Here is a 70,825-nt window from a genome sequence, read left to right as displayed (position 1 = left end):
TGTATTTCCCTTGATAAAAATGGATGAAGTGAGAGAAATTGAAAATGGGGTGGAAGTGAGGTGGCTTTGGCATTCGGGGAAGCAATCTTTTGTTCATGCAATGGAAACAAAATCTGTCTAACCCTCTCATTTGATTAGGCCTACTGTGGTCTTCATGACGAAGAGGTCGTCACGATGAAGACCATTATGGACATTGTATGACAAGTAGCGGCGTTTGTGAATTATTGACGGCTTCTTGATATGCCTGGGAAAATGTTTTCTCTGTTTTGCATATCTATTTGATTAAACTTACTAGTGAAAACGTCAAGATATGTCTGCAGCGAAATGTTTATTTTGGGAAAATCAAAGATATCCAGAACGGAAGAAACAGGGCCTGTTCTTTCCAACACTTACTTGGCTTGTGTTTGCATAGCCACATTCTGACACAGCCAGTTCCGTCGTTGCTGGTGCCACCAATAACATATCTGAAGCATATCATTGAGTAAGCAGTACCTCAAAAGGGACCAGTTCTTTGTGGCCACAGGGTACAACAGTGTTTTATCTAGATGTAGGCTACTCGTAATGGGGGAAATGGGAGGTCTTCCCCTGCAGGGTGTAGTTGAGCATGAGGAGAAAGGGAGGAGGTCTGTACTGATAACCTTCTCTGTGCCACACACCCACCCGGGAGTGATTTCTCTCTGAGTAAGAAGCATTGTCAGAAAATAATGTATCATGGGTGAGATGAGATGGCTACCAACTCTACATTGATGATAACCTTTATGGAAATGGTCGAAATGCCCTTGAAAAAGATTCCCTCATGTTGTTGTCAATGGAAAACTATAGATTGTGGAGGATGAAAGAAGATATTTAAATATTTATTAAAGAACATGTAGACATGCCATATTGAAAACATGAAACTTTACATTTTTGTCTTAACAAAAACATTGCATTTTAGGAGCAGCAATTTGCAATCTTCTCATAACTTGCAGTTTGTGTAATTTGACACAAATTTGACACAGAAATGTACCATGTGTAATGAATACATGAAAAGTCTTACTCACTCACGTTTATGTTGTGATTGTCCAACCCTGAAACTACGTAATATGATTCTAGTGAAATTATTCTCAAAATTATTTGGCATGCCTCATGCTATTGCTAGTGGACTCAACCCAGCCAGTCATATTTTGGTATTCTGTCTGCCACAGTCTAAGCTTACCTTGCTTTGCTTTGTTGACCCTCTCTGACCCTCTTTGACCCTCTGCCTCAAGGAACTCACTGTGAGGATATTGTATTTCGCTGCCTGAGAGGCACAGATAATAATTGTAGTGTAAATCATGTCCTGTGTTAGAACGGGAGGAAAGGTAGATCCACCGACTCAATGGCAGGAAATGGCCTCACGGGACTCTTAGATCACATCACTCCTCCACAGCTCACTTAAGTTTAAACAAGAAAAATACCATGCGTCTTCATCGAACCCCCCCCCCCCCCCCCCCCCATATAGCAACTATCCCAAAACTGGTCAATATACTGAGGTAGGTGTAATGTGAAAATATGAGCAAATATTTAATCTATTATATGGTGTAATAGTTAATCTTGACAATGGTGTTTTGAAAGCAATATTTACGGTCATGACAAGTTTGCAAGTTTATATTGTAGTAATCCTGTATGATTAGCCGAAGTTTAGCAAAAAGTCTAGTAAGTGTGAAAACCTTGTTAGCAACAAAGCTTGCTCAGCATGAAGATATGTTCATCAGAGATGATGAAGTGATTTCAAAAGAAACCAGGACTGACTGCATGGGTATCAAACGTGAGCTTAAGCCTGGAGCAGGGTTATAATAATTTTACCCTATGGTCCGGACCCTTCTGGTTTTCTGTTCTACCTGATAATTAATTGCACACTCGTGTTAGAGGGGAACAATTAAAAAATGCAGTGGAACTGGCTTTGAGGTCAAGAGTTGAGTTGGAAGGGCTTAGAGATTAGTTTTCAGGTCTCAGGCAATGTTAATCATCAAGTGAGTGAACTTCACCTAACTTAAACCCATGGCGGCATTCATAAAAATTTTATTCGTACAAAATACACAACATAGACTCAAACAAAAGTGAGTTTTGAAAAACTGTGGTTAATGGATAACAAATTCCATCTCTTGGGTAGGCTGAGTTAAAATTTTATTCCTGGGGGTTTGAGTCTCAGAATCCGGTCATAATTAATATTTTCCTAGATCTCAGAGTGAGACTGTTGAATGGAAGGAGATGGACGGGGAGACAGTGGATGTTCAGTTAGAACATATCCTGTGGTGGAATGTGTTTTCAGAGACAGCCAGCCCTAAGTTTGTAAAATAGGGCTTCTCCAATAGGAAATCACACAGAGGCTCTAGTTTTTGACAGATTTCATTTACTACTGAGAAAATAACTGAGAGGTTTGGTGTACAACAGGATGGTTTATTGACCTATGTATAAACACATTGGAATGTGTTTCCAGCAATTGTTTTGTGTCACTCGGTACATGCAAAAAGAAGGGATATTTAAATCAGGCTGATAGAACTCCAGGGACAGAAAAACAAACCCTGACATGTCGTAGCCTTTGCCTTCATCCTACCTACACAGACTACTGGTAGTTTTTATTGATTTATTTCTATTTCACCTTTATTTAACCAGGTAGGCTAGTTGAGAACAAGTTCTCATTTACAACTGCGACCTGGCCAAGATAAAGCATAGCAGTGTGAACAGACAGCAACACAGAGTTACACATGGAGTAAACAATAAACAAGTCAATAACACAGTATAATAATTATTATTATTTTTTTTTAAAGAGTCTATATACATTGTGTGCAAAAGGCATGAGGAGGTAGGCGAATAATTACAATTTAGCAGATTAACACTGGAGTGATAAATGATCAGATGGTCATGTGCAGGTAGAGATACTAGTGTGCAAAAGAGCAGAAAAGTAAATAAATAAAAACAGTATGGGGATGAGGTAGGTCAATTGCAGGCAAACCCGTGTAGTAACTTTGAGAGTGGAGTCAGTAGACAAGTAGATAGAGGTGTAGGATCTTAATTTGATCACTCTTTTGTTGCTCAGAATCTTCCTGCACCACAGAAAATGCAAGTTGTTGTGTATTTGAGTTTTTATAAAGCTTCTAAAGTTAGTAATTTTCACTTGATTTACCCTAACAAAAAATGTATCAATCCCTGCAAAAATGTCCATTATTTATAATCCACATAATAATTCACATTATTTTCCTGTTGTAGCAAACTGGCTCAAATTAAGATCTTACATCTGTTAAACTGAGTTCCGAATAATTTAGTTTGTGGTCTCGAAGTTAAAGCACCAATCTGCAGTTCAAACGATGTAACCACTCTCCAATTCATAGACAGAGCTATGGATGCAGCGACTGGTATGATAATTATAGTTTTAACCATGTTTTGAGGCTGTACAGTGTTTGTTTGTTTACATGCACATGTAACAGTATAACTTAAGACCGTCCCCTTGCCCATACCCGGGTGCGATCCAGGGACCCTCTGCACACATCAACAATAGTCACCCACGAAGCATCGTTACCCATCGCTCCACAAAAGCCGCGGCCCTTGCAGAGCAAGGAGAACCACTACTTCAAGGTCTCAGAGCAAGTGACGTCACCGATTGAAACGCTATTTAGCGCGCACCACCGCTAACTAGCTAGCGGTTTCACATCCGTTACACTCACCCCCCTTTTGACCTCCTCCTTTTCCGCAGCAACCAGTGAACCGGGTCAACAGCATCAATGTAACAGTATAACTTTAGACCGTCCCCTCGCCAATACCCGGGCGCGAACCAGGGACCCTCTGCACACATCAACAACAGTCACCCACGAAGCATCGTTACCCATCGCTCCACAAAAGCAGCGGCCCTTGCAGAGCAAGGGGAACTACTACTTCAAAGTCTCAGAGCAAGTGAAGTCACCGATTGAAACGCTATTTAGCGCGCACCACCGCTAACTAGCTAGCTATTCACATCCGTTACACACACACACACATAAAACACAGGCAGGCAGGCAGGCAGGCAGACTGACACAACACAAACACACATTACACACCACACATTCACACTCACACAGACACACTTTTACACTCATCATTTGCTGCTGCTGCTCTATTCTTTATTTGACTCTTATTATTATCTATCCTGATGCCTAGTCACTTTACTCTGCCTTCATGTACAAATCTACCTCAAATACCTTATTATTATCTATCCTGATACCTAGTCACTTTACTCTGCCTTCATGTACATATCCACCTCAAATACCTCGTACCTCTGCACATTGATCTGGTACTGCTACTTACAGTATGTAGCTCCATTCTTGTGTATTTTATTCCTCCTGTTACTATTTTACTTTTAAACTCTGCATTGTTGGGAAGAGCTGGTAAGCAAGAACTTCACCAGTTGTATTCACCAGTTGTATTGTGACAAATAAAATGTGATTTCGTTTGGTTTGCATTTACATTGTTTACAAACATTTGAGTAAAAACAGCATATATTTTGGATTCTGATGGGGTATGACAGTTGAACTAAGCGCAGGAGGCATTTATAAATTAGATACTTCAAGAATCAAGGGGTATAAATCATTTATTTAAAAGTTTAAAAAAAATGATGTACCAATCCCAGCTTTCCACTGGTATGTTTACTAGCCTCTTCAAAGGACTTTAACTTGTAACCTTAAATCAATGCTTACTAGAGCCAAGCAGTGTCACACCACGTTCAGGTTTCTCTTGCATTAGACATGACTAAACCCTGAGATTTTCCCGACCACATAAACTGAACAGGAATTGCCTATAACTAGGGCCCTAACAATGTTTTTCCTGGGCAGGCAATTCTTTCCTCATAGACATTCATTTCCCTGGACATTACTTAGTCATCATTAATGAGAATATTTCTCCTCAGCCTTCCTTGCTGCACACCGTTCCCATCCGCCCTGAGCCCTGCGCACAAGGGACAGGAATACACCTACTGTAAAAAAAAATATGGCCAGTCTGGCGTGGTGACAGGAATATTATTAACTTGAGGCAAACCCTGTTACAATAACAAACACATTGTGTATACAAAAGTATGTTGACACCCCTTCAAATTGGTGGATTTGGCTATTTCAGCCACACCCATTGCCGACAGGTATATGAAAATTGAGCACACAGCCATGCAATCTCCATAGACATACATTGTCAGTAGAATGGCCTTAGTGAAGAGCTCAATGACTTTGAAAGTGGTACCGCCATAGGATGCCACCTTTCCAACAAGTCAGTTCGTCCTGCTAGAGCTGCCCCAGTCAACCGTAACCGCCTGCACAGAGCCCTGACCTCAACCCCATCGAACACCTTTGGGATGAATTGGAATGCCAACTGCGAGCCAGGCCTAATCGCCCAACATCAGTGCCTGATATCATTACTGCTCTTGTGGCTGAGTGGAAGAAAGTCCCTGCAGCAATGTTCCAATATCTAGTGGAAAGCCTTCCCAGAAGAGTGGATGCTGGCGTCACATGGGGGACCAACTCCATATTAAGGCCCTTGATTTTGGAATTAGATGTTCGACGAGTGGGTGTCCACATACCTTTGGCCATGTAGTGTATGACTGGACCTCAGCTGGACCCTGCACAACACTTCAACTCAAAAGTAGGAGATGAGGGGCACTCATAGTCCAAAGAACACATAATTTCAGTCCGTGCAGTCATGAGTGAACAGGGAGTACAGGAGGGGACTCAATACACACCCCTGAGGGGTCCCAGTTTTGAGGATCAGCGTAGTGGGTGTGTTACCTACCCTTACCACCTGGGGCGGCCCGTCAGGATGTCCAGGATCCAGTTTGTCCAGGTGAGAAAGGGCAGTGTGGAGTGCAATAGAGATTACATCCTCTGTGGATCTGTTGGGTCGGTAAGTGAATTGGAGTGGGTCTAGGGTTTCTGGGATAATGGAGTTAATGTGAGCAATGACCAGCCTTTCAAAGCACTACATGGCTATAGACGTGAGTGCTACGGGTCAGTAGTCATTTAGGCAGGTTAGCTTAGTGTTCTTGGGCACAGGTACTATGGTGGTCTGCTTGAAACATGTTGGTATTACAGACTCAGTCAGGGACAGGTTGAAAATGTGAAGACACTTGCCAGTTGGTCAGCGCATGCTAGGAGTGCACGTCCTGATAATCCGTTTGGCCTTCTGGATGTTGACCTGTTTAAAGTTCTTACTCACATCGGCTACGGAGAGCGTGATCACACAGTTGTCCAGAAAAGCTGATGCGCTGATGCATGTTTCAGTGCCTTGAAGCAAGCATAGAAGTAATTTAGCTCGTCTGGTAGGCTTGCGTCACTGGGCAGCTCTCGGCTGTGCTTACCTTTTTGTAGTCTGTACTAGTTTGCAAGCCAATCCACATCAACAAGTGTCGGAGCCGGTGTAGTACGATTCAATCTTAGTTCTGTATTGATGCTTTGCCTGTTTGATGGTTTGTCGGAGGGCACAGTGGAATTTGTTATAAGCTTCCAGGTTAGAGTCCCGCTCCTTGAAAGCGGCAGCTCTACCCTTTAGCTCAGTGCGGATGTTGCCTGTAATCCATGGCTTCTGGTTGGGGTATGTACGCACAGTCACTGTGGAGACAGCGTCATCGAAGCACATGTTGATGAAGCCAGTGACTGATGTGGTGTACTCCTCAATGCCATCAGAAGAATCCCGGAACATATTCCAGTCTGTGCTAGCAAAACAGTCCTGTAGCTTAGCATCTGCTTCATCTGACCACTTTTTAATTGATCTAGTCACTTGTGCTTCCTGCTTTAATTTTTGCTTGTAAACCGGAATCAGGAGGATAGAATTATGGTAAGATTTGCCAAATGGAGGGCGAGGGAGTTTTGTACGCATCTCTGTGTATGGAGTAAAGGTGGTCTAGAGTTTTTTCCCCCTTCTGGTTGCACATTTAACATTGTCGGTCTACTAGCCATCGCCAAACCACTTTTCATTTTCCATTTGTTTTGTCTTTGTTTCTACTGTTTTTCATTCCCCTAATTATTGTTGATGTATTTAACCCTCTGTTTCCCCCATTGTCACATCCGTCAAAAGGAGCGGGCCAAGGTGTATTGTGTGTAGAGTTCCACATACTTTATTACTAAGTCAAACTTAACAAAAACAACAAAGAATCAACGAACGTACAGTACAGAGCACACTAAGACACTAACTGAAAACAAAACAATTTCCCACAAGGTGGGAAAAGGACCACATTAAGTATGATATCCAATTAGAGGAAACGATGATCAGCTGCCTCCAATTGGGAACCATACTCACACCATCATAGAAATATAGTACTTGAACACCCCCTAGTCACACTCTGACTTACTGCACCATAGAGAACCCCAAGGGTCGTGACACCCATGGTCTTGTGCGGGATTGTTATTGTCATGTTTGGTAATGTTGGTGACTGGTTATTTCGACTGGTGCTGTTTTTTGCCCGTGCGTAAAAATGGATGTTCGTGTGTTTGTGTTTGGGCAAGTGTAGTGTTGTACCTTGCACCATTCATTATTCTGAGCGAAGTTACGTTGCTCCCAATTCTCTGCTCTCCTGCGCCTGCCTGCACACACCAGCTACACCCACCATTATGACAGACGGTGATTTAGGCCCATTCCCGGGAAAGCAGTATATCCTCCACGTCGGACTCGTTAATGGAAAAAGCTTCTTCCAGTTCCTGGTAAGTAATCGCTGTTCTGATGTCCAGAAGTTATTTTTGGTCATAAGAGACGGTAGCAGCAACATCATGTACAAAATGAGTTAAATAATAAGTTACGAACAACGCAAAAAAACAAACAAAATAAAACAGTTTAAACAACTGTTTTATTATTATTATATTTTTTGCGTTGTTCGTAACTTATTTTTTAAGCACGTAAAACATCAGCCATACTTTCCGGCGCCATTCTACTATAGAGTAGACTATTGTGAAGGCAACGTTACAGTTACCTTCAGACAATAAACTGAAGTCTTAAAAATGTCTATGTTTGATGGCAATATTCCATAAATTAAGACATTCTGGAAATGGTCCATAGGCTTGTTACTGGGAATGTTGTGGTTATCTGTAAGCATTGTTGTCATCAGGGATTGCTTCTGTCTGCCATGCATCATCTTGCTCTGTGCCAGTGGGCACATTTCGGCTGATCGTGTCTGATCAGGAGCAGTGAGTAAATAGTGATTATGTATCTGATGATGTCACAGAGGAGGAAAATTGCATGTGTTACTAGCCTATACAGACGGTATTATGACATCTTTGAGACGTCACAATGTGGATAAATCATTCACGAAATGATCATCATCATCAGAATTTGGCAAGTACAGCCATGCTTATTCTCCAACTTTCTCACTACAGCATATGTCACAATGCCCTTTGCCACAATGTTCTTTTCCACTCTGCTGGCGATCTTGTCAATTTATGTCACACAAGACTCATAGTAAGATTAAGATAGTAACAACAAGAAGTTTGTGGTCCAACTGTGGCCAAACGACTCCTCTCACAGACCAATCCTTGGTTACAAGGGATTGACATTTCAACATTAATCCAATCTTTTAGATTTAGGGATCTACACCGTCTCACATTTGGTCCAAAAACATGACTGAATAATAACGTAATTTTCGTCTGCATTTGGATTGATCAGTGATTCAGTATTGCTTTGGGCACTAGGAGGAAAATGTGATTAGGTACAGTATATATGTTTGGTGTGCCTTAGACTTAATAGATTATTACACAAGTTTGTGACAGAAGAGCATTGTATATTCACTTAACCTCAAATGACACAACAGGTTTGGTTTGTCTTTTTAATCATAACATATGGTATTGTCTTGTCTCACAAATATCATGATATACAATAACGACAGAACAAACCAATTTATTTTCCATCACTGTGGCTTGTCCAAATCCAACATATACCACATACACATACATACAGACTCATTCGTCTTATGACTAATAAGGTGATATGGCTACACTGCTATGAAAAACATACTGTATATTGTCAGCATCACAGATGATTAAGAATGAAATGATAAGTTTGTATGTACACTTTCTGTGAGGTGCTAAAGCCTCTTTTTGTGATAGAGTGCCTAATTTTAGTGTTAATGGCTTTCATACTGAAGAGTTTTTATTTTTAATTTTTTTAAAGTGTCACAACATATCATGGAAGACGTCAGGCCTACCTCCACTACGCAATACTTCTCATTTGCGATTGACCTATCAGTAAAACAACAACAAGTGCTTCATTGAAGACTGACATTAGGCAATGTTATCCAAATTACACAACTTGCTTAAATGTCATGACGTTGCAGATTATTAGAACACAGTTGATTGATTTAATTTCGAAACTGATGTTTTCAGAAGAATGGATCCTGCAACCTATAGTAACTTTGTCAATTACAAAAGCAATGGTGGCTATCCCGTGGGCTTGATCAAGGATGAAAAAAAACGTTTTCAGAAAAAGGCCATTCATTTTGTTGTAGAAGGTGAGGCGAGACTTACAAGTACACTTTATCTGTTGATTATTCCGTTATTAATTGGTCTGAAACTCTCAAACCGTTATCTTATCTACCATCATGACTATAATATTTATTATATCGTCTTATAGCAATTCGAAACCGTTACGACACCAGGCCAAGTCTAGTCATTTAAACCCTATGCCCTCAATCTTCCTCAGAGATCAGCCTTTTAGTAGCAAATCTTGTGTCAATTCGATGTTGTTGTGTTAATTTGTAGTTTACAAAACTATTTTGTGATATCAAGGTAAGATCTACTTGTGTTAAACTGCGATCATTTAATTTAACATTGGGATTAATAATGCATCTGTGCATATGACTATCAAATCCAAACGGATGAGTGATTTATCTAATGTCATAGTTTCATAGATTATCCTTTTATCAAAATATTGTCACGAGCGTCGTCTTGAAAATGACCGGACCAAGGTGCAGCGTTGTGAGCGTACGTTTTCCTTTATTTTTTAAAATGTCGCCAACAAAACAATAAACAACAAAAACGAACGTGAAGCTCCGTAAGGCTATACATGCATTAAACGAAGACTACAACCCACAAATGAGAAAAGGAAAAAAGGCTGCCTAAGTATGATTCCCAATCAGAGACAACGGAAGACAGCTGACCCTGATTGAGAATCATACCCGGCCAAAAACAAAGAACCAGAAAGCATAGACTTTGCTGAGGAGGCCAACATCTTTGTTGAGTTTCATGCACCAGCATTGGGACTCCTTGTGGACAAAAAAACAAGAGATGCAATCTCAAAAATATTTTATTGGCCAGGGATGTCCGCTGACATAGATTTATAATTACCTGTTTGTCTAACTTCCTCTTATCTAAATGAAACTGGCTATTCTATTCTGATACTTCTTGTGAAAAAATATGCAGATGTTTTTGCGTTTCTTTTAATAGTTGGCAATTGCTATTGAGAACTATTGAAACACGTTTGAAAACTATAGCTCTATCAGTCCTAATATTTTTCCTCCTTCAATCAGGTGTCACAATGTGTACCTTGCCTGGCCAGCATGACATCTATAAAACAGGAGGTGGAGTACACTCCAATGTGCATTTGATATGTGCATTTACAAAATGTCATATATTTATTTTGAGAATATAAAGTCATAATGTTAACATTTTACATTTAGTGTACATTTGTTACTATGTCATTACATAACTTTAGCTTACCTGTCAAAACAACATTGCAGTTACTCAGGAACAGCTATATAATTGCAGTTTAGCAGTATAGGTTATAGGTGGATACACGGTATAGGACTGAGTCAAATCTGATTGGTGCCTCTGCTGTGCCTCACATTTTTTCAAATTGGACATGGATAGTTTTCCAGGTGGTAATGTCTGGACCTGGTGGCTAGCAATCCTGTGTACTTTCTTGAGAAATTGACTCAAACACTAGTGTGAAGGTGTCAGGTTTCACAGTAGAACTGTGAGGGATTGTGTGGGTGTGGAGACCTCTCCCCCTGTCACTCTTCTGATTTATTGCCCTGGTTGCCTGGAGAGAGCCACTAAAGCCAGTTGTTTTTCTGTGTGTGTAAGTTTGTGCGTGTCTTAGCACATGTGATGTAGGTGACCCTAACCTAACAGATAGGTTAATTACATAGCAATTCCATCTACAGTGTTGTTACTACAGGTGTTGATATATACTTATAGCATAGCTAATACACACCTAATGTAAAGTGTGTTCAATGTTTCCTCAAGGTCACTCAGCCATTTGAACTACTTGGGATGGACCTTATCGGCAAACTGACACAGACAGACAGCGGACACCAGTACATCTGTGTTATGATTGACCACCTCACTAAATGGCCACAGGCATACCCCCTCTGCACAAAGTCTGTTAAGGAGGTCACAGACCTCTATCAGTTTGAGGCTCCAAAACGTATACTCACAGACCAAGGGAAGGAGTTTGTCAATGAGGTAAATAGTAACTGTGTTACTCAACTTAAATATTGGTTTAAATGTCTTCAGCTTTCTAAAAAAAAATCCCCTTTTATAAAAAAAGATCAACTAAAATGTCTGCTGGCTCTGCCGATCTGAAGTAGTCTCTGCTCAACGTACCATCCCCAGATGAATGGATTGGTAGAAAGGATGAACGGGTCAAAACAGAGGTGTAAGCAACATCTGTAGACTGATGTTATAATATTATTTAACAGGCCGTGGTGGTTTTGAGTTCATCAATTGTAATGTTCTAAAAACGTTCACATTCTAAGAATAACTTGTGTCATATAATTTTCAATTCAATCATATTTTCAGAGCCATCTCTAAATTAGTGGGCCAAACACCAAAATAGTGGGACAGGCACCTTGATGGCGTAATGTTTGGTTTAAGAACCAAGAATCAAATGACAACAAAATACTCCCCTTTCGACCTGATGTTCGGTAGAGAGGCTCGCTACCCGTCAGAGGTTCCAGAACATTACAGGGTTGGTGTACATCATTTTACATTCTAATTGATTTGAGAAGTGTAGACTGTATCTTTGTAAGTTTAAATTAATATCAGAAATGTACGTTATAGATTGACAGCAGTGTCAAGGAGGTCTTAGCAGTGGAAGACTTAACAGAAGATATGCTGAAGCTCAATGAGGTTCTCCAGACTGACAGAGTGTGGCAGGTAAATATCCGCAACCAGCAGAGGAAAGGGGGCGAACTAGATCACAACTATCTCGAGGTCTCAAAGGCAAAAGTGTGGACGTGGAAGATGACAAGGGGGTTATCTTCCCTAAAATAAGCATGGATCACCTGAGGCCTCATGTAGAGGAGACTCCTCAGATCCCTCATAAAATAAAGGCAACAGCCTCCAGAACCACCACACCAGCAGATGCAGCCTCCACAGCCACTACACCAACAGCCTCAACCTCCAAAACCACCACACCAGCAGGTGCAGCCTCCACAGCCACTACATCAACAGCCTCAACCTCCAAAACCACCACACCAGCAGGTGCAGCATCCACAGCCGCCACACCAGCGGCCTCCACAGCCACCACGCCAGCAGGTGCAGCCTCCACAACCACCACACCAGCAGGTGCGGCCTCCACAGCCACCACACCAGCAGCCTCCACTTCCTCAGCCACCACACCAGCAGCAGCAGCAGCAGCTACTGATATAAACAAATGTATGTATGTAATCTTATCAGGTTGATCCATTTATATATCTCAGTACACCTACAGGTACATTTTCCAGGTGTTACAGAGGCTTGAGGAGGAACATATGTATACAGTTGAAGTTGGAAGTTTACATACAACTTAGCCAAATACATTTAAACTCAGTTTTTCACAATTCCTGACTTTTAATCCTAGTAAAAAATTAGCTGTCTTGGGTCAGTTAGTATCACCACTTTATTTTAAGAATGTGAAATGTCAGAATAATATTAGAGAGAATGATTTATTTCAGCTTTTATTTCTTTCATCACATTCCCATTGGGTCAGAAGTTTACATACACTCAATTAGTATTTGGTAGTATTGCCTTTAAATTGTTTAACTTGGGTCAAACGTTTCAGGTAGCCTTCCCACAATAAGTTGGGTGAATGTTGGCCCATTCCTCCTGACAGAGCTGGTGTAACTGAGTCAGGTTTGTAGGCCTCCTTGCTCGCACATGCTTTTTCAATTCTGCCCACAAATTTTCTATAGGATTGAGGTCAGGGCTTTGTGATGGCCACTCCAATACCTTGACTTTGTTGTCCGTAAGCCATTTTGCCACAACTTTGGAAGTATGCTTAGCGTCAATTGTCCATTTGGAAAACTCATTTGCGACCAAGCTTTAACTTCCTGACTGATATCTTGAGATGTTGCTTCAATATATCCACATAATTTTACTTCCTCATGATGCCATCTATTGTGTGAAGTGCACCAGTCCCTCCTGCAGCAAAGCACCCCCACAACATGATGCTGCCAACCCCGTGCTTCACGGTTGGGATTGTGCTCTTCAGTTTGCAAGCCTCCCCCTTTTTCCTCCAAACATAACAATGGTCATTATGGCCAAACAGTTCTATTTTTGTTTCATCAGACCAGAGGACATTTCTCCAAAAAGGACGATCTTTGTCCCCATGTGCAGTTGCAAACCGTAGTCTGGCTATTTTATGTTAGTTTTGGAGTGGTGGCTTCTTCCTTGCTGAGCAGCCTTTCAGGTTATGTCAATATAGGACTCGTTTTACTGTGGACATAGGTCAAGGTCCTTTGCTGTTGTTCTGGGATTGATTTGCACTTCTCGCACCAAAATACGTTCATCTTTAGGAGACAGAACACGCTTCCTTCCTGAGCGGTATGACGGTTGCGTGGTCCCATGGGGTTTATACTTGCAAACTATTGTTTGTACAGATGAACGTGGTACCTTCAGGCGTTTGGAAATTGCTCCCAAGGAGGTCTTGGCTAATTTCTTTTGATTTTCCCATGATGTCAAGCAAAGAGGCACTGAGTTGAAAGGTAGGCCTTAAAATACATCCACAGGCACATCTCCAATTGACTGAAATCATGTCAATTAGCCTATCAGAAGCTTCGAAAAGCCATGACATCATTTTCTGGAATATTCCAAGCTGTTTAAAGGCACAGTCAACTTAGTGTATGTAAACATCTGACCCACTGGAATTGTGATACAATCAATTATAAGTGAAATAATCTGTCTGTAAACACATTTTGTAAGGATTACTTGTGTCATGCACAAAGTATATATCCTAACCGATTTGCCAAAACTATAGTTTGTTAACCAAAAATGTGTGGAGTGGTTGAAAAACAAGTTTTAATGACTCCAACCTAAGTGTATGTAAACTTCCGGCTTCAACTGTATGTGCTGTTGTCTAGAATCGGCCCATTTAAAATATTTTATCGTGATCTCCACAGAACTGGTCCAAATAGGGAGCTGGAAAGTGAGGTAAGACTGTGTTGCATATACAGTATATGTAAACACTGCATGTGTGTGATTTTCTGTGAATTTATAAGGAAAACCTAAATTGTTGTTTTTCCATTTAAAGATTTAACTTCATTGTCTTTTTTACTGTCAGACCATCAATGCCTACATGTTCCATCTGGTGCAACATTTTTAAAGGCAGTCAACCGAGCAAGCTTTCTACAATAACCTTTAAAATTACTGGCATTTGGGGAGCAAGAAATCCAAACTTAAGGTTGGTTGGATTATTCTCATAATATTATTTCTTATATTTGACAGATTTTGAACTCAAGCAACTATCCCTGCTCTTTGAAATTTCAGATTGATCCAATGATGTACAAGTACATTATTGGCATCATCAATGAACACAACCACTGGACTGTGACGGTAAGAGCCGCTAAGGCAGTACTAAGAACTAAATACATGATACAGAATATACATGTGAACACATACTTGTGTAAAATGTGTGTGTGCCATATGTGTGTATTTATGTGTATGTAATATGTGTCTGTCTGTCTGTCTGTCTGTCTGTCTGTCTGTCTGTCTGTCTGTCTGTCTGTCTGTCTGTCTAACTAACTAACTAAACTTGAGAGGTTATCCTTCCATCCCAGAAGAGGGCTCTGTTCCTCAAACCAATGGGATAAAGTGCCAGAAAGATAAAAAGATGCCAGGGGGTGAACAAGGTAAAAACTGCTTTTAATATTAATTTTACAATGGAATCAATAAAGTATTTGAAATGCTATACTGTTATTAATCTCTATATTGTAATCAATAAAGTGTTTCAAAATGCTGTACAGTTCTTAACATATATGTTCAGATCATTCCTGAGAGAGAAGGGGTGTAATATCTCCAGATGGGTATGTGGTACCCTTCCTCACCCATGCCAACAAGATGTTACTTCTTTTGGGATCTTTGCTTTGAAAGTAAGTATGAGAGTATAAGTAATGCACAATTAACCTACTAAAAGTATACTGACTAAAGGGCTAAACAGAACTGTCAAATTATACTATAGCTGTGTCGTTATATACAGTGCCTTGCGAAAGTATTCGGCCCCCTTGAACTTTGAACTTTGCGACCTATTGCCACATTTCAGGCTTCAAACATAAAGATATAAAACTGTATTTTTTTGTGAAGAATCAACAACAAGTGGGACACAATCATGAAGTGGAACGACATTTATTGGATATTTCAAACTTTTTTAACAAATCAAAAACTGAAAAATTGGGCGTGCAAAATTATTCAGCCCCCTTAAATTAATACTTTGTAGCTCCACCTTTTGCTGCGATTACAGCTGTAAGTCGCTTGGGGTATGTCTCTATCAGTTTTGCACATCGAGAGACTGAAATGTTTTCCCATTCCTCCTTGCAAAACAGCTCGAGCTCAGTGAGGTTGGATGGAGAGCATTTGTGAACAGCAGTTTTCAGTTCTTTCCACAGATTCTCGATTGGATTCAGGTCTGGACTTTGACTTGGCCATTCTAACACCTGGATATGTTTATTTTTGAACCATTCCATTGTAGATTTTGCTTTATGTTTTGGATCATTGTCTTGTTGGAAGACAAATCTCCGTCCCAGTCTCAGGTCTTTTGCAGACTCCATCAGGTTTTCTTCCAGAATGGTCCTGTATTTGGCTCCATCCATCTTCCCATCAATTTTAACCATCTTCCCTGTCCCTGCTGAAGAAAAGCAGGCCCAAACCATGATGCTGCCACCACCATGTTTGACAGTGGGGATGGTGTGTTCAGCTGTGTTGCTTTTACGCCAAACATAACGTTTTGCATTGTTGCCAAAAAGTTCAATTTTGGTTTCATCTGACCAGAGCACCTTCTTCCACATGTTTGGTGTGTCTCCCAGGTGGCTTGTGGCAAACTTTAAACGACACTTTTTATGGATATCTTTAAGAAATGGCTTTCTTCTTGCCACTCTTCCATAAAGGCCAGATTTGTGCAATATACGACTGATTGTTGTCCTATGGACAGAGTCTCCCACCTCAGCTGTAGATCTCTGCAGTTCATCCAGAGTGATCATGGGCCTCTTGGCTGCATCTCTGATCAGTCTTCTCCTTGTATGAGCTGAAAGTTTAGAGGGACGGCCAGGTCTTGGTAGATTTGCAGTGGTCTGATACTCCTTCCATTTCAATATTATCGCTTGCACAGTGCAATTTATCATCATTAGTCATTTAGGTCAACATTGGATCATTCAGAGATCCTCACTGAACTTCTGGAAAGAGTTTGCTGCACTGAAAGTAAAGGGGCTGAATAATTTTGCACGCCCAATATTTCAGTTTTTGATTTGTTAAAAAAGTTTGAAATATCCAATAAATGTCGTTCCACTTCATGATTGTGTCCCACTTGTTGTTGATTCTTCACAAAAAAATACAGTTTTATATCTTTATGTTTGAAGCCTGAAATGTGGCAAAAGGTCGCAAAGTTCAAGGGGGCCGAATTCTTTCGCAAGGCACTGTATATCTGTGTCACTCCCTGACCTTAGAGATCCTTATTAGGTCATGGTGTGACTCGGGTGGGAAATTCTATGTTTTCTGTTTCTTTGTTTTTGGCCGAGTGTGGTTCCCAATCAGAAGCAGCTATCGTTGTCTCTGATTGGGGATCATACTTAGGCAGCCCTTTTTCCCACCATTAAGTTGTGGGATCTTATTTTCTTAGCCTGACAGAACTGTGCACTTTCGTTTTAGCTTTTGTTATTTTGTTTGAGTGTTTTTTGAATAAAAGAATAATGAACACTTTCCATGCTGCACTTTGGTCTACTCTTCCTACCACCAACGAGAGCCGTTACAATCTGGCCTACTTACACAGATGCATCTGGATTTTAGCAGATATTTTAGCAAAGCCTCAATTGCCCTTTAGACTTGGAAAATAACAGTAGCATGACAGATAATTTTACAATACACATTCATAGCAGCCAAATAGGTAATTTTACAATACACACATTTGGGATTGTGAATGTTCACTTTTTGAGTAGAATGTGGGAATATGATATTGCCCTTTCATTTTTATTTTACCAGGTAAGTTGACTGAGAACACGAGCTGGTGTCACGAATGTCGTCTTGAAAATGACCGGAACAAGGTGCAGCATGGTGAGCGTACCTTTTAATTTATTTCTAAATGTCACCAACAAAACAATAAACAACAAAAACGAACGTGAAGCTCCGTAAGGCTATACATGCATTAAATGAAGACAACAACCCACAAATGAGAAAAGGAAAAAAGGCCGCCTAAGTATGAATCCCAATCAGAGACAACGGAAGACAGCTGTCCCTGATTGAGAATCATCACCCCAAAAAAAGTGCGGACTCCGGCCACAAACCTGACACTATAGGGGAGGGTCCGGGTGGGCATCCATCGTGGTGGCGGCTCCGGTGTGGGACACAGACTCCACTCCACCTCGGGCTCCCCCCACTTTGGTGGCGCCTCTGGTGCGGGGACCCTCGCCGCCGACCCCGGACTGGGGACCCTTGCCGCAGACCCCGGACTGGGGACCCTCGTCGCAGGCCCCGGACTGGGGACCCTCGTCGCAGGCCTCGGACTGGGGACGCTCGTCGCAGGCCTCGGACTGGGGACCCTCGCTGCAGGCCCCAGACTGGGGACCCTCGCTGCAGGCCCCGGGCTGGGGACCCTCGCTGGAGGCTTCTTGCTATGGATCATCACTGGAGGCTTCGTGCCATGGATCATCACTGGAGGCTTCGAACGTGGAGCCGGAACAGGTCTCACCGGTCTGAGAAGACGTACTGGAAGCCTGGTGCGTGGAGCTGCCACAGGGCTTACCAGGCTGGGGAAACATAATGGAGACCTTGTACGTGGAACTGGAACAGGTCTCACCTGGTGCGTGGAGTAGGCACCGGATACACTGGGCCGTGGAGGCGCACTGGAGGTCTCAAGCGTAGAGCTGGCACAACCCGTCCAGGCTGGATGGTTACTTTTGCCCGGCAAATGCGGGGCGCTAGCACAGGACGCACTGGGCTGTGCAGATGCACTGGAGACACAGTGCGCAGAGCCGGCGCAGGATATCCTGGGCCGAAGAGACACACTGGAGGCCAGGAGTGCTGAGCTGGCACCATCTGTCCTGGCTGGATGCCCACTCTAGCCCGTCCAATGCAGGGAGCTGGAATATAGCGCACCGGGCTGTGAACGTGCACTGGAGACACCATGCGCTTCACGGCATAACACGGTGCCTCACCAGTACCACGCTCCCTACCGTGAGCAAAAAACGGCCAAAAACAAAGAACCAGAAAGCATAGACTTTCTCACCCGAGTCACACCCTGACCAAACAAACATAGAGAATAAAAGGATATCTACGGTCAGGGCGTGACAGCTGGTGAATAGTTAGTTACAAGGGAGAGGAGGCTGATGAATGAGCCAATTGGAAGCCCTACAAGAGTGCCACCATGTGTTATTGTGGGGATTGAGGCACTTACTGAAAACTTAAGTGTTTAATGAGCATAGTAATTCCATATAAAAACTATAATAACATTAGATCAGCATGAAATTACTGCTTGGTGTTGTAGATATAGGGGCTAGAGCAAGAGTTTTGTCTGCTCAGGTCACATGGTCAGGAAACAACTCCTGGCCCTATAATGCAGGTTCACCATGTCATTGGCTGTGGTGTCTGAACAGATGACTCCTCATTGCTATTTCTATGGTTAGGCCTTTGATACCCTGAACCAAATCAGTGAAGCCAACAGAGACAGATTAACTGTGGCTGATTGTGAGTGTGGCAACGGCCCTGAGAAGCAAAGGAAGGAATTTCCTGTTTCAAAATTAAAATAAACAAATAAATAGTGGATGTAACTTCTCATGGATGTTTACAAGAGCTCATTCTCTCTCACACACACACACCCTCTCTCTCTCTCTCTAGAAGAACATAGTGTCAACGCTAATGATGTGGGTATGTGACTTGGAGTGTCTGCAGCCGTTTCTAATGTCATGCTATTATTACCTCATTACATGTAAGAATTCATATGTGAATGTACTGTGTAGTGTACCGTATGTCCAATGAAACACACACAATATGTCAGAAACTCACTGAGTAGTGTAGTAAGTAAGGGTGAGTTGGAGTTGTAATGACCTTAACATCAAAGACCATAATTTATTATTTATAATTGGAGGTAGGGGAGGGCATAAATGAAGTGCTCTTTTGGCATTTACATGGAAGACAGAGCAAATTCTGCCTGCCACAGTATCCACGTATCTATTTATGGGCTATTCTCACAATCTCAAGGAGGCAGCATAGAAACAGCGGTAACAGGAATTAATCCATAATCACTCCAGTGAAGTTGTAGTTAAAAAGTCCTTACAAGAAACGTTAGGCTGCTAATCTGAGGTCTGTCATTTAAAAAAATAACTTCATGAGAGCAAATAGCAGGTTCCAGACTCAAATTGGCTGAGACTACCATGTTCTAGCTTCAAACACGGTATTAGGGCAAATTCTGTTATTGGTCTCCACCATCCCCTTACTGATTTCTTAGTCACAAAATGAAACACAGGGATGAATGAAGCTCAGATATGCATCTAGACTGCATGGAATCATTTCCAAAGCTCTGGTATTTTGAACATTTTATATGGAGACAATTTTGAGCCAATTTTGAGCCAATTTTGAGCCAGTCACTAACCTCTGTTCTTTATAGAGTTGTTTTTTTCCCCGCATAAATAAACAGACGGTAGACTAGCAGGAGACTGCTCGGTGATTTGCTACTCCTGTTCACGATCGTGATTATTTATTTTATTTTTGTAATAAATCATTTACATTTGAACACCCTACTGTAAGTGTACATTTTGTCAATGCAGTTGCAGGAAATATTACATAAAACATATTCTGATGGGGGGGCACAGTAACAATGGTCAACGTTTTAAGCAATGGGGACTCAATCATCCTGTCAGCTCCTGGAAAATATCTGTAAATATTATGAGTACAAAACGTCAATTTATTGAGTTGAGCATTTTATTTTCATCTTTATCACCCCCAATACAGGTTGGTTTCCATGCCCATGCAAACAATACCTTGGCATAGGGATGCTTGAGGATGTGGTGTAATATGTACAAAACACAATGTCCTCTCCAATCATCAGTCAATAAAGCACATCCAACTGGCCAAGTTTAATGTGACTGGAGACTTAGTGAGGAAAGAGGTGGCTTACTTCATTAACTTTCTGACCCTGAGCATGTTGACTAACAAGTATTGAAATACTATTGTCACTTTTTGTATTGCCAGAAATGGCACAATCACTCAGGCTTACAGGCTCAAGGTCTTTGGCACTGGGCAGCAGGTGACAGGGTTACTTTTCTAACATTTCAATGGGTTTGCTTGTCATTGCCAAAGACAACACCCAAAGGACATTAATTGGAAATTAAAATGTGATTGTCAGGCCAAGATGGCCATTTCCCTCCACACACACAATATAACGGAAGTCTCAAGTCAGAGCTAAAATAACGAGAGCATTGGGGGAAATCATTGTTTAAAGTTTTAATGGGGTTTCAATCAAGTCATCAAGAAATAAACAATTTGGGAGTACAACATATTGTGCACTTAACTAAATTTAGAAATAAGGACAGGGGAAAATAAAGAGGATCAGGGGAGAATCAATGTACCTTTGGCAAATCTAATTCATTTAAAAGTTATCAATTTGTACAGTATATGCTGAAACCACAAAAACATGTTATGGTAGATGGCGTAAAATGTAACATATACAGTATATTATATGCAATATGATAAGTACAAAACTGCTACCTAACCTGTTCAATGCTAGAGTAAAAGCACAAACAACACATGTTTTTAACATGTATTCCTAGTATAAAAGTAAATCACTATCAAAGTGCTTGTTGAATTGGTGGTTATATAATCAGCAGTTACTTTGCAGTTATGACACCTGCAGCACAACTCATTCAACCAATTAGGCAACAGTACACAGCGAAGTCTTGGTGGTTGCCCACTGAAACCTTAAAGAGAAGACAACTTCAAGAATTTCGCAATTGTAGATCGCAGAGAAAGAACAACAATACAGCACCTTATCCAGGCTGAGAGGTATTAATGGCCCTGTAGGCTAGAATTAGAATCCTGAACATAACAGCATAACATAACATAACAGCTGCAATAGGGAGCCTGTCCAGGGTGCAAATCAGTGGAGGGGAATCTGAGAATGCAGTGATTCCAGCAGGGTGTGAGTTGAAGTAGTCAAATCTGGAGCTGACAAGGGCTTCAATGTAAATGGCGTGATCATCTTGGATTATCTAACATCTGAGAATGGGAAGGCATTCCCTCGGATGACGAGCATCTTCGTCTTGCTGATTATGTGCTGTCATCCAGGTGGAAATTGTCACTTGCATAAAAAAGCTAAGAGATAAGTTGAGTGTCCTGTGAATATGTTTATGAATATGTACTATACATGTGTGTGTATGTGTATCTATCTTGGTATATATATTTTCTATTTTATTTTCTATTATTATTGTCATTATTGTGTTTTGTGGTTGAGGGGTGGGGGGAGGTGCTGGGGGTGTCCTATTGAGGGCGAAGGGACCTATTGGAGAGAGGATTTTTCATGGAGGCACATTCAGTCATAGTTTTGTTTATTATACTATTATAGATGTATTTATTTTTGAATGATTTATTTTATATTATTATAACAGTTTACTGTGATTATGGATATGCACTCATGTTAACTTATACATTTGAACTTTCTTTTTCGCACAGAGTACAAATTTTAGATGTATTATTGTTATTATTATTTTATTATAACTACTGTACCTACACATGTAGGAAAAGCCATAAGAGGGAAAAGCACAATGGGATTGGGGATTGAGGGATGGGTAGAGAGAACAGTAGAGGGCTCTGAAAACTATTGTTGAAAACTATTGTTGACTAGAGTCTAATACTTCCTGCGGCACACATCAGAGGGTATGATAGGTCACCAAAAATGATTCTGAAGTGTGCCATGCCTTGCAGTCCCAAGATAGAAGGGGGGGGGGGGGGGGGGGGGGGTTCGTCAGGCAAGGAAATAGCCTTATATTTATTTTGTTGCTCCAGCAAATGTATTCAAAGTTAACAAAACAGAGTGATAGGAAAACATATCATGAGACTGAGACTTGAGACTGTCACACAGGTCACAATGTGATTAGTGAGAAATTAGCTTTACATGAAGTTAATACATGGTGATTTGCTAATATTTACATAGGGTAACATGCTGATATGTAGTCTTGAAGTTATGTCTGTGATGTCGACAGACATAATGAGAGTTACTAGCAGAGGTACTGAAGGAGGATGAGGATGCAGATATAGACCCAGACATAGCAGAGTTGCTGATGGAGGATGAGGATGCAGATATAGACCCAGACATAGCAGAGTTACTGTAGGAGGATGAAGATACAGATATAGACCCAGACATAGCAGAGTTACTGATGGAGGATGAGGATACAGATATAGACCCAGACATAGCAGAGTTACTGAAGGAGGATGAGGATAAAGATATAGACCCAGACATAGCAGAGTTACTGATGGAGGATGAGGATACAGATATAGACCCAGACATAGCAGAGTTACTGATGGAGGATGAGGATGCAGATATAGACCCAGACATAACAGTTACTGAAGGAGGATGAGGATACAGATATAGACCCAGACATAACAGAGTTGCTGAAAGAGGATGAGGATACAGATATAGACCCAGACATAACAGTTACTGATGCCATCATAGACTAATGTATCCTTTGACGGCACTTGGCAAAAGAGACAATTCACTTCCAACCACGGGATTGGTGTGTTTTTTATGTATTTATTTTTCACTTTTATTTAACCAAGTAGGCTAGTTGAGAACAAGTTCTCATTTAGAACTGCAACCTGTCCAAGATAAAGCACAGCAGTTCGACACATACAACAACACAGAGTTACACATGGAATAAACAAAAATACAGTCATTAATACAGTATTGTGCATTGGTGCTGGTACCAGGGAGCCATAGAAAATGGTAAAGATCCACCCTGTCACAAAAACCTTGGAGGCCATATATTTTTTAATAGAGAGGTTGCACAGAAAATGGTACCTGTATATCATAGGATGTCAAATGATAATGTCCTCAAAAGAATCTAGCACCCAGAATGAAAATGAATGTCGATGCCCCAAAAATTTCTTCGTGGGCAAAAGCGGCATTGACGGAGCAGCCAGTATGGCAGTAGCTATGTTCAGTGAGGGAGCCACTGCTATAACAAATCTGATGAACAAATTGTGTCTTGACAGCACTTTGGTGACACTGGTGCAATCAGAGAAGAGTTGTGAGAGCTGATGCTGCTTCAATAGAGCGTGCCAAGCGTAGGCGCAGGTCCCATGACACAGTCAAGAAAGTAAAGCGTCACCAACAACAACTCAGAGGGCCTTACATATGGGCCAGGCACAGCTGATTTAATGTTTTGCACATTTCAACAGCCATACAAAATCCTTGTATGTGACAAATTGAGCAAAGTGATATGAGAATTTGCCCAAAAGAAGGCAGGCAATGGAACAGAGAGCTTTCAGGAAAAACAGCACTGCCGGGTTGGATTTTCCTCAGGTTTTCGCCTGCAATATCAGTTCTGTTATACTCACAGACAATATTTTGACAGTTTTGGAAACTTTAGAGAGTTTTCTATCCTAATCTGACAATTATATGCATATTCTAGATTCTGGGCCTGAGAAATAGGCAGTTTCATCTGGGTACGTTTTTCATCCAAACATCAAAATACTGCCCCCTACACTCAACAGGTTAATAGTGTTTTTTTTGTATATAATTCCATGAAATTACAATATTTTGATAAACAAATCTGTAAAGTCTGACCATTGAGTGTCTTATCACAACAAAACAAAAATAATTCTGCCTTGAAGAAATGTTTTGGAAAAACAGATTCTCAAAATATGCAAATTAGCACATATTTAAGGACGGTTTGCCACATTTGCATATTCAATTGTTTTAATAAATTGAACTTGTAATACAATAATATCTTGTATTTATGCATACTTTCAACTGGTAAAGTTTCAGTCTAATGAGAGTAAAGGAATTTGATTTTGTTGAGATTGACGTATTGGTAGTCATTATGCATACAGTAGTTATAATTCCTTCCATATTACTAAAGTCTATAATCAACTTGACCATCAATTCATTTTCAGAACCAAAACGAGCTTAGGGTTTTTTGGATCCCCTCCAGACCATGATGAATTATGAGAGTGGAGCTGTTGATGTTCAGTAACCTTGGCTGGTCTGGTAACCTTGGCTGGTCTGGAAAGATTTCCTAGAACCTCTCCACAGCAGTCACTGGCCTACCACGCTAGTGTTGTGTTCTCACACAAGCCATGCATGTTCTGTAGAAGCTGGCGTTTCCTCAACAGGGCCAGATGCTTCCTTCAGGAATCCTCCATCATCTGTCTCCTGATTTGCTGTTGAAACATTTGGCAAAATATCAATCCTAGGAAAGAGCAATGAGTTTACCTTTGCATCCCATTAACTCAAAGTAAACTCTGTTGAAGTGCGCCATGTGATGACACTTCACGAATTTACTGAGAATTTGTATGTTTGTGCATTTGGTTCCTCAGGCCAACTGCAAGGAGAAATCACAAACACTTAATCCATAATGTATCCATAAAGGACACTTCTCTATATAAGGAAATAGGACACTATCTCAGGGTTAAAAGGTGGCCGGTCTCAAGATTTTACTGTCTGGCACAGAGTGGTAGAAGCTGTAACTAACTATACATCGGCCAGGCCTATGTAGTGAAGCTCTCCCACATACATACTGTATCTTAAAGGACCATGGCATGATTCATTGTAGCTACCTCAGTTCCTCCCTCTTTATCTAAAATATTGGCAAGATGGGTGCAGAAAAAAAGTCCCCCAAAACATACAATAGCCTGTCAAAAGGAGACAAATTGACAAGTGGTCTATGAGGTGTTTTAAATCTGGTTAGTTTGAACTTTTCTGTTATGTAATGTGACAGGTTACTACACTCTTTGGAAAGTCTGTTTGCTTGCCTACCCGTTGTGAGAGCAAAATTGCAAGATTATATTACAATGCTGTAATTGCATCAAATGGTTGTTTTCTGCAACATAATAGAGGGTTCTTATAACTCTATTGTGTCTGTGTGAACTGAAAGTGGGCCTCTGGGAGATTTAACATGGACAGGAGATTTACGATGTCTTTGGGTGACACCGCATTCTAGAGCATGAGTTCATGTTTCTGTACTGGGGTACCAGGGGGAGATGGCTCCAGTATGGAGTTGGGGGGGCAGACCCTGGTGTCTACACAATGACAGTTTTTACATTTTACAGCAGATACTGTCTGCTGTGAATTATAAGTATATTTCTTACAACTCTTAACCTTGTGACCCATTCTATATATCTGTTTTTTTTGTCATGTAGACTGAAGGAGGATGGACTTTGTTATAAAATGCTGTGGCTCAAACCAGCAGGTTGAGTTCTCAGTGATCACCTCCAGGGGTGATTACCGACCAGCTCCATTACTGCACTAATTAAATAATAAAGTTTGATTGTTTTGAAGAAATCTAAAAGTTTCTCATTTTGATTACAATAATTCCACCACACCATCCACATCACTCTGGCCAAACTGATGTTTCTTCTCCACAATGAGTCTGGATTTGCCTCCCTCCCCTTTTTACGCACATTGGCCAGAAGATCATGGCAGAGGTGCTGCATTTGAGACTGACAAAGTTTGAACACAGATAGTCTTGTGGCGAGCAGACTATGTTATCCCACTCCCACACAGAAGTAAATCTTAAAGTTTCCAGGTCCAGACAAAAGTGACCTATCACGTGTGGTTTACTGAACCAAAATGCTAATGTATTCATCATATTCAATATGTTCAACATGTTAATTGAATTGAATGTACTTAACAAATGTCTAAAACCTCCACAGTTCTTATTGGTCCTTCATTATGCCATCTCTAGAGTCTACACTTTTGTTTAGCTGTTACCAAGGAGTGTAACGGTTTTCGTCTTCCTCTGACGAGGAGTATGAAGGATCGGACCAATATGCAGCGTGGTACGTGTCCATGTTGATAATTTATTAACATTGAACACCAAAAACAAAATAACAAGGAGAAAGACAGAAACAAAAACGAAACAGTTCTGTCTGGTGGAGACACAGAAAACAATCACACACAACTAAAATGGGGAAAACAGGCTACCTAACTATGATTCTCAATCAGAGACAACGAACGACACCTGCCTCTGATTGAGAACCATACCAGGCCAAACACCTAAACACAACATATAAAAAAGAACATAGACTACCCACCCCAACTCACTCCGTGACCAAACTAGCACAAAGACATAATAAAGGAACTAAGGTCAGAAAGTGACAAGGAGAGTCGCCATGGTCAACATTTGTCTTCTGTGACATCCGTAAGTGGATCTTCTTCTCTCAAGAACTGCTGCTCTTAATCCCCAAAATGTAATGTTCTTGTTTTCTTCACATTAGTCACACTGCTCCTATCTGCTGGCTTTTAAACATTCCTCCCCCTCTGTGACTCATAAGACTGGGTAACAGTTCAACATTGCTGTCTCACAGCTGTAGTAGTTTTGACTACATTTTTCTGAACACTGGATGAAGTGTTATATTTATAAATATAAAATATTTATGCTAAGACCCGCAAGGACTGGATTTGTCCAGATCAGATTGTGGATGAATACTTTTTTCATTTTCTATCTGTAAAATACTAAAGAAGTAGGTCAAATGCAATTTTGGTGATTTTTTTTCAAATAAAACATTATCTAGAATACACAATTGACAACATTAACATTTCTCTCTGGGCAAGTCTGGAAATGTATTTAAGGATAACCACACAAAAGTTGATGAATGCAGATGCTGTCACACCCTGATCTGTTTCACCTGTCCTTGTGATTGTCTCCACCCACTCCAGGTGTCGCTTAATTTCCCTGGTATTTATCCCTGTGTTTCCTGTCTCTCTGTGCCAGTTCATCTTGTATGTTTTCAAGTCAACCAGCGTGTTTTCCCGTACTCCTTTTCTATTCTCTTTTTTCTAGTCCTCCCGGTTTTGACCCTTGCCTGTTATCTGGACTCCATTCCCACCTGCCTGACCATTCTGCCTGCCCTGACCTCGAGCCTGTGTCACGTTCTGACCATAGTTCTGTTATTTTATTCTTTGTTTTAGTATGGTCAGGGCGTGAGTTGGGGTGGGCAGTCTATGTTTGTTTTTCTATGTTGGTTTTTGTGTTCGGCCTAGTATGGTTCTCAATCAGAGGCAGGTGTCGTTAGTTGTCTCTGATTGAGAATCATACTTAGGTAGCCTGGGTTTCACTTTTGGTTTGTGGGTGTTTGTTTTCCGTGTGAGTGTTTGGTTCGTTCACTTTATTGTTTTGTATTTCAGTGTTCAGTTCGTTTCATTAAATATTACATCATGAACACTTACCACGCTGCACTTTGGTCCGATCCTTCTTCCACCTCTGAATGCAGTTACAGCCTGTCTACCCTTCGGTTCCTCCTGGACTCTGAACTGGTACACATTTTAAAATACAGAAGACTACAATGTGTGAATAATTTTTGAGTAACCTGTATCGGCTGGTTGACTTCCCCTGGGCCGGCTCTAGAGGGTGGCAAAGCCGGGCATACACCTCCTAGATAGAATTTGTGCCCCCCAGTTTTGTTTCCCGATAACCATAACAAATGGTATATGAGTTACCCTGCCCCGTTTTGCCAATGTAACGCTGCCTGGCCTGCCAGTAACACAGACAAGGACAAAGGCTATTTGCTATTTGTGTGTGTTCATGATCTTAAGAGGGGTGAGAAAGGGGGGATGTAATAATTTAATATTTAGTAGTTAAAATCCCAAAATATATTTTCATTGGGCACCTAGCCATGCAATGTCATACCTTGTTTAGGAAGTTCATTTGGATTCCTAACTACAGGCGGTTTTCCTCACAGAGAGGGATTTTTTTTCTTCCCTTTTGCAGACAGCAACAGCTAGCAATAGGCTAGCTAGTATCTACTTGCTTCGTTAAGTTTTGGTAGCGATGCGCTGAATAATTATAGTTAGTTGGCTAACTTTGATCAGCATGGATATCCGAAAATGGCTGGGCACTGTCAAGATAAAAAAAAAACTGAGGACCACCATGTCAAGAGCTACCTGCAGCAGGCCTGACCACCGAGGTTGAGGAGCCTAGCATCAAATGTAATACCCGCCCATCCCCCTCACTGCCTGCTGACCAACAAGATGGAGAAGAGCCAGAGCCTAGCGTCAGCAGCATGAGGGTAACATCACAACAACCACCTGCACCTCCATTACCCCAGCAACTAGCAACTAACGAACTGAACCAGTGGAAGCAGAGTTTATTGTGGCTCGCACATTCTTGCGAAGTGAAGTCAGCAACAACCACAGCCAGCAACAACCACAGCCAGCAACAACCACAGCCAGCAACAACCACAGCCAGCAACAACCAGAGCCAGCAACAACCACAGCCAGCAACAACCACAGCCAGCAACAACCACAGCCAGCAACAACCACAGCCAGCAACAACCACAGCCAGCAACAACCACAGCCAGCAACAACCACAGCCAGCAACAACCACAGCCAGCAACAACCACAGCCAGCAACAACCACAGCCAGCAACAACCACAGCCAGCAACAACCACAGCCAGCAACAACAAAAGAACCCCACTCAGTGTTCATCAAAGATACAACGGCGTTTGTCAGCAATGCCAACTGTTCTATTGGCACTGAAACATTATTAACATTTTTGGGGCACCTACAGCAATGTGTGAAAATTCTTTCTCCACCATGAAGAATGTATTCAGTGAACACAGAGCATGTTACATCAATGAAAAGCGAAGCTTGTTCATCTTGCATTTGAGAGGGACCTAACAAGTACATTTTGCCAGGAAGGAGAATGAAATCAGAAGCTTCTCATGAGGTTCAACATAGCATCGAGGAGGTTGCAACTCTTCTAAATAGTAAGCTACAACATTTATGGCTGTGGCCGCTGTTACAGAATTATTTATTCATTGGTTTTCCCTCATGTAACAACATACTGGTTGTTTGGCCCCCAAAAAAGTTATGTAATGTATAGCTTTTGCTTTTTACTTAATAGATTTATCTGTGATTATTAATGTCATTAGGCTTCTTGTTTTTGCGGGTCTAATTGCCAGTGATGGATATACAGCTTTGCTTTATTTGAAGGGTTAAGGGACAATGACCAATGTAGCCTAATTAGTTGTGCTCTGAGGTGAGCCCTGGCGCAGTGCTCCTGTTGTTCTGGATGTCCACTCCGGTGGTGCTGAAATTGGAAAGGAAAGGGGGGATACCTAGTCAGTTGTGCCACTGAATGCCTTCAACTGAAATGTGTCTGAGGTGCAGGGGGCTGCCTTAATCAACATCCACATCTTCGGCACCTAATAGCCGGAGCAGTTTAATACAAAACCCACGGCAATACAAAAATAACCTACATGGGTACAAAACCCGACGCGCACCAGTAACATAACGTACAAGCACTTACAAACAAACAATTCCACACAAGGACATGGGGGTAACAGAGGGTTAAATACACAACAATTAAGGATGGAAATGGAAACCAGGTGTGTAAGAAAACAAGACAAAACAAATGGAAAATGAAAAGTGGATCAACGATGGAAGTCGTGACATATCCTTTCATCTGACTGGCGGTAGCCTTCTGTCCATGGTCCTGAATCGATGGTTACGGTGTGTGGTGTGTGCTGTTTTAATGAGCGTATCTTGGGCTACCAGTCTTCGTGGGGCTTCTCTTCAACATTGTGTGCTTTCTTGTGTGCAAAATGAAAAGTTGTTGTGTATATGGCTGGATTTCAGAAAGGCCTAAATTTGTATGCATTTTCTACCTGCAGTAGTAGGACCAATGCCGTGTGGAGCTTACTAAAAGAAGTACGTAGGCAAACCTTCACTCTTTTATCATTAATTTGCATTACACATTAGTTGTGTGATAGGCTACTGTAAAAGCGATGTCAATACTATGAAAACTCACTATAAAGTGATACCACCACCTAAACACTGAACGTGTGCACACACACACACACACACACACACACACACACACACACACACACACACACACACACACACACACAACAGGGCAAGTGTCAGAGGGGCACGTCTCCAGCTGTTTCTGCTCAGCTCAGCTTTCTACCACACTGCCGTTTTCCGTGTGGCTCGGTGCTACTCTGTGGCCCAGTTCCATCCACTGTTTTCACTCTGGTTGGCTTGCTTAGAGACATTTCTGACTAGAAACAGCTGTTTAAGTCCAAAGAGAATGTCACACACTGTAGGATCCGTTTGTGGTATTGTGCATGATGAGTTCGTCTCCATCACCATAAGGCCCTGTGGAAAATGCATTATTTGGAAAGACGATCCACCGCTGTGGCCTCTGGATCTATTAAAATCTCCCATTCACTCTTTCGGTGTTCATTCTTTTCAGGGTTACTGTAATTTAATTAATGTATAGTAAAATAGCTTGCCATGAGCTTGTTGACATTACATTTAATGTGGTGATCTCTGAACTGTCCTTTTTTTGCAATTGAATGATTATTTTACATATACTATGTAATAACACTGTTGTTACTATAGTAATTACATGGTTACTACACAGGTATGAGAGCAACTTAATATTGAAAAATATAAAGTGTCAATCAAAGCCAAATTTGTATATGATCAGAGGAATAACAGTCAGAGGGAAATGTGTTGAAAGAAAATAATCAGTTCAGTTTGAAGTCATGCATGACTGATCAGAACTCAATTCAAGTTACAATTAAAGAACTACCTGAATCAGCAGATGATACTGCTTGTGACTGAGTTTCTGGCTAAAGCTGGATGTAAGGTGGTGGGGAGGGTGATGAGGCGCATGATATTGGCAAACTTCAGACGGGCCTGGACATGCGCTGGCTTGAGCAGGGGGACCTTGCGTGCGCTGCAGAATTTTAATCCATGACGGCGTAGTGTGTTACTAATGGTTTTCTTTGAGACTGTGGTCCCAGCTTTCTTCAGATCATTGACCAGGTCCTGCCGTGTAGTTCTGGGCTGATCCCTCACCTTCCTCATGATCATTGATGCCCCATGAGGTGAGATCTTGCATGGAGCCCCAGACTGAGGGTGATTGACCATCATCTTGAACTTCTTCCATTTTCTAATAATTGTGCCAACAGTTGTTGCCTTCTCACCAAGCTGCTTGCCTATTGTCCTGTAGCCCATCCCAGCCTTGTGCAGGTCTACAATTTTATCCCTGATGTCCTTACACAGCTCTTTGGTCTTGGCCATTGTGGAGAGGTTGGAGTCTGTTTGATTGAGTGTGTGGACAGGTGTCTTTTTTACAGGGAACGAGTTCAAAGAGGTGTAGTTAATATAGGTAATGAGTGGAGAACAGGAGGGCTTCTTAAAGAAAAACGAACAGGTCTGTGAGAGCCGGAATTCTTACTGGTTGGTAGGTGATCAAATACTTATGTCATGCAATAAAATGCAAATTAATTACTTAAAAATCATACAATGTGATTTTCTGGATTTTTGTTTTAGATTCCGTCTCTCACAGTTGAAGTGTACCTATGATAAAAATTACAGACCTCTACATGCTTTGTAAGTAGGAAACACTGACCATTTTGCAGGTTATCAAATACTTGTTCTCCCCACTGTAAATACTACTAGTAGAGAGAAGATCATATATATATATATATATGAATATTGCTAATCTGTTTGACTTGTTTCAGTCCATGCATATCTGGAAACAAAAGAAAGACAGCAACATTTTGGGATAAAAGGCCTTCATTTGTTACCTTAAAATTGGGGTTTGGTTCAACTAAAAACGAAATGATCAAGAGAGCCTTTATACACAATAAAATGATTAATGGTCATTAAGTATGACCTCTTTCATCTCTTGTCCGCACAATAGCAGAATGTGTCATTAATATAGGCATACAAGTGTTAAGATGTATTTGGTTTGGAAAGACTAGCATAAAGAATTCTGGTGCCTCTGAGGATATCATGACACAAGGCGACACCCAGATGCAGACACGAGGCAGATGGTTGGAGTCTAAGATGTTTAATAATACAAAAAGGAGTAGGCAAGAGAATGGTCGTGGACAGGCAAAAGGTCAAAACCAGTTCAGAGTCCAGGAGGTACAAAGTGGCAGACAGGCTTGAGTTCAAGGCAAACACAGGGATGAATACACTGGGGAAAACAAGCGACACCTGAAGGGGGTGGAGACAGATCAGGATGTGACAGAGGAAAAAAATGCATTTGAAATTTGGCCCCAGAGTCAGTGAAACGATTGCTTCATACCCATGTAAATAGAGATACAGGATTACATAATTGGGAGAAAAAAATCCGACATAGATGTTTTCTCTTGAAAACGTTTACTTGCTTTGGTAGTTAGGAGGTGAAATCACATTTTTTTGGCAGAAGGAAGTCGTGCATGACTGGGGTGATTGTTCTATGTATTTTCTCAAAAAGCCACGGGATAGAACTGCCTTTTGAACAATGAAACAGTTAAGCTGTTTCCAAAACAAAAACTCAGAGAGGTAGAGAGAGAGATGTGGAGAGACAGAGAGTTTCCAGCTTGTTCATATTTACAATGTGTAGCCAAACTGCAAGTCACTTGTCTGAACCCCCTTACTACAAGTGCTTGCAGAATTTAGATGTTTTTTTTTATGTAATGTCTTCCTGCTGTGTAGATATACGGATATCCAATCTGATGTGAGAGGTTATTGTACTTGCACCTATTGTACCAAGAAAAACATGACATGTATCATGCTTGATTGGTTATTTGTTTCAGTTCCTTATTTCATAATCCACAGAAAAGAGATCCCAATCGTTACACGCAAAGCTTACTGTCTATGAGATACATTTGCTACCTTTTCACCACTCTCCAATTTTTTGATTTCACCTTTATTTAATCAGGTAGGCTAGTTGAGAACAAGTTCTCCTTTACAACTGCGACCTGGCCAAGATAAAGCAAAGCAGTGCGACAGAAACAACAACACAGAGTTACATGGAATAAACAAGCGTACAGTCACTAACACAATATAAAAAAATAAAGTCTATATACAGTGTGTGCAAATGGCATGAGGAGGTAAGGCAATAAATAGGCCATAGTAGGCCAATTATAGGCCAATTTAGCCAATAGCCAATAGGCCAATAGGCCAATTTAGCAGATTAACACTGGAGTGATAGATGAGCAGATGATGGTGTGTAAAGTAGTGATACTGGTGTGCAAAAGAGCAGCAAAGTAAATAAAAACAATATGGGGATGAGGTAGGTAGATTGGGTGGGCTATTTACAGATGGACTACGTACAGCTGCAGCGATCGGTTAGCTGCTCACATAGGTGATGTTTAAAGTTAGTGAGGGAAATGTAAGTCTCCAGTTTCAGCGATTTTTTTGCAATTCGTTCCGGTCACTGACAGCATAGAACTTGAAGGAAAGGCGGCTAAAGGAGATGTTGGCTTTGGGGATGACCAGTGAGATATACAGTGCCTTGCGAAAATATTCGCCCCCCTTGAACTTTGCAACCTTTTGCCACATTTCAGGCTTCAAACATAAAGATATAACAACTGTATTTTTTTGTGAAGAATCAACAACAAGTGGGACACAATCATGAAGTGGAACGACATTTATCGGATATTTCAAACTTTTTTAACAAATCAAAAACTGAAAAATTGGGCGTGCAAAATTATTCAGCCCCCTTAAGTTAATACTTTGTAGCGCCACCTTTTGCTGCGATTACAGCTGTAAGTCGCTTGGGGTATGTCTCTATCAGTTTTGCACATCGAGAGACTGAATTTTTTTCCCATTCCTCCTTGCAAAACAGCTTGAGCTCAGTGAGGTTGGATGGAGAGCATTTGTGAACAGCAGTTTTCAGTTCTTTCCACAGATTCTCGATTGGATTCAGGTCTGGACTTTGACTTGGCCATTCTAACACCTGGATATGTTTATTTTTGAACCATTCCATTGTAGATTTTGCTTTATGTTTTAGATCATTGTCTTGTTGGAAGACAAATCTCCGTCCCAGTCTCAGGTCTTTTGCAGACTCCATCAGGTTTTCTTCCAGAATGGTCCTGTATTTGGCTCCATCCATCTTCCCATCAATTTTAACCATCTTCCCTGTCCCTGCTGAAGAAAAGCAGGCCCAAACCATGATGCTGCCACCACCATGTTTGACAGTGGGGATGGTGTGTTCAGCTGTGTTGCTTTTACGCCAAACATAACGTTTTGCATTGTTGCCAAAAAGTTCAATTTTGGTTTCATCTGACCAGAGCACCTTCTTCCACATGTTTGGTGTCTCTCCCAGGTGGCTTGTGGCAAACTTTAAACAACCCTTTTTATGGATATCTTTAAGAAATGGCTTTCTTCTTGCAACTCTTCCATAAAGGCCAGATTTGTGCAATATACGACTGATTGTTGTCCTATGGACAGAGTCTCCCACCTCAGCTGTAGATCTCTGCAGTTCATCCAGAGTGATCATGGGCCTCTTGGCTGCATCTCTGATCAGTCTTCTCCTTGTATGAGCTGAAAGTTTAGAGGGACGGCCAGGTCTTGGTAGATTTGCAGTGGTCTGATACTCCTTCCATTTCAATATTATCGCTTGCACAGTGCTCCTTGGGATGTTTAAAGCTTGGGAAATCTCTTTGTATCCAAATCCGGCTTTAAACTTCTTCACAACAGTATCTCGGACCTGCCTGGTGTGTTCCTTGTTCTTCATGATGCTCTCTGCGCTTTTAACGGACCTCTGAGACTATCACAGTGCAGGTGCATTTATACGGAGACTTGATTACACACAGGTGGATTGTATTTATCATCATTAGTCATTTAGGTCAACATTGGATCATTCAGAGATCCTCACTGAACTTCTGGAGAGATTTTGCTGCACTGAAAGTAAAGGGGCTGAATAATTTTGCACGCCCAATTTTTCAGTTTTTGATTTGTTAAAAAAGTTTGAAATATCCAATAAATGTTGTTCCACTTCATGATTGTGTCCCACTTGTTGTTGATTCTTCACAAAAAAAATACAGTTTTATATCTTTATGTTTGAAGCCTGAAATGTGGCAAAAGGTCGCAAAGTTCAAGGGGGCCGAATACTTTCGCAAGGCACTGTACCTGCTGGAGCGCGTGTTACGGGTGGGTGTTGTTATTGTGACCAGTGAGCTGAGATAAGGTGGAGCTTAGACTTGTAGATGACCTGGAGCCAGTGGGTCTGGCGACGAATATGTCGAGGGCCAGCGGACTAGAGCATACAGGTCGCAGTGGTGGGTGGTATAAGGCGCTTTGGTAACAAAACGGATGGCACTGTGATAGACTGCATCCAATTTGCTAAGTAGAGTATTGGAAGCTATTTTGTAGATGACATCGCAGAAGTCGAGGATCGGTAGGATAGTCAGTTACTACTAGGGTAAGTTTGGAGGCGTGAGTGAAGGAGGCTTTGTTGCGAAATCGAAAGCCAATTCTAGATTTGATTTTGGATAGGAGATGTTTGATATGAGTCTGGAAGGAGAGTTTACAGTCTAGCCAGACACCTAGGTATTTGTAGTTGTCCACATATTCTAGGTCAGAACCGTCCAGAGTAGTGATGCTAGTCAGGCGGGCACGGGCAGCGAACGGTTGAAAAGCATGCATTTGGTTTTGCTAGCGTTTAAGAGCAGTTGGAGGCTACGGAAGGAGTGTTGTATGGCATTGAAGCTCATTTGGAGGTTAGTTAACACAGTGTCCAAAGTAGGGCCAGATGTATACAGAATGGTGTCGTCTGCTAGAAGTCGATCCCCAATGAATCACCTGCAGCAAGAGCGACATCGTTGATATATACAGAGAAAAGAGTCAGCCCGATAATTGAACCCTGTGGTACCCCCATAGAGACTGCCAGAGATCCATACAACAGGCACTCCGATTTAACACACTGAACTCTGTCTGCAAAGTAGTTGGTGAACCAGGCAAGGCAGTCATTTGAGAAACCAAGGCTATTGAGTCTGCCAATAAGAATACGGTGATTGACAGAGTCGAAAGCCTTGGCCAGGTCGATGAAGACGGCTGCACAGTACTGTCTTTTATCAATGACAGTTATCATATTGTTTAGTACCTTGAGCGTGGCTGAGGTGCACCCGTGACCAGCTCGGAAACCGGATTTCACAGCGGAGAAGGTACGGTGGGATTCGAAATGGTCAGTGATCTGTTTATTAACTTGGCTTTTGAAGACTTTAGAAAGGCAGGGCAGGATGGATATAGGTCTGTAACAGTTTGGGTCTAGAGTGTCACCCCATTTGAAGAGGGGGATGACCGCGGCACCTTTCCAATCTTTAGGGATCTCGGACGAAATGAAAGAGAGGTTGAACAGACTGGTAATAGGGGTTGCAACAATAGTGGTGGATCATATTAGAAAGAGAGGGTCCAGATTGTCTAGCCCAACTGATTTGTACGGGTCCAGGTTTTGCAGCTCTTTCAGAACATCTGCGATCTGGATTTGGGTGAAGGAGAAGCTGGGGATGCAAGTAGCTGCGAGGGGTGCGGTGCTGTTGGCTGGGGTTAGGGTAGCCAGGAGGAAAGCATGGCCAGCCGTAGAGAAATGCTTATTGAAATGTTCGATTATCATGGATTTATCGGTGGTGACCGTGTCGCCTAGCCTCAGTGTAGTGGGCAGCTGGGAGGAGGTGCTCTTGTTCTCCATGGACATTACAGTGTCCCAAAACTTTTTGGAGTTAGAGCTACAAGATGCAAATTTCTGTTTGAAAAAGCTAGCCTTTGCTTTCCTGACTGACTGTGTATATTGGTTCCTGACTTCCCTGAACAGTTGCATATCGCGGGGACTATTCAATGCTTTTGCAGTCCGCCACAAGATGTTTTTGTGCTGGTCAAGGGCAGTCAGGTCTGGAGTGAACCAAGGGCTATATCTGTTCTTAGTTCTACATGTTTTGAAAGGGGCATGCTTATTTAAGATGGTGAGGAAATTACTTTTAAAGAACGACCAGGCATCCTCGACTGACGGGATGAGGTCAATATCCTTCCGGGATACCTGGGCCAGGTTGATTAGAAAGGCCTGCTGGGCAGAAGTCTTTTAAGGAGCGTTTGACAGTGATGAGGGGCGGTCTTTCTGACCATGGACCCATACCGGATGCAGGCAATGAGGCAGTGATCGCTGAGATCCTGATTGAAAACAGCAGAGGTGTATTTGAAGGGCAAGTTGGTCAGGATAATATCTACGAGGATGCCCATGTTTACGGATTTAGGGTTGTACCTGGTGGTTTCCTTGATAATTTGTGTGAGATTGAGGGCATTCAGCTTAGCTTGTAGGACTGCTGGGGTATTAAGCATATCCCAGTTTAGGTCACCTAACAGAACGAACTCTGAAGATAGATGGGGTGCAATCAATTCACATATGGTGTCCAGGGCACAGCAGGGAGCTGAGGGGGTCTATAACAGGCAGCAACAGTAAGATACTTATTTCTGGAGAGATTCATTTTTTAAATTAGAAGCTCGAATTGTTTGGGCATAGACCTGGAAAGTATGACAGAACTTTGCAAGCTATCTCTGCAATACATTGCAACTCCTCCCCCTTTGGCAGTTCTATCTTGACAGAAAATGTTGTAGTTGGGCATGGAAATCTCCGAATTTTTGGTGGCCTTCCTAAGCCAGGATTCAGACACGGCAAGGACATCGGGGTTTGCAGAGTGTGCTAAAGCAGTGAGTAAAACAAACTTAGGGAGGAGGCTTCTGATGTTAACATGCATGAAACCAAGGCTTTTTCAATTACAGAAGTCAACAAATGAGAGTGCCTGGGGACACGCAGGGCCTGGGTTAGCCTCCACATCACCCGAGGAACAGAGGAGGAGTAGGATGAGGGTACGGCTAAAGGCTAGCAAAACTGGTAATCTGGTGCGTTGGGGACAGAGAATAAAAGGAGCAGATTTCTGGGCGTGGTAGAATAGATTCAGGGCATAATGTGCAGACAGGGTGGGGTGCGGGTACAGTGGAGGTAAGCCCAGGCACTGAGTGATGATAAGAGAGGTTGCATCTCTGGACATGCTGGTTATACTGGGTAAGGTCACCACATGTGTGGGAGGTGGGACAAAGGAGGTATCTAAGGCATGTACAGTGGGACTGGGGGCTCCGCAGTAAACTAAAACAATTATTATTATCCTAAACAACAGTATACAAGGCATGTTGACATATGAGAGAGACATAAAGCGATGCATAAAGCAATCACAGGTGTTGATTGGGAGAGCCAGCTAAGTCAACAACGGGTAAGACAACAACAGCTTATCAGCTAAGTCAACAACAAGGTAAGATGGCGATGAATGGGCAGATGAAGCAATAGAGGAAACAGGGAAGCAGCTAGGTAGTCGTTACTAGGCTAGCACGCGGGAGACACAGCGTTTAAAGTTAGCAGTCTGGGGTAAGTAGAAGTGTCTGCTCCGTCGTCCGGCAAAGGCCGGTTGAAGGCACAGCTGATGCAATTATGTCTGCGGACCAGTCGTGGTGGTACAGCGGGGCGCCGTGTCGACGACGGGACCGGGCCAGATGGCGAAAGAGGTATTGTAGTTGTGGGAATTTGTTTGCTAGCCGGGAGATGCGCCTGGCTCAGGGCTAGCTTCTGGGCTGGGTCACTCAGTTGAAGATAGCTAGCTGTGATGATCAATGGTCGGCAGGAATCTGACGTTGTAGTGGAGAAAAAAAGTCAGAAGCTGGCAGGTATTATCCAGGCTAAAAAAACGGCTGGTGCCTGAGCAGAGGGTAAAGGCTGCTAGCAGTGGCTAACAATGACTAAATGGCTAGTAACTTAGATAATTAGCTGGCTACCTTCTGATGAAAGTTATGGCTATAAGGTCTAAAAAAATAGCGGATCCGTGTCACGTTGAGTGAGGCGGGTTACCGGAAGGTATATTTAATTTAAAAATTAAATTGGAATATATACAAAAAAGAGACTAAATATATAAAAAGTAAACGAGAGGACAACAAACCACGTCTGCACTGCTACTCCATCTTGGATGTTTTTTTTAAATAAAGACTATGTAGGTTCCTTGAAACATGATGCACATATTTGGTAAAACAAACATTTGTGAGATGTTGTGTCTGATCCCATGCTGTGTGTAGCTCAGAGAATGTATGTGATCATCCAACTTTTCAGTGACTGAGACCACAAATTAGCCTGAAACACTGGTCCAACCTTTAAATTAAATACATCAGCGTCATGTCTCATGTGGTTAAAGTTACAGGCACAGAGGGATTGTGAGCTTGTTTCATGTGAAGTACACACAATACCCCTAATAACAAAGCAAAAACAGGTTTTTAGAAATGTTTGCAAAACCCCCCCGGAAATATAACATTTACATAAGTATTCAGACAAAGGGTACTTTGGCAGCGATTACAGCTTTAAGTCTTCTTGGGTATGACGCTACAAGCTTGGCACACCTGTATTTGGGGAGTTTCTCCGATTCTTCTCTGCAGATCCTCTCAAGCTCTGTCAGGTTGGAGGGGGATCGTTGCTGCACAGCTATTTTCAGGTCTCTCCAGAGATGTTTGATCGGGTTCAGGTCTGGGCTCTGGCTGGTCCACTCACGGACATTCAGAGACTTTTCCAGAAGCCACTTCTGCATTGTCTTGGCTGTGTGCTTAGGGTCATTGTCATGTTGGAAGGTAAACTTTAACCCTGTCGAGGTCCTGAGGGCTCTGGAGCAGGTCTTCATCAAGGATCACTCTGTACTTTGCTCTGTTGATCTTTCCCTCGATCTTGACTAGTCTCCCAGGCCCTGCCGTTGAAAAACATCCCAACAGCATGATAGTGCCACCACAATGTTTCACCGTAGGGATGGTGCCAGGTTTCCCCCAGATGTGACGCTTGGAATTCATGCCAAAGACTTCAATCTTGGTTTCTCATCAGACACGAGAATCTTGTTTTTAATGGTCTGAGTCCTTTAGGTGCCTTTTGGCAAACTCCAAGCGGGCTGCCATGTGCCTTTTACTGAGGAGTGGCTTCTGTCTGGTCACTCTACTATAAAGGCCTGATTGGCAGAGATGCTTGTCCTTCTGGAAGGCTCTCCCATCTCCACAGAGGAACTCTGGAGCTCTTTCAGAGTGACCATCAGGTTCTTGGTCACCTCCCTGACCAAGGCCCTTCTCCCCCGATTTCTCAGTTTGGCGGGTGGCCAGCTGTAGGAAGAGTCTTGGTGGTTTCAAACTTCCTCCATTTAAGAATGATGAAGGCCACTGTGTTCTTGTCAACCTTCAATGCTGCAGACATTTCTTGGTACCCTTCCCTAGATCTGTGCTTCGACACAATCCTGTCTCGGCGCTCTAGGGACAATTCCTTCGACCTCATTGTTTGGTTTTCGCCCTGACATGCACTGTCAACTGTGCGACCTTATATAGACAGGTGTGTGCCTTTCCAAATCATGTCCAATCAATTGAATTTACCACAGGTGGACTCCAATTATCTCAAGGATGATAAATGGAAACAGGATGCAACTGAGCTCAATTTCGAGTTTCATAGCAAAAGGTCTGAATACTTATGTAAGTAAGGTATTTCTGTTTTTTATTTTTAATACATTTGCAAAAATGTCTAAAAACCTGTCTTCGCTTTGTCATTATTGGATATTGTGTGTAGATTAAGGCTGTAACGTAACAAAAGTCAAGGGGTCTGAAAACTTTCTGAATGCATTGTATATCATTACAAATCATTACATTTTAATTGCAGAGTCAATTCCTTACTGCTGTTTAACCAGCTAGGTTATAACCATTTTTTTCTGTTGGCTATGATAACCAATGCAGTTGATTCATGCACATGAATGAATGCTTATAATGAGAACAATAAGTCATAGTACAGAACACAAGGAGCTGGATCCCTGGTTAGAAACAAAAAGTAGAGTAATGGGGGAAGTGGATAACAAAATGTGATACAGCAGTGCATAACGGGTCTAGGTACTGTATTTGTTGTTTACTGTTGCCATCTACAGGTGAAAGTTATGAACAACTTTACTTAGCAACTTGTGATTCATGTAAATGTTTTAGGCTTTTGTCTGACCCAGAAAGTTGGTTATATGGGCGAGGACTGGTACCTCTGGTGTGTGACCATGCTGATTTGGTCTGGGTGGGGGAAAGAGACAAATGACAGCGGTGCCAGGTGGGGTTAGGCGTTAACAGATCCACCCCAGATCCCCTTTCTGTTATGGGATCCAAAACAAAACTCCATATAAATGTTTGTGTGGTTATTGTCATATGGATATGGGTGTTTCTCTGCCTTCTGGAATGTCATCAAACTGTGGAGAGAATTTCACAGCCGCCTGGTGGAATACCCTATGTAATAGACTATGTAATAGACTAGTGTGGAAGGCTACAAGGGCACAACAGCAGACATATACCATGACATAGTTGAATGTTGGATTGAATAGTTAAAGGCGATTCTAGTTTGACGAGAGAAGCGTTTGTCTTTGGAACATTTCGTGAGAGCTTAAACAGTCGTGTTTTCATTTTGTAACCCTAACAAGTATGTTTCGGCACCTAACTACTGTAATCAACAACCCCTAACACATACATTCCATGTGAGTGTGGCACGTCTCATTCATACCAGCCAGGCAGCTTTAACCAGTCAAACCTGATTGAAGAGATCCTTGCACAAGCCATAGCCTGGACCAGTGGCGACCTGTCATTTAGAGCATCACATATAAAAAGAGGTGGGGAAGAGCCTGTTTTGAGCCCCACCTCTGGTTTGTTGTTGCCTATTTTGCATATTGTTTTGGCATTAACATGTGTCACATATCAGTTTTCAAACAATGTAATATATATATATCATTGAGTTAATAAAGCTGCATACAAACATGGTCTCTTATTTGTTTTCTTGAGTAAGTAAGCTCCACAATGCTGGTGTTTCAGCCATGTTCAGTGCTTTCTTTGGTGGTGCCAGAAGAAAATACGGAGCATTGTCTCAGTGTTCTGTCACTCATGGGGACACTATGTCACCGCCTAAGGGTAGACCTTTAAAAGATTCTAGCGCCTTGGGGGCTGCCATAGAGTTACAGTAGAAGTGTCCATCCAAGAAGGCTCAAGGTCATTGGCCACAGATAAATCATCTAATCACGTTATATCTACAGTCGCTTTGATTGGACTGATCATGTCAACATCATACAGTCATCATGAATCAAGTCGACAATCTACTGGCAAATCCTTTTTAATCCTTGTCATATGAAGAGAAATAATCAAGAGAAATTATAGATAAACCGTATCGGTGCTCATCGGCCATTCAACATAAACATTACACAACAAGTTGGAAATCGCAAATTCAACAATGAGTGGTTTGGAAGGAATCAGTGGCTAACTGCAAGCATAGCAAAGCAATCATTAGCCTGCTATTCAGTGGAGTGGCTGTGTGGTCCCAAATCTAAGATTAAGGGTCTCTTTTCCTAGTTTAAAATTATAAACATTCAATATTGGCTATGCTGTCAATGAAGCATGATTTGTGCCGCGCTCAAAACAACTGTTATAACAGAACTGAAAAATCTAATTTTTGTGAGTTCAAGACAACTGAGAACTAGGGAAAAGTGAGCTATGACTGGGAAAATACGTTTTGAACTTTCATTCAACTCGGAATTGTAAATTGGGAACTCGGGCCTCTTTCTAGAGCCACGACCTGAAGATCACTGACGTCATCATGATTCAACCTTCTGTTTTTCTAGTTCCCAATTGTCTTGAAAGCACCATAAATCCAGAGAATGCCAGACTTCGATGACAATGTTTGATGACAAAATATACCCACAAATGACTGCCTTCCCGTTCAAGTGGCAACAGCACAACAAGGTCTTGTATGTTCAAAAATGTCTTGTATTGTAACGATCGTTGTCGTCCTTGGATGAGGAATAGGAAGGATCAGACCAAAACGCAGCGTGGTAAGTGTCCATGTTGATTTGAATAAATAAACTGAACACTGCAATAACCAAAAAAACAACAACAGCGAGAGAGTGAACGAAACAGTTCTGTAAGGTGAAGACACACAAAACAGAAAACAACTACCCATCACCCATAGTGGGAAAACAGGCTGCCTAAGTATGGTTCTCAATCAGAGACAACGATTGACAGCTGCCTCTGATTGGGAACCATACCAGGCCAAACACATAGAAATCTAACACACAGAACAAAACATAGAATGCCCACCCCAACTCACGCTCTGACCAAACTTAAATAGAGACATAAAAAAGGAACTAAGGTCAGGACGTGACATGTATGCTGCTGCATAAATTATGTAATATGCCAGAGAGATATGTATATGGTAGCTAAGAAAGTAATACTAATACTAATATTGTGTAGTAAGTTGTTAGTAGCCCATGTGCCTCACCCTAATCATTTGGTCTATTTTCTCCTCTTAATTTCCCTTCATGTTCTGACATTTTGAGAAATGTAATCATCGGATATTGTAAGAGCTTTCATTGTCTGCTTATATGCCCCTTTTATTTATCCTACGGTTCTGACTTGGTGTACAGTGAGAACACTACAGGAACAGCCCATGTTCTGAATTCTGTCGATGTACATTTCAAAAGTGCTGAACAAATAGTTATATTGACTATGTCCGTCCTAACTTGCTCATGAAGGATTTAATCAAAATTACGGATTGATTGTCTCTTATCCGCTTGTCGTCCACTTATGCCATAGTTTGTACATCTCAATTGTCAGTAGAAACCACATTTGCTTAAGCAAGTCAGCCATATCAGCTATGTTTTTTTTAAAGGCAGTAAATGAGGCTGAATTAACTGTTTTGCTGCCAGACAAGGCTCCGCTGATAGCCAGGTGGAGCAGTGGGATAGTGCAATTCATGTATTGTTTAGTGTTGTGTTGTGGCTTTGCTGGCATGGATCCCACATTTTTGGGGGGGACCCCACCAAGATGTACATGCTAAAATCGCCACTGGCCTGGACATAAGAAAGAACATGCCCGAATTATACAAAATGTAATATTCTGATTACTGGAAACTCATTCTTAATTGAATTAATATAACACTGAATAGCATAAACTATACCATTACTCTCAACAGATCTTCTCAAAAGTCATGGATGTAGCCTATAGTGTAGGTCCCGTAATACATAAGCATAGATAGGTCACTGATTCGTTCACCAAGAATTCTGCCTGTTCCTGTTGGCTGAATAGGACACGTCAGCACTCAATGTTGTTACGCGTTCATTATATGGCAGTCCAAAGTCCTAAAACACTCTTCCGGATAGCCTTGTAGTGATACATGACACCTCGCTCTTGGTAAGTCAACTCAACCACTGTAAATTAACTTCATGAATGGAAACAAATCTAAAATGTTTGACATAGAGAATACTACATTATTTCATAATCTTGTTACTTTTCACAGGCGATACACCCGATCGCTAAACTTCTAAACAGCAATAGCAACAGATGATATCGATCAACCGAACTGACAGATCCGTGTCAGCAAAAAGAGTCATCATCAACGAACGATTTCTTCGCGTACCAGTTTGTAACGTTCTGTGGAAACTGCTGCATTTGGGTTCCATCGAAAATGGCAAATGCAAACAAGATGAGGACGCTTTCAATAGTCAGGTGATTCAAACCATCATTATTGTATACAACGGCTGCCTTTAACGTTACGAAAATGAGGTTACGATTTCTCAAAAAGAACCTGCTCATTATCCTTGGTGTTTCTTTTATTATTGCCACTGTCATGATCACAACACGTGTATTCATTTCTGATGAAGTCACGGGTGTTGTCGCTCAGGAAAACATGTTGCCTGATGACAAGGCAAAGTTTCATTACAGTTCTGTTCCAGAATTGATCAAGTCTATTTACAATGCCAATTACAAGCAATACGTTCAGAATGCGAACAAGTATCCTGGGGAGACTAAATTGGTCCTGGTTATTCAGGTTCACAACAGACCAGACTACCTCAAAATACTCATCAAGTCATTGGAAAATGCAGCTGAGGTCCACAACTTACTGCTGATTTTCAGCCACGACTATTTTTCAGAGGAAATCAATTACATAGTGCAAGGGATAACTTTCTGCAAGGTCTTGCAAATATACTTCCCCTACAGCACACAGCTCTATCCCAGTGAGTTTCCTGGGCAGGATTCACGGGACTGTCCACGAGACATATCCAAGGACGATGCTTTAAAAACAGGATGCCTCAACGCTGAGCATCCAGATTCATATGGCCACTATAGGGACGCCTCCATCACACAGACCAAACACCACTGGTGGTGGAAACTTCACTTTGTGTGGGAGCGAGTGCAGGCTCTGCAAGGTTACAGTGGCTTTGTTGTCTTCCTCGAGGAGGATAACTTCATCTTGCCCGACCTCTACCACCTCTTCAAGGAGATGGTTAAATACAGGAAGAGCAGCTGCCCTGACTGTGACATGTTGGCACTAGGCAACTACAACGGCATGGCAGAATTTGTTAAGCTCAGCAACAAGGTGCAGACTGCCGGGTGGATGTCTACCAAGCACAACATTGGCATGGGCATCTCCAGAGAGGTGTACTACAAGCTAATGGGGTGCAACAATGACTTCTGCTCCTACGATGACTACAACTGGGACTGGACCCTCCAGCACCTGTCAGGGACTTGCATCTCCAAGCCACTCAAAGTGCTGGTGGCCCAGGGGTCCAGGGTTCTCCATACTGGTAACTGTGGGCTGCACCAGAACAAGGAGGCCTGTCGCCCTGAGCTGGCCCTAAAGAAAGCACAGGTGTCCCTTAAGCTTGCCAAAGCTTCCCTCTTCCCTCAGTCCCTGGCCCTAACAAATGCAGATTCAGTGGAGCACAAGGCCCATATGAAAAACGGAGGGTGGGGTGATATCCGTGACCATGTCCTTTGTAATAACTATGCCAAACGTCTATGAACAATGGACTTCTCATTCTCATCTTTTTGATGTACTGAGAGGGTTGAGGAAATAAGTGCCATTTAAAATGTTCAGGGTTCCAAAGGCTGCAGTGCGATATATATATATATATATATATATATATATATATATTTTTTTTTAATGAGGTCTTCCAAGGGGTTTACAAAACATTTTGGGGGTTTGTTATGGTGTGTATGCAGCAGTGTGATTTATAGCTTGGTTGTTATTACTCTTATTACCAAAAGTAACATGATCGCCAAATATATTTCTTTATGTTTCAAAACAGATTATAAACAAGCTGATTATTTTTGCTTTCTCTTTTTATGTAACTGGGTTTTCTTTTTATTTCTTAAAAATGAAGACACATTTTATTTAAAGTAAAGCATTACGATGTTATACTTCATAAAAAAAGAACATACAATGTTTCAGCACCAGCAGCTAATTATTATGGTGCACATAAATTACTTTACATAGAAAATAAAACTGAATCAGCGTTATACATCCTTGACTTCTATTACATGTTAGATCGTTGCCATTTGTATACATTCTTCAGAACAGATAAGAGAGTTGAGCCGTTTGCCCAAATGGGGTGACGCTTGTCCAGCTTCAGAATCCCTTACCCATCCACAATTATAATAGTTGTGCTTTAAATGATATGTGGTGCATACAGTACAAATAGAAAAACAACAGCAAAAGTAATTGTTTGATATGTAATGCACACAGCTATAGGTTATATTGTATATAGAAAGTGACAATCATGAAATGTCTTGTTATATATATGCCACTAAACCAATGATCACTTTGTAGCTGACAATTGGTTTTACTGGGGAATTACTTACTGTACATAAACTACAGTATGACATTTGTTTGACTGAAATGTGTGGTTTAATTATTATTATTATTATTTTTTACATTGGAACAACAGGAATTGACTGATATTGGTGTGTGTTTAATTTTTCATCATTATGACCTTACAAGGATTACCTATTTTTGCTTTAGCAAATATTTTCATAGCCTTGCACGATATTCCTCTTCCCTCCCCCACACACAATTTGCCTAAAAGGGAAATCTGTTTATTTCCTTCTCCTATGTCTTTGCATTTGACAATGCACCGATTTTATTTTTTAAACCAGCTGACATCCTTGGATCTGTTTTAAAATACAGGTATAAATGTAACCTAAGGTGCATTGAAGAGTTTCCCTTCAGTGGTGAAAATGTATAGGATGCAGTTGCTTCTTTAATTTTTTATTTTTTTTATTAATCAGTGCCTTGTAGACATTCCCCTTTCTGCTGGTTATACCATGTGTAGTTTAAGATCTCATATGCAATATACACTGAGTATACCAAACATTAGGAACACCTTAATATTGAGTTGCCCCTCTACCCCCCCCCCCCCTTTGGCCTCAGAACACCCTCAATTTGTTGGGGCATGGACTCTACAAGGTGCCGAAAGTGTTCCACAGGGAGGCTGGCCCATGTTGACTCCAATGCTTCCCACAGATGTGTCAAGTTGGCTGAATGTCCTTTGGGTGGTGGGCCATTCTTGATACACCCGGCAAACTGTTGTGTGAAACCCAGCAGCGTTGCAGTTCTTGACAACTTGTGCACCAGGCACCTACTACCATACCCCTTTCAACGGCACTTAAATATTTTGTCTTGCCCATTCTCCCTCTGAATGGCACATACACAATCCATGTCTCAATTGTCTAAGGTCTCATCTCCTTCATCTACAGTGATTGACGTGGATTTAACAAGTGACATCAATAAGTGATCATAGCTTTCTCCTGGATTCATCTGGTCAGTCCATGGAAAGAGCATGTGTTGTTGATGTTTTGTATATTCATTGTATATTTATATGACAAATGAATGCTGAATATCATTGAATGGTTACTCCAATGGTTATTCCAATCTGGCTTTCAATTGCCATGTACTCTTATAGTCCACCTGGCACAGCCAGAAGAGGACTGGCCGCCCCTCAGAGCCTGGTTCCTATCTAAGTTTCATACATGGTTCCTGCCTTTCTAGGGAGTGTTTCCTAGCTACCGTGCTTCTACATCTGCATTGTTTGGGGTTTTAGGCTGTGGTTCTGTATAGCACTGTGTGACATCTGCTGATGTAAAAATAGCTTCATAAATACATTATATTGATACTCCCCCACCTTTTATTCTAAAGCACAATCTTTTGCAGATATTTTTGTTAAAACTGTTTCATGTTGGTTAACTGATCCAAATTACGCATTCACATGCTAGTCGGAACTAGGAAACTCTGAAATGTCCGACTTGCTAACTGGTTGAACGTGGCACCCGTATAACTACAACCAGGTAGCAAGTTGGCCATTTCTGAGTTTCCTAGTTCCGACTTGCACGTGAACGTGGCAATATTCCTATTGGGAAATGTTAATTGGATTTGTGAATTATGTTCAGACAAAGGCTTGAAATAGTGTTTCTGCCCATGTTTTACTTTAAATTACAATACTCATACATAAGCATTTGGATAGCATATCTGTCTATTTGCTCTAGTGTGGGTTTTTATTCTCCAAAGAAATGTAACTACAGTATGAGATGGTAAGACAAAATGTAGGCTGTGATGCCAATCTTCAGAAGTGATGGTTTGTAAATGGGCTGGTTATGAATGTGATATGTTCATGTGAGGAAATTAAATGCCCAAAGCACTCCAATCAGTGGGTTTATTTGGTAGTCAATAGTTTTAACTGGTCTGTGATCAGTTATACAATTTTTATTAAAATGTATTAACATTACAGTTAAAGCAGAAAAGCGGATACTAGACCTGTCCCAAGAAGCAGCAAGTGGTCACATGACTCAATACGCTTTTTCCACTGGTCAAGATCCATTCTGTGCCTTTATTTCCGGAAGTGCATCTTCAGATTGTCAGATCCAAGGTTCGTAAATATCACTTCCATAATATTGTACAAACTAGACTTGTGTTTATAGATTTTCGTATTTGTCCATTAGGTAATTCGAAAGCTAGGTCGCTAACGTTAGCTACAGTACATTAGCTAGCTAGTTGGGAGTTGCTGCTGTCACATTTGGGTGGGTATTCATTAGTCGTATTCCGTTGCAAAACGTCTTTGCAAACGGAACCGTTTACTCCAAACGTGGAACGTTTGCAACGAAAACGAGAGTTTCTATGGGACATTTTCAGTAAAGACTGTCCTCGTCTCGTTCTGTTTGATTCCTAGAGTAAACCAACGGAATCCGACTAATCCCCCCCCCCCCCATAATTTAGTTTAGGTTACAGACTAGCTCCTTAGTAATATTCACGTCTATTTAGTTGAGTTGGTAGCTATCTAGTAACATTATACGAACAATGTAGTATGGAAGAGGTTTACAATACGTCTTCTAGCAATATGCCCACCCGTCTAGCCTACATAGTGAGAAGCTAGCTAAGCTTAGCCAAGCAGTTGTGCTAGCTGCTAGGCCATCAGTGTACACGTCAAGGCAAGACCGTCATTGATTGTTGTCATCAAGCCACAGCCAACAAGTAAGATACGTTTACTATCATATCAAATCAGGCCAATTTATATGCAATTATGTATGTTTGAATATTGTTAATTGATGTCCCTTTCCCTTTGCTTCATCTATCAGACATCCAGCTTTTACCATCCAAGCCACAGAATGACTCATTGGTTCCACCGAAACCCATTGAAAGCAACTGCACCTGTTTCCTTCAACTTCTATGGAGTTGCTGGTAGCCCATCAGCAAATAAGATATGCAAGTATGTACATGTGTACACTTTGCAATTGATATCCATTCAATGACAATTGACCCTTCGCTATGCCCTGCCCCCCTCGGTTACTCTTACAACATTTTTCCCAGGAAGCCCAATAGAGCTTGCCAGCTTGCAGGAAATTAGTTTGCTCAGGTTCGTTCAGACTATCCCAAGGTGGACTCGGGTTTTGGGATAAATGCAGAAAATAAGTGAGGTTAACACAGGCTTAGGAGATCTTATACTTTTTGTCCTATGAGATAATATCAGTCAGTTAACCTGGCCTTTATGAATTATGAAGCCTTTGTGCTTTTTTTTTATTACTTAAATTCTTAGCTGATTTAGATTTTCTCATAGAACATCACGTATAAGATCTCCTAAGCCTGTGTTTAGCACAGACCTTATTTTCTGCGTTTATCCAAAACCCCAAAAGCATTAATTTCCAAATAGGCATTGTCCAACGAGCCATGGCGGAGTTTAGTGCCCACAAAAAGATGCCATTACTATTTCTCTCTATTCCTGAGTCAACCGCTGGCGAAATCCCCTGACAATGATCTCAAACTGTATTTCTAATACACAATGAAATTGAACTCGGACTACCCCTTACTAATCAGGAAACATTTGGGTATGTTGTGGTGGACTGGTATTACAAGTGGTTCACGGGAACCTGGTAAAATTATGTTTGTATTATACAACAGGTGGGTCTAATCCTCAATGCTGATTTGGTTAAAAACGCATTCCAGCAGGTGTCTATTCCACAAGTTACCACCGGCTACATTTTTTACTTTAAATTGCCTATTTACTCTGTTCCATCTGACACTGCAATCCACTGTCTCATCAGCCCAGCCAGGCAATTTATAAACTTGATCTCCATTATAAAAAGCCTCTAGACATTATCTTACATTTATTTTAGACTAACATTTAGTTTTCAACAGCGGAGGTTTGTACAAACCTTGCTGTCTGTCGACATTTACACGTTTCAATATTCAAATTCGATCTCCAGCTGTCCCGTAGTAATGAACGTGTCGGGAGGAGACAGACCGACAGACAGGTAGGCAGCTTTAGTCAGCCAGTCGAAACCATGAATCATCATAATTTTATGGGTACATACAAATAACTATCAATAGAAAACAGGTAAAATGAAACGAAGTGCAGGTAGTTTAAAGTCTTTCCAGCTTTAGTTTGAAGTGATTGTGTTAGCTGTGTTGTAGGCTAGCTCTCTGTAAATACCCATTAAATTGCTGGGAGATTACACATGGGGTGTGCGACTTTCTTTATTTTGATAGTTTATAGTTTATTTGCCGTTAGTCACCACCTCCACACAAACTATTTTCTGGGTGTGCGCCAGCTCATGTTTTTTTTTTTTTGTAGTTTAGCTCTCGAACAAAAGTGTCCGGACGAGAGAGCACATTTTATATGCCGGGGAAGTCGCGCATCATTAGCTCATTGTTATGGATGTATCCAAATAAATGTCACTTGAAAACTGCTCATGCAAATGCAGCTACTTTGTTGTTGTTCTGGCTGCACTGTTTGATGTGACTGTAAGTTAGCCATAGTTGGCTAGCTAGCAAGCAAGGGATAAGAACGTTAGCAGCCAGTATGGCAATGGATAATTTAGAATGAACAACTGGGTCACGTCCATAGATACAGAACAAAAAGACTGAACGATTGGGTCACGTCTCTGGCAATGGAATCGATTGAACAAACTACCAGCCGGCTTGGGTAGCATCCCTAGATTTGTGTCGGGACTACAGTACCAGTTAAAAGTTTGGACACACCTACTCATTCAAGGTTGTTTTTTAAATTTGTACTATTTTCTGTATTGTAGAATAATAGTGAAGACATCAAAACTATGAAATAACACATGGAATCATGTAGTAACCAAAAAAGTGTTTAAACAAATCAAAATATATTTTATATTTGAGATTCTTCAAAGTAGCCACACTTTGCCTTGATGACATCTTTGCACACTCTTGGCATTCTCTCAACCAGCTTCATGAGGTAGTGACCTGGAATGCATGTCAATTAACATGTGTGCCTTGTTGTCTGTCCTTAATGCGTTTGAGCCAATCAGTTGTGTTGTGATAAGGTAGGGGTGGTATACAGAAGATGCCCCTATTCTACAATGTAGAAAATAGTAAAAATTAACAACAACCCTTGACTGAGTAGGTGTACAAACTTTTGACTGGTACTGTATATCTTGTGGAAGGATGAAATAGTATGAATACATTCATAAAAATAACGTTTTTAATAGAAAATATATCAATCATTATTATTTTGAATATAAGTGATAATGCCCTCGAAGCCGGTGTTTGGAGGATATATTGGCACGGTTTGTCGGCCCTCAACTTCGCCTCGAGCCTAACAACACCCGTGCCAATATATCCTCCAAGCAACGGCTTCTCTGGCATTATCACTTAAGTGGAGCTAGTAGAGGTCGACCAATTATGATTTTTCAGTACCGATTATTGGAGGACCAAAAAAAGCAGATTTTGTTTTTATTTATTTTAAATGTATTTTTTTATTTTCTTATATATATATATATATATATTTATATATATATATATATATATAAATATATTTATATATATATATATATATATATATATATATATATATATATATATATATATATATTTATTTATATATATATAATATATATATAAATATATTTATATATATATATATATATAAATATATTTATATATATATATTTATTTATATATATATAAATATATTTATATATATATATATATATAAATATATTTATATATATATATAATATAATATATATATAAATATATTTATATATATATTTATATATAATATATATATATATATATATATATATATTTTATATATATATAATATAATATATATATAAATATATTTATATATATATAAATATATTTATATATATATTTATATATAATATATATATTTATATATATTTATATATATATAAATATATATTTATATATTTATTTATATATATATTTATATATATATATATTTATATATTTATATATATTATATATATATATATTTATATATATATAAATATATTTATATATATATTATATTATATATATATAAAATATATATATATATAAATATATATATAAATAAATATATAAATATATATATATATATATATATATATATATATTTAAATATATATATATATATATATATATATATATATATATATATATATTTAAATATATATATATATATATATTTAAATATATATATTTATATATATATATTTACATACAGTGCCTTGCGAAAGTATTCGGCCCCCTTGAACTTTGCGACCTTTTGCCACATTTCAGGCTTCAAACATAAAGATATAAAACTGTATTTTTTTGTGAAGAATCAACAACAAGTGGGACACAATCATGAAGTGGAACGAGATTTATTGGATATTTCAAACTGTTTTAACAAATCAAAAACTGAAAAATTGGGCGTGCAAAATGATTGATGATAGTTTCCGGATTCGACCATATTAATGACCTAAGGCTCGCATTTCTGTGTGTTATTATGTTATAATTAAGTCTATGATTTGGTAGAGCAGTCTGACTGAGCGATGGTAGGCACCAGCAGGCTCGTAAGCATTCATTCAAACAGCACTTTTGGTGCATTTTGCCAGCAGCACTTCTGTTTAACTTCAAGCCTATCAACTCCTGAGATTAGGCTGGTGTAACGATGTGATGTGAAATGGCTAGCTAGTTAGCAGGGTGCGCACTAATAGCGTTTCAAACGTCACTCGCTCTGAGACTTGGAGTAGTTGTTCCCCTTGCTCTGCATGGGTAACACTGCTTCGAGGGTGGCTGTTGTCGTTGTGTTCCTGGTTCGAGCCCAGGTCGTAGCGAGGAGAGGTACGGAAGCTATACTGTTACACTGGCAATACTAAAGTGCTTTTAAGAACATCCAATAGTCAAAGGTATATAAAATACAAATGGTATAGAGATAAATAGTCAGATTATTCCTATAATAACTACAACCTAAATCTTCTTACCTGGGAATATTGAAGACTCATGTTAAAAGGAACCACCAGCTTTCATATGTTCTTATGTTCTGAGCAAGGAACTTAAACTTTAGCTTTCTTACATGGCACATATTGCACTTTTACTTCTCCAACACTTTTTTTTTTGTTGCATTATTTAAACCAAATTGAACACGTTTCATCATTATCTCCTTGCTGCACTCGTGTAATAGGTGGTCAGCCTGCCACGCCGTCTCCTTGTGGATTGCAATGTAATCGGCCATAATCGGCTTCCAAAAATGCTGATTACTGATTGTTATGAAAACTTGAAATCGGCCATGCCAATTAATCGGTCGCCTTCTAGTAGCTAGCCATTGCTCTGAATTCACTGTCAGCATACAGTCAAAGCTAGCCACTGTCGTGTCTTTGGCATCATTAAAGTGAAGACTGTTATTTTTATCAAATCAATTTTCTGTAATTATTGTTACGTGATTAAACTAATCATGTAAATGTAATTAATTAGGAAGTCGGGGCACCAAGGAAAATCTTCAGATTAGTTATAATTTTCCTAATATAACCTTTTAGATATTTTAATATCTGATCAATTAGTCTTCTAATTAATTAATTATTATTTACCTCACGTTAGTCTAATTCCAAACGTCGTAAATTGTTGGTTATCTGCACGAACCCAGCCTTCACTATGAATCATCCATACATCAATTGTCTTAATCATTTATTTACTAACTAACTAAATAATCACAGAAATGCATAAACAAGCAAACAAAGTAGATATGGTTACAAGGAAATGATAGGGGATGTGCCCTAGTGGGCTAAACTGATATGACGCTTGGTAGACAAAGCGGCTGAGAAGGGCGCGAAAGACAAAAGACACTACACAGTTGATAATTGTAATTGAAATGCTAATCCTTTGCACATGAACGCTCACTCATTCGGGAATAATTGCAATCAATAAATTATATATTTACACTCAGTGTGTCTTCATGATCTCTGTTGGAATCATCCTTCTTTCTGTTGGAAAGTTAATCTGAACTTCTCTCTCCCATGAAGTCTTTTGGATACTTCAGAGTCCATTCAGAAATGTTCCTATAGTATAGATGTTTTGTCGGTCTTCGCATTCAGTCAGCAAAAATTCTAGCTGCAGACTAGTAATTCGTATCGAAGATTTGTTCTTATTCTGTCGGGAATGATAGTCTCAGAGTTGAACCATTCCCACCAGTGTAGCCAATGTTCCACGTGGTTTGGTTAGGAATTCAAAAACCGAGGGAATGCATGGTCTCTACTCAAACCTTAGCCCTCTCGGTAATCGAGGTACGCTTGGTCTGAAACGGGCTTCTCCAGGTGGGGTTTATATTCGGAACAGCAGAAATGGGCTGTCCCATGACGCCAGATCAATGTCTGTTTTCATGGGGCGGGCCAATGACTTGGAATCCAATTCCCTTTCAAATGTAACTCTTTCATTAAACAGTTTAAAATCACATTACATCATTTCGCAAATAGTTTAATCTTTACTCATTCATTTTATACAATAATTAGATGCAAATCTCATAACGGAGACTCTTGCATAAACAGAGTTATGGTATTGTGGCTGTATTGTCTATTTTTTTATTTTATTTTACCTTTATTTAACTAGGCAAGTCAGTTAAGAACAAATTCTTATTTTCAATGACGGCCTAGGAACAGTGGGTTAACTGCCTGTTCAGGGGCAGAACGACAGATTTGTACCTTGTCAGCTCGGGGGTTTGAACTTACAACTTTCCGGTTACTAGTCCAACACTCTAACCACTAGGCTACCCTGCCGCCCCGTCTATCATGAGGTCACAAACATTTGACAAAATGGACAGGTTGTAGCTGGATTCTCCACCGACCGTTTACATATTCTCCAAAACATGGATTTTGTTCAGTTCTCAAGTTCTGTGAGGTAGAAGAAGTTCCTTTGTTCTACTGTGAACCCTCTCTCTCTATACTGCATGGCCGGGAGGGAAGAGGGTCTCCTCCAGGAATTTACGACCTGAGATAACAGAGCCTGGGTGTAGGGGGAAGAGAGAGGTGGTGTGAGAGAGAGGGGGATGGTACTCGCTATACCCAAAGAAAGCCACGTCATGACACCACTTTTGGAGCTAACTAGTGCTCTCAAATTGTATTATGATGTCGACAACATGGGAGTTGTATTCATAACATTTAACTTAGCTAGCTAACATACATTTTGAGAAAACAAGTTATAGTAAGTGGTTCTCCAGCTAGCATTAGCAATGTTTGGCAGTCAATGAGACAGCTAGCTAACCAGCTGAGGTGGCAAACAATGTAACAAGTATAATTTTGGATAAAAAAAATACTCCAACCACAGGCTCTGCATTTCAGGAATCAGAGTAGCAAGTACTCCTGGTGCACTGTTCAACTATTTAGCCATTTAAACATTTATTTTTAAAGAAAACTCTCCGGTTTTGCCATACCCCTCACTGGCTTTCATGCGATTTAAACATGAGCGCATCCAAGGTGTCTGACTCGACAACAGTTGCTATCCATTGGAGCACTGTGATTGGTTGCCCAAAATTCTGCTGCGGGGCTTAGCGAAGGGTCAGTTGAGAACACACAATTGCTTGACCGTTTATATTTCTCTCCTCAATAGTGACTTGAGGACATCGAGGGCTAGACTCTTGGAGATGTTCACAGATACCACCTGCGATCCCGAGATCATGAAAAATGCCACAGATACTTATTTCTCACTCTTACAAGGTGAACTTGTGCTGTTTGTTTATGCCTTTTCTACTCTGTCTTTAACAGTGCTCACTGTTTTTTATAGTGTTTTTGTATGGTCTCTCTACACGCTGCTCATCATGCATCACTATTCCTTTTTTTTCTATTAATAATCTGTTTCTGGTCTTTTGATTGCTTGACATGACATAGGATTCATTGCATCTCTGGATGGCACCAAACAAGAGAACAAGCTTCGGTTCATGCAGAATTTCAAGTGGACTGACACTTTGCAAGGAAACACCCCAAGGTAAAGCCTTCTAGCCCATAGGTGGTTTCACAGAGGTGGTTAGTTACCCCCATCAGCCCCACAGTCAGCGCTCTACACATACAACATACAGTAAATGTCAGTCAAGGTGTTAGTTACAGTACAATAGGTCGTTATCAACAAAACGCCACAATACGGTGCAGAGTGTTCAATTTGCCTGCTGCGGGGAAAGGAGACTCCCAGCTCTGCTAAAAACATTGACAACTGCGTGTCATTTAAGGGATTGTTAAAAAAAAATTCACTATTTTGTTGTAATATTACCTCTTGAAGAGCATAGTCAGAACTACACATTTCTGATTATTCCATGCAAAACAACTGTGCAAATTTTGCTCTGTCATCAGAGTTATACAACAAGTAACTGCATGCTTTTCATGGTCAGTAAACATCAAATGATCAAGTAATTTCAGATCCATCAGTGTAGCCTCACGATATACAGTACCAGTCAAAATTACGGCCTTTGTTAGGAGTAAATGGACTTCCCACAGTTCGCAATGAGCCACGCAGCCCAAACTGCTGCATATACCCTGACTGCTTGCAAGGAACGCAAGAGAAGTAACAATTTCCCTAGTTAAAAGAAATTCATGTTAGCAGGCAATATTAACTAAATATGCAGGTTTAAATATGCAGGTTTTAAAAAAAGGTATTGATGTTTATGGTTAGGTACATTGGTGCAACGACAGTGCTTTTTTCGCAAATGTGCTTGTTAAATCTTCACCCATTTGTCGAAGTAGGCTGTGATTCAATGAGAAATTAACAGGCACCGCATCGATTATTTCAAGGAAACACCCCAAGGTAAAGCCTTCTAGCCCATAGGTGGTTTCACAGAGGTGGTTAGTTACCCCCATCAGCCCCACAGTCAGCGCTCTACACATACAACATACAGTAAATGTCAGTCAAGGTGTTAGTTACAGTACAATAGGTCGTTATCAATAAAACGCCACAATACGGTGCAGTGTTCAATTTGCAAGACACGCTAGATAAACTAGTAATATCATCAACCATGTATAGTTAACTAGTGATTATGTTAAGATTGATTGTTTTTTTTATAAAATAAGTTTAATGCTAGCTAGCAACATACCTTGGCTTCTTGCCGCCCTCGTGTAACAGGTAGTCAGCCTGCCACGCAGGCTCCTCGTGGAGTGCAATGTAAGGCAGGTGGTTAGAGCGTTGGACTAGTAACCGGAAGGTTGCAAAAACGAATCCCCGAGCTGACACGGTAAAAATCTGTCGTTCTGCCCCTGAACAAGGCAGTTAACCCAACGTTCCTCTGCCGTCATTGAAAATAAGAATGTGTTCTTAACTGACTTGCCTAGTTAAATAAAGGTGTAAAAAAAATGTACTAATAATCTACAAATCGGTGTCCAAAAATATTGATTACCGATTCTTATGAAAACTTGAAATTGGCCCTAATTAATCGGCCATTCCGATTAATCGGTCGACCTCTAGTCTATATAAGGTTCCGCAGTTGACACTGCATGTCAGAGCAAAAACCAAGCGATGAGGTTGAAGAATTGTCTGTAGAGCTCAGAGACAGGATTGTGTCGAGACACAGATCTGGGGAAGAGTACCAAAAAATGTAGCATGGTGGTGACATCATGCTGTGTGGATGTTTTTCAGCGGCAGGAACTGGGAGACTAGTCAGGATCGAGGGAAAGATGAACAGAGCAAAGTACAGAGAGATCCTTGATGAAAACCTGCTCAGAACCTCAGACTGGGGCATAGGTTCACCTTCCAACAGGACAACAACCCTAAGCACACAGCCAAGATAACGCAGGGTTTCTGATTGTCCTTGAGTGGCCCAGCCAGAGCCTTGATTTGAACCTGATCTAACATCTCTGGAGAGACTTGAAAATAGCTGTGCAGCGACCTTCCCCATCCAACCTGACAGAGCTTGAGAGGATCTGCAGAGAAAAGTAGGATAAACTCCCCAAATACAGGTGTGTCAAGCTTGTAGCGTCATACCCAAGAAGACTCGGCTTTAATCGCTGCCGAAGGTTCTTCAACAAAGTACTGAGTAAATGGTCTGAGTTCTTCTTATGTAAATGTGATATTTAACTTTTTTATTACATTTGCAAAAATGTCTGAACCTGTTTTTGTTTTGTCATTATGAGGTATTGTGTGTAGATTGAGGGGAAAAAATAATTTAGCATTTTTTAGAATAAGACTAACGTAACAAAGTGGAAAAAGTCAAGGGGTCTGAATACTTTCCGAATGCAATGGATAGGCTATCCTCACAAATCAAAGTTTACAAGATAAATTAATGTTTACTGAACATGAAAAGCTGGCAGTTGCATGCTCTGATAGAGCTAAATGTAGAATAATTGTAAATGTGTAGTTCTGACTATGCTGGGGTTCTCCTTGCCACCCAGCAACTAAATCAAATGCTCTTCACTGTATTGTGACGTTTAATTGAGAACTACCTATAGCCTTGTCTTGGTTCTTTTGTATTTCCAGCTGACATTTTATAAATGTGTTATTACTTCATTACTCAGGCTCAATATTTTATTTAGTTCTCTCACCTCAAACAGATGTTTCCGTCCATTATTGAAATACACGGTCTCTCTCCAATACTATTATTGTTATTAACATCCTGTCCCATTGTCCCTTTAGTGCCCAACAAGATGCTGTTTTTGAACTGGTCTCCATGGCCTTCAATGTTGCAATTTGGCACGCCAAGTTTGCCTCAAGACTTGCAGGAAAGGAAAAGTATGTTTATTTTCTACTTTACTAATTTATTCTCATACAATATATCTCATTATGCAAGAAAGGTCATTTATGACCTTGATGTCATTTCACACTTGTTCCATTGACATATCAATATTGTAAAGGGAACATATTAACATTCTAATTTTCACCCCTTTTCAGTATAACTGAGGTAGAAGCAAAATATGTCCACAGGAGCCTGAAATTTGCTGCTGGGATTTTCAAGCACCTCAAGGTGATTAGCTTATTTTGTCTCTGTATAATGACAATAATTATATTGTTTTATTTTAAATGCTTTTCAAGACACCTAAAGTCACTTTGCATAGTGAGATAATCAGCAAGTAAAAAAAAAAAAACACACACACACACTGATAAACCCATCAACTATGGTTCCCATATTGCCCACTTTACATTAACCTCAACACATGGTGAACAATGTGAATACATTACAGTATCATCAACCTGAACCCAAGTTGCTGGTTGTTGGTGCATGGTTGTGTCTGGCAGCAGACCCGTCCTCCTCTCTGGTCTCTCTCCTGTAGGAGGTCCACATCCCCCGCCTCATCACCCCAGCGGAGAAGGGCCGGGACCTAGACCCCAGAGTCATGGACACCTACATGGTCCAGTGCAAAGCAGAGGCACAGGAAGGTAGCTACACTGGACTCAGTCCACTTCTCTGCATAATTATTAGGGTCAGGAGCTGACAACGTGTCTTGGCAGAGAAAACTCTGGAGTCTTATGACAATCTCATGGCAGTGTGTATGTGGGATTACACTGAGTGAGAACAGGACTTACCTAGGATATCATAATGCTGTAAAATTATATCAGCAGTTGTTAACTTAATTTTTGATGTTTGCAGTGACGATTGCCAGAGCGATTGAACTCAAGCATAACGCCACTCTCATTGCAGCCTTGGCCTTCGAGACCGCAAACTTCTACCAGAAAGCTGGTAAGTATTTAGGGGTTTCCTGTCACATCCTGACTTTGTTTCATTTTTTGTAATGATCTTATATAGGAATGTCTTGATCTAACCTCTGTTTGTCCTGCTGGTCACTCAAAATAATGTTATCCTCTCGGTCTTCACAGACCACACACTGAACACCCTGGAACCAGAGTGCAGCAGTAAGTGGAGGAATTACCTCCAGCTGAAACAGCACTTCTACATGGCCTATGTATGTCCTTGAGCAGTCTAGACAGTTGAGTTTGTTTGTTTTTGATTGTTCTGTAAATGCTAAGATACTAATTCTAATGATGCTATTATTTGTCACTTCCAGGCATATTGCTACCATGGACAAACTCTCCTCGCGAGCGACAAGTGTGGCGAGTCAATAAAATCTCTCCAAGAAGCAGAAAAGTGTTGGTATTTCTGTGCTAGATTGTGTTTTGCATTTTTGAAGCACTACACAGATGTCTCTTCATCTTAACAATTGCAAACACTTATACCGCATGCTTGCTGTGTTTAGGCTACTCCAGAGCCGAGGCTCTGTGCAAAGAGTACCGTCAGACCAAAGGGCCGGGTAGCACAGCCAAGCCCTCTGAGCAGCTCTTCTTCACCACGCTGGGTGGCCTGATCAAAAATACATTGCAAAAGTGCGAGAGAGAAAATGGATTCATGTGAGTCACACACACATCCAGAATAACATTTATTTGTGTATAGTAAATAACAGTAAGTAGTTGTAGCATTTATACAAATTTCATTGCTCCAGATACTTTCACAAGGTCCCAGCCGAGGTGCCCCAGCTAGAGCTGAAGGCTAGCTATGGCCTGGCTGAGCCAATATCCTTTGAGTTCCCAGCCGTCAGCGAGCAGTGCACCCCTGAAGTCTACACCACTTTTGACCTCACCAAGGGGGCCAAAGCTGAGAAGGTAATGCTGCTCAGACATTTGGCACTGCAACAGATATAATTTGGTTACTATAGCTTTGTCTTCACATATTTTGTCATGTTACTGATAATAATCATGTAAAAACACAAAGGATTTTGTTAATTTGCTTGTCTGGTTCTGGAACAAATGGTTTCACATTTTTTCTCTGGCCATTTTGATTGCAGGCCAAACCCAAGCAGGAAGAAGAGGTTAAGCCAATGAAGGAACCAGATTTGAAGCCTCAGAAAGATACAGGCTGCGTCATATCATAAACTGGGGGGGGGGGGGGGGGGGGGTGACAAGAAAAACATGACTGCATGGATTTATTGATGCATTGGTTTGTTTTATCTGTAGTGTTTTATGATCAGTGATTTACAGTAGCATGACCATCTGTTGTAGTTCATTTTATACATAGTTGTTTTCTATTTTTTTTATGTTCATGATCAAATATTATTGGGTCAGACTTTATATGTTCTCACTAGTCCTGTTGGGGATTTTGGATATTTATTTTTTGCTGTCCTTTAAGAAACGGACAATTAATATAGTAAGAACTTATAACACTCCACGATGATTATCCAATCATTTGTATGTTTTCAATTTTATTTTTCAATCGCTGAGATTCTCTAATTGAATTACAGTTTTTTTGCAACTGAAAGGACACTGTACACACAGGATCACATTATTCATACCCAAGGCTAGTCATTGCTGGGTATGGCCTGTATTTATGATAATAACCATTGTTTAATATTCCCTTCTTTATTGGAGACTTGAGGCGGTGCATGTATTGGGTCAAAATAACCTGAACAAGGCTGGCTGTTCAGTAGGAACATGGAACATCATCTTGGAAGTTCTCAGGAAAGCTCGATGTTCTAAATATAATGACGACTCTACATGAGAGAGGAGCAGGCCTGTTTTACACGAAACCTTTGAACGTTCCATAACATTGTGCCATATGGAAGGTGATGTAGGTCTTCCTGATGCTCAGAAATGTGTTTTAAAAAAAACTCTGACTAGTGGCCATGGTTGCTGGTCTAAAGGATCAACTTCCGGTGAAACTGGAGGGCGCGCAATTCAAAATATTTTTCCACCGGCACAGGTTTCATATGTTCACATATAACGATTAAATATTATCTTACTTTTTGAAAATCATCCTCTGATTTGTCATCTAAAGGGTCCCAGCTATAACATGTAGTGTCGTTTTGGTAAATGATATCCTTCTTTATATCCCAAAAAGTCAGTTTAGTTGGCGCCATCGATTTGAGTAATCCACTCGTTCAACTTGCAGAGAAAAGAATCTGAAAATCTACCCCTAAACTTTGTTTCAACGAGTCAAAATGCGTTTCTATTTACTCCTCAGTAATCAAACTATAATATTTATTTCGGAAAGAAGTGTTCAATAGGAAACCGGTTTTAGCAGGTGTGTAATGTCTTCATGGTGCGCCCAAACTCAAATTTCCAAGACGTGTCCTTCTAAAACTGATATTTCTCATTTGTTTTTAGTTACAAGCCTGAAACCTTGAACTTAAACTGCTGACACCCTGTGGAAGCCATAGGAATTGCATCCAGGGAGCTAATATTCAATATGACCTTTCTCTTGCATTTCTAAGAAGATGGTCTCTCTCAAAAAAAAAATCAGTTTGGTTTTTCTTTGGATTTTCTCCTACCATATCTTTTGTTATATTCTGTAAATTAATCAAATGAATTACAAATGTTTGTTTTATCTGTAAATGACAATGATATACATATTACTGTAGTTTTTAGAGTACTGATTTGCTGTAGTTGCCTAAGAGTTGTTTTTGAAAATATGTTAATGACAGCTAGCATCTACTGAGGAGGTACAATAGGGGAAAACGTAACCTCCAGTATGGTATAGTAACTTGCCAATCAATTAAGAAAATTGTGAAATCTTTCTGTTCAACCTCAAAGCACATTATAATGCCTTTGCACTTTAAATCTTAATAGTCACACAGAAATTACTTTTTATTATTGGAACAATTCATTTTCACATTTAAGGACCAATTAGATTTATTTTTAATTAACACATTTATGAAAACAGTTTGCTGTATCATAACAATGTTTACACAAGTCAACCTGAAGGTCATTACTCTTCATCTAATGGTGCCCTTCATGGAAAATGTTTAAAATAAAATGTCAAGAAACCTTGGGTTACTATTTTATGTCGCAATCAAACACTTATTTTCTGATGTAAGAACAGGGTGTGTGTGTGTGTGCTGCACTCAAGTATCATTAGCCAGAGGAACAACATCACTGCATATAGCAGTTAACAATAAACCTTGAAATTCTACACAGTGGAACAAGCCCAACCCTCAGCCTTACAAGAAAACTGAAATTAGTAGCCTGTCATCCAATGACCGCAGTCTCTGACTGGTGAACACAGTAAGCATGTTTCTGGTGTGTTGAGTATCAGGTTTCAAACTAATGTAGGACCGAGTATCTTGCTTTTTTTCTGTTGCCTTGATTGACCATTCCAGTGCCATCAGAGTGGAGGAAATGTATGTACTCTGAGCTGAGACATTTTTTTTGCTCTACAGGCAGCAGCACAAGGAAAGGAAAATCATTTATTCAGTGTGAAGAATGAGGGACAGTTTCAAGGAAGTAAGTGCTGTTCATATGTAGGCTAAAGGGCTTACCTGTCATAAGGTTACAGCCATTTCTTTATAAATACGTCTTCAGTATCCCAATTCAGAGCTACTTTTATGATTGCTTCCTGTATGGAACATACTAATAGCCCTTTAAGACTATCCCTTGGCAAATAGATGGCGTCAGTAGAAATTGCTTATCATAAGCTAATGTAGTACGCACACACACCATTATCAAGCACAACCACAGACCTTATGTTTTCTGAATTGTTTATGCAGGACAGGTATGAGAGGATATGGGGTTATTAACAGTGTGTGTCTCTCGGGGTCCTGACATTCAGGAGAGACAGTTCAGAGGTCTTTCACTATCCCTGCAGAGGAGGGTCATCCATTTCGCCAGCGGTGAGACTCTGGAGGAAGATGACAGTGAGGAGGAGGATACAATACAAGAGGAGGTGTTTAGGGAGCCTGAAGACATGGTAGGGAAGTGTTCAAACAGTTAAGATTTTGATTCTTAGTATAAATAATGTTTAGTCCATGAGCACAGTTGGAATGCAGCACTAATCTGTGTGTGTGTTTTAGCCCAAACTCCCATGGAGAGCTTTTACTTTGTCTCTGGGCAGGAAGTCATTGCGCAGTAAGTTGCATTCCATTCATGTGTGCTCTTGAAACAATTTTTTTGAAAGCATTGTCTTACATAACATGTTTTTTCCTTCAGCTTGTGATTTTCTTGGGGAAAAACTGGCTGGTCTACTTGGTCTCAACACTGCCAAATACCAGTATGCTGTAGATGAACATCAGCGTGATAACAAGGTAAGGTACATAAAACATTACACACACATACGGCCAGGAGTCTTTCTTGATCACATAAGAGTCATGAGTTTTTCCTGACCATGTGAGTTGACTAGGTACAACCTGGTGATAGGCACTAAGCCCCGGAGTTGTTTTCTGGTCAGGTAAAGTGGTCAGGAAAAGTTTCTGGACCGACACATAAAGCCTGCACAACATAGTCAGAAATGTAGACCACATATGCATTTGTTTCCAATCTTCAGTCAAATTCTTGGTTAAACATACACTAACTTTAATAATTTAGCAGTCACACTCAAACATAACTCTTTTTCTGAACCGAATTGAAAAATGTTTAAGCTAGTTTTGTTCCCTTCTAGAACACAGGCAGTAAAGACACCGAATGCTCCTATGAGAAAAGAAGGGAGAGAAGTCACCTTTCTTTGAGGATGAGCAGTGAATATGGTGCCACATGCTCCCAAGGAGTCCCAGCTGGTTCTCAAGCCACTGAGCACAGAACGACAGGATCCCACAACATGGGTTATCAAGATGATAATGAGCACTGAAAAAGAACTAGGCTAATAAACAAATCAAATGTTATTTGCCATATGCCTGAATTACCGTGAAATGCTTACTTACAACTCAACAAACAATGCAAAAAAAATGTAAGTAAAAAAAAAAGCTAAATAAACTAAAGGAAAAATAGTAAAACAATAGTAGGCATTGCACTTGTTGTGCTAACAAACTAAGAGAGCAAATATTTATATTGCTGTGTGTATTTGTTGGTGTTCCTCTGTGATTTCTACTGTATTGCACTTTATCTGACTATATTAATACCATTCTGAAATGTTAATTAAAAACATGCAGTATACATGTTCCATGCATGCCTTCAATTTAAATGAATTTCTGACTAAATGTGTTTTGTACATTATGCGTGCAAATATCGACAAAATATTCTGGATAGCACAGAACATACTTAATTGCTGTGTATTACTGATGACTGTACACTTTGACAAGGGATAAAAAATAATCGACGAGGATGGGATTCGAACCCACGCGTGCAGAGCACAATGGATTAGCAGTCCATCGCCTTAACCACTCGGCCACCTCGTCGTAGTGTTTCCTGTCGTAAAACAGTTAGCTTTATCAAACAACATGAACTACATCATTTTTATCCGGCTGCAAATGCTACTGCATGTTTGTTTGTTTTGTATTTTTCGCAACATTTAACGTTGCATTTTAGAATTGTTCTGTTTTGATTTTCATAAATACAATCTATTTGTTTTAGCTAGTTAGTTACATCTGTCTCAAGCATTGTGGTAGCTAATTTAGTCAATTTATGCTTGATCTGAAATGTGGTGGAGGCACCGTATGGATGGTGTGACGCAATTATAGAGCCTCTGGAGGAATGCAGAGGCCAAATTGAGCTCTGTACCGCATCGCTGTGCGCCTCTCAAATGATGTAACAATGTGGAGGGCTACGTATAGCTCTGCATTGACATGATTGGTTGACGGTAGGTGAGTGCGGGAGGTCCTGTATAAACACAAATTCACTTCCTTGTCAACTTCCTTCACGGCTGCCCAGCGGGACGCAAGAAGTGTGAATGCTCTGACTTCAGCAGAGGCCATATCTTCGTAAATGCTGCACAGCCAATGCAGAGATCAGACAGACCATGTAAAGGCTTTTAGCCAGCAAGCAAGCGTTTCAAGTTTAACCTATCAGCGTTTGGAAAACATTTGATACGCATGCGCACTGTCTTTGAATTCAAAGCGAGTAGTAGCATCAGCGAGTGCTTTGAAAGCTAACATGCAAATGGCTGACAGAATCATTTCGGCTGTTTCGGATTACCCTGAGTTGTATAACGTAACTTTAAACTCATACAGGGACTCACAGAGAAAGGCAAGGGCATGGAGGGCTGTAAGTCTGCAAGTGGAAATGCCTGGTAAGGTCAGCTTGCTGCTAGCAATAGCTTGCTAACTACCCAGTTAACGTTAGCTAGTAAGCTAGCCAACTAGCTAACTATCGCTACCTAGCTACTTGAACTGTTGTTGACCAAACTTTCTCTCACCTATGTAGCTACGTACCTAGCTACATCCTTAGCTAGTTAGCTACCTGCAAATTGTTATCCCTCAAATAAAACAACAATGTGATCCCTGCAATAAGGTAAATTAGGAATAAATACATGTTTACATAACATTCAAGAAATGTCATGTGTGTATTTTAATCATGATCAGACTATCCATAGGTCTGATTGAGATTGCTCTATTTGTGTTCGATGCAGATATCCTGACCCCACTCCCCTCTTCTTTTTGTGTTACGTGTCATTTGGGGTGTTTAGTGGATGACTGTCGGAATAAATGGAAGAACCTGAGGGACACTTTTGTCAAATTCAAGCGGGCTGAGCAGCAGAGGAGAGCATCTGGGGAGCTGGACATTCACAAGAAGACCTGGATGCACAGCAGAAGCATGTCCTTCCTTACCCCCTTCATCCAGCCCAAGGGCTTGCAAGGAGACACCACAGATGACTTGGAGGAGGAAAGGGAGAGGAACAGGGAAAGTGCCACAGAAGGTGTGGACGATAAATCAGCCTACATTATCCATGAGATCGAGGGGGGCCAGGCAGACGATGAGGATGCTTCCTCTCCTGACACTGTGTCGGGATCCAATGGGCCCAGCCGGAAGAGGAGGTGGCAGATGGATGGGATGGACGGACTGGAGGACATAGAGGATGAGATGTTCTTCTTTAGTTTGCTCCCGTATCTTAGGAAGCTCCCCCATAGAAAGAAGAGTGCTGTAAAATTGAAAATACACCAACTTCTACATGAAGCAGCATTCCAATAACCCACTGCCCAGCCCCCGCCCTCAATTCTGTTTCCAAGGTTTTGTAAAGCACAAGCCTTCATTTTGTCCTGTTATCAACTATTGTTCTATATTCAGTTTGATACTATGCCTAATTATGGTTATTGCAAAGTCAATTGTTAACAAATAAACGCTTTCAACATTTGAGGGCCTGAATTGCTTACTTTGTCTGTGAGCAATTCTCCCACATGTTCAAAATAATAAAACTAACTCTTCACCCTGGGCTGATGCGATTGGAAACCGTTAGCAAATGTGATGCTACCAGTTGAGCAAGGTTAAACATTATAAGAATCATTGAAAATCCAGGAGGTGAGGGAAGAAGCGCCAACACAAGTCGTATTTGTTTTGAATGCAGAGAGGGGTACTTTTCAATACTTACCAGGTGGGGGCAGTCACTGTCAAAGAAAAAAAGTTATTTCTCCAGCCAAGGAGTGTTGTCCACCATCAGTTTCCTTTTTGGACTGAGCTTAACCTGTTATTGTTAACTAACACTGGTTTGCATGGGAAGGCACTCTGAACTGGTTATGTAACATCCCACGTGTCAGCAGCACTGTAGTCTACACCATAGCAGAAAAACTATCAAGTGCTAAAGGGCCTCTCTGGTTCACTTGGACACTTAAACCAATCTACGGCACTGCTTCGGTATGTACCAGCTCAATCCCAACGCCCCTCTATAGCCCCATTTATACCTGGTGCTAACATGGGTTCTCTGTCCTGATATTGTCTCCATTCTGTTATCCATCCACTGTCTGCATTGTGACCAGATTTCCTGGTCCCTTCTTTATGCAATTTATTTCACAGCTATTCTTTCAAACTATGATTTATTTAATGTAAGACAAATATTGATGTAACCAATCATTCCAAACTTCTTTCATTTTCAAATGATGGAGGCAACTGTGTTCATGGGAACCTTCACAGTAGAAATGTTTTTGTCCCCTTCTCCAGATCTGTGCTTCAACACAATCCTGTCTCTGAGCTCTAAGGACAATTCCTTCGACCTCATGGCTTGGTTTTTTTCTCTCACATGCATTGTCAACTGTGGGACCTTATATAGACAGGTGTGTGCCTTTCCAAATCATGTCCAATCAATAGAATGTATAACAGGTGGGCTCCAATCAAGTTGTAGAAGCATCTCAAGGATGATCAATGGAAACAGGATGCACCTGAGCTCAATTTCGAGAATCAAGGTAAGGTATTTCTGTTTTTTATTTTTAATACATTTGCAAATATTGCTAAAATCCTGTTTTCACTTTGTCATTATAGAATATTGTGTGTAGAGTGATTAGGGGGAAAAACTATTTAATACATTTTAGAATAAGGCTGTAATACAAAAAAATGTGGAAAAATTAAAGTGGTCTGAATACTTTCTGAATGCACTGTATACTGTAGGTTAACAGCATTTATTTTATTTATTTATTTCACCTTTATTTCACCTTTATTTAACCAGGTAGGCAAGTTGAGAACAAGTTCTCATTTACAATTGCGACCTGGCCAAGATAAAGCAAAGCAGTTCGACACATACAACGACACAGAGTTACACATGGAGTAAAACAAACATACAGTCAATAATACAGTATAAACAAGTCTATATACGATGTGAGCAAATGAGGTGAGATAAGGGAGGTAAAGGCAAAAAGGCCATGGTGGCAAAGTCGATACAATATAGCAAGTAAAACACTGGAATGGTAGATTTGCAATGGGAGAAAGTGCAAAGTAGAAATACAAATAATGGGGGTGCAAAGGAGCAAAATAAATAAATAAAATACAGTAGGGAAAGAGGTAGTTGTTTGGGCTAAATTATAGGTGGGCTATGTACAGGTGCAGTAATCTGTGAGCTGCTCTGACAGTTGGTGCTTAAAGCTAGTGAGGGAGATAAGTGTTTCCAGTTTCAGAGATTTTTGTAGTTCGTTCCAGTCATTGGCAGCAGAGAACTGGAAGGAGAGGCGGCCAAAGAAAGAATTGGTTTTGGGGGTGACTAGAGAGATATACCTGCTGGAGCGTGTGCTACAGGTGGGAGATGCAATGGTGACCAGCGAGCTGAGATAAGGGGGGACTTTACCTAGCAGGGTCTTGTAGATGACATGGAGCCAGTGGGTTTGGCGACGAGTATGAAGCGAGGGCCAGCCAACGAGAGCGTACAGGTCGCAATGGTGGGTAGTATATGGGGCTTTGGTGACAAAACGGATTGCACTGTGATAGACTGCATCCAATTTGTTGAGTAGGGTATTGGAGGCTATTTTGTAAATGACATCGCCAAAGTCGAGGATTGGTAGGATGGTCAGTTTTACAAGGGTATGTTTGGCAGCATGAGTGAAGGATGCTTTGTTGCGAAATAGGAAGCCAATTCTAGATTTAACTTTGGATTGGAGATGTTTGATATGGGTCTGGAAGGAGAGTTTACAGTCTAACCAGACACCTAAGTATTTGTAGTTGTCCACGTATTCTAAGTCGGAGCCGTCCAGAGTAGTAATGTTGGACAGGCGGGTAGGTACAGGTAGCGATCGGTTGAAGAGCATGCATTTAGTTTTACTTGTATTTAAGAGCAATTGGAGGCCACGGAAGGAGAGTTGTATGGCATTGAAGCTTAGATAAACTGAAATCATAATACGCCTTGCTCTTATCAATAAAAAGATATCAACATTATATTGAAATAGCTATACTGGTGCCCGCACCTAAAATGTGCACATTGAGAAGTAATTATATTTATCATCACATGCTTGTATGTTTAGCTTTGTGTTTAGCTTGAGTGCTTGTTTTTCAAACAACAGTATTGAATGGGGAATTGTAGCAGATAAATATCCTTCTATGTTTAAATGACCAATGCTGTATTGAGATCAGAGAATTTCCAGATAATAATATGCCTGGTTCATATTGATATTCCCAATTGGGCCAGGAGTGAATGCTCTGGGAGACCTAATTATATTCCCACACAGTTTGTTTACATTGTTGGATTTCTACCCAGACCCCCAAAACACACCCCATTCAAAACACTTTCAACAGGCCCCCAAACAAACCCTACCCTCAAAACCA

The 70,825-nt window shown here is 40.7% G+C and overlaps 4 protein-coding genes and 1 non-coding gene across 14 annotated transcripts; 4 read left to right on the top strand and 1 right to left on the bottom strand.

Annotated features, from left to right (window-relative positions):
- The first annotated feature begins 44,476 nt into the window (after positions 1 to 44,476).
- On the top strand, positions 44,477 to 46,353 carry LOC110522294 (alpha-1,6-mannosyl-glycoprotein 2-beta-N-acetylglucosaminyltransferase). Its single transcript, XM_021600565.3, has 2 exons — positions 44,477 to 44,616; positions 44,723 to 46,353. Exon 2 carries the CDS (start codon positions 44,984 to 44,986, stop codon positions 46,226 to 46,228), a length of 1,245 nt encoding a protein of 414 aa, XP_021456240.2. The 5' UTR covers positions 44,477 to 44,616; positions 44,723 to 44,983; the 3' UTR covers positions 46,229 to 46,353.
- Positions 46,354 to 49,022: 2,669 nt separating this feature from the next.
- On the top strand, positions 49,023 to 63,709 carry LOC110521057 (BRO1 domain-containing protein BROX). Of its 6 annotated transcripts, XM_090232911.1 has the most exons (14): positions 49,119 to 49,729; positions 49,834 to 49,964; positions 56,591 to 56,697; positions 56,869 to 56,965; positions 58,601 to 58,920; positions 59,594 to 59,689; positions 59,849 to 59,921; positions 60,229 to 60,334; positions 60,546 to 60,635; positions 60,773 to 60,858; positions 60,961 to 61,042; positions 61,150 to 61,300; positions 61,393 to 61,552; positions 61,735 to 63,709. In XM_090232911.1, exons 6-14 carry the CDS (start codon positions 59,628 to 59,630, stop codon positions 61,819 to 61,821), a joined length of 897 nt encoding a protein of 298 aa, XP_090089037.1. In that variant the 5' UTR covers positions 49,119 to 49,729; positions 49,834 to 49,964; positions 56,591 to 56,697; positions 56,869 to 56,965; positions 58,601 to 58,920; positions 59,594 to 59,627; the 3' UTR covers positions 61,822 to 63,709. The 6 variants fall into 6 exon arrangements, with proteins under 6 accessions (XP_036831765.2, XP_090089036.1, XP_036831766.2 ...); XM_036975870.2 differs by lacking the exon at positions 58,601 to 58,920 and having other exon boundaries at positions 49,023 to 49,127; XM_090232910.1 differs by lacking the exon at positions 58,601 to 58,920 and having other exon boundaries at positions 49,026 to 49,127; positions 60,597 to 60,635.
- A 73-nt stretch (positions 63,710 to 63,782) lies between these two features.
- On the top strand, positions 63,783 to 65,806 carry LOC110522296 (protein FAM177A1). 4 transcript variants are annotated; one of them, XM_021600571.3, is made up of 6 exons: positions 63,783 to 63,946; positions 64,102 to 64,165; positions 64,527 to 64,628; positions 64,732 to 64,786; positions 64,868 to 64,962; positions 65,316 to 65,806. In XM_021600571.3, the coding sequence occupies exons 2-6, from the start codon at positions 64,145 to 64,147 to the stop codon at positions 65,499 to 65,501; spliced, it is 459 nt and encodes a 152-aa protein (XP_021456246.3). In that variant the 5' UTR covers positions 63,783 to 63,946; positions 64,102 to 64,144; the 3' UTR covers positions 65,502 to 65,806. The 4 variants fall into 4 exon arrangements, with proteins under 4 accessions (XP_021456246.3, XP_021456244.3, XP_021456243.3 ...); XM_021600569.3 differs by having other exon boundaries at positions 63,785 to 63,946; positions 64,491 to 64,628; XM_021600568.3 differs by having other exon boundaries at positions 63,889 to 63,961; positions 64,491 to 64,628.
- Positions 65,807 to 65,966: 160 nt separating this feature from the next.
- Positions 65,967 to 66,048, bottom strand: trnas-gcu (transfer RNA serine (anticodon GCU)). Its single transcript has one exon. It is a non-coding gene; the product is annotated as a tRNA-Ser (tRNA).
- A 387-nt stretch (positions 66,049 to 66,435) lies between these two features.
- Positions 66,436 to 67,940, top strand: LOC110522295 (uncharacterized). Of its 2 annotated transcripts, none has more exons than XM_021600566.3 (2): positions 66,436 to 66,878; positions 67,275 to 67,940. In XM_021600566.3, the coding sequence occupies exons 1-2, from the start codon at positions 66,743 to 66,745 to the stop codon at positions 67,775 to 67,777; spliced, it is 639 nt and encodes a 212-aa protein (XP_021456241.1). In that variant the 5' UTR covers positions 66,436 to 66,742; the 3' UTR covers positions 67,778 to 67,940. The 2 variants fall into 2 exon arrangements, with proteins under 2 accessions (XP_021456241.1, XP_036831769.1); XM_036975874.2 differs by having other exon boundaries at positions 66,488 to 66,878; positions 67,218 to 67,940.
- Positions 67,941 to 70,825: the final 2,885 nt, after the last annotated feature.

Source organism: Oncorhynchus mykiss, chromosome 4 (assembly GCF_057628025.1).
Source record: "Oncorhynchus mykiss isolate SJ-2025 chromosome 4, ASM5762802v1, whole genome shotgun sequence".
Taxonomy (NCBI): Eukaryota; Metazoa; Chordata; class Actinopteri; order Salmoniformes; family Salmonidae; genus Oncorhynchus; species Oncorhynchus mykiss.
The sequence above is the reverse complement of the archived record's forward strand: the minus strand, read 5'-3'. Positions and strand labels throughout refer to the sequence as shown.

Coding starts and splice junctions, on each gene's coding strand:
- LOC110521057 (XM_036975870.2), top strand. CDS start 49,864: ATGACTCATTGGTTCCACCGAAACCCATTGAAAGCAACTGCACCTGTT. Junction 56,698..56,868: donor TTATTTCTCACTCTTACAAG/GTGAACTTGTGC, acceptor GACATGACATAG/GATTCATTGCATCTCTGGAT. Junction 61,043..61,149: donor TCTCCAAGAAGCAGAAAAGT/GTTGGTATTTCT, acceptor TGCTGTGTTTAG/GCTACTCCAGAGCCGAGGCT.
- LOC110522296 (XM_021600569.3), top strand. CDS start 64,145: ATGAGGGACAGTTTCAAGGAA. Junction 64,629..64,731: donor TTAGGGAGCCTGAAGACATG/GTAGGGAAGTGT, acceptor TGTGTGTTTTAG/CCCAAACTCCCATGGAGAGC. Junction 64,963..65,315: donor AACATCAGCGTGATAACAAG/GTAAGGTACATA, acceptor GTTCCCTTCTAG/AACACAGGCAGTAAAGACAC.
- LOC110522294 (XM_021600565.3), top strand. CDS start 44,984: ATGAGGTTACGATTTCTCAAAAAGAACCTGCTCATTATCCTTGGTGTT.
- LOC110522295 (XM_036975874.2), top strand. CDS start 66,743: ATGCAAATGGCTGACAGAATCATTTCGGCTGTTTCGGATTACCCTGAG. Junction 66,879..67,217: donor TCTGCAAGTGGAAATGCCTG/GTAAGGTCAGCT, acceptor TGTTCGATGCAG/ATATCCTGACCCCACTCCCC.